General features: G+C 37.3%; 1 protein-coding gene across 2 annotated transcripts; it reads left to right on the top strand.

The window, feature by feature from the left end:
- The first annotated feature begins 26,314 nt into the window (after positions 1 to 26,314).
- On the top strand, positions 26,315 to 58,783 carry LOC111142564 (desmocollin 1). Of its 2 annotated transcripts, XM_022495836.1 has the most exons (17): positions 26,315 to 26,881; positions 30,153 to 30,237; positions 31,444 to 31,646; positions 33,035 to 33,154; positions 33,976 to 34,131; positions 40,820 to 40,964; positions 42,127 to 42,293; positions 42,730 to 42,864; positions 44,253 to 44,438; positions 46,039 to 46,298; positions 46,382 to 46,524; positions 50,458 to 50,670; positions 52,046 to 52,285; positions 53,824 to 53,942; positions 55,267 to 55,521; positions 56,500 to 56,545; positions 56,627 to 56,824. In XM_022495836.1, the coding sequence occupies exons 1-16, from the start codon at positions 26,819 to 26,821 to the stop codon at positions 56,533 to 56,535; spliced, it is 2,526 nt and encodes an 841-aa protein (XP_022351544.1). In that variant the 5' UTR covers positions 26,315 to 26,818; the 3' UTR covers positions 56,536 to 56,545; positions 56,627 to 56,824. The 2 variants fall into 2 exon arrangements, with proteins under 2 accessions (XP_022351544.1, XP_022351543.1); XM_022495835.1 differs by lacking the exon at positions 56,500 to 56,545 and having other exon boundaries at positions 56,627 to 58,783.
- The last annotated feature ends 13,306 nt before the right edge of the window (positions 58,784 to 72,089 follow it).

Raw genomic sequence — 72,089 nt, 5'->3', positions numbered from 1 at the left:
AGCAACAGTATGCAAACTTTAGAATGCACAGATATTACCTGTGGTTCTCGCTAAACATGTGTTTTCCTTGGTCCCTTCCCTCCCCCAGCCCAGGAAAGATTCATCTAGACTGGAATGAGATCAGGTATTTCAGGTTTGCCAAGCACTTGGGTGTTTGTCTCCCAATGCTTGCAATCCAGACGCCACTCTGAGAACACTTATCCAGATCCTCGGGGATGAGCGCCAAGGACTGGAAAGTGAAGCCCGGTGTGGTAAAGGTAGTTGTTAGAATGCTTCCCATAGCTGGGTCCGGGGACGTAGCAAGGCGTGGATAGAAGCAAAATTATAGAATTGTATTTTCTCCCATTTCACTTTCTTTCTTATCAATTCCTCCCACCAATCCACTCTCCATCCCATACACCCTTCAGACTAGACCTTATTTCTCTCAATCTTTCTAGGAGGATAACTGAGATGAACTTACAGCGAGTCGCTTTCAAAGGGGATGGTTTCACTCTAATAGTATACTTTTGAAATATATTTCTCATCAACAGCTCCTCTATTTCTTTGAGAAGAAATTTAGTGTAGTGGTTAAGATCAGGCTATCCAGATTCAAACTGCATCCCTATCATGTCTTCCCCATGTGCTTTTAGAGAGTGACTTAATGCCTTAGGTGGCCTTATCCTTTAAAAGGGGGATAATAATCGCATCTAGGTCGAAGGATTATTGTGAGGAATAAATAAACGACTGGATATAAAACACTTAGAACAGCCTGAGGAAAATGTTAAAGCTATATAAATATTGTAAAACTTGAGGAAGGTTTTGAGTCTTGGGTTTAAAGGAAAAAAGGGTTTTCTTTTCACTAGTCTTCAGGAACCATTGGCTTCTCCATATAAACAGAAATGAATACATCAGGAGGCGGAGTAACCAACCTAAAGAAGCGTGAGAGAACTGTGACAACAAGAAAGGGGGTTTTTGTGAATGAAGCTGAATCCCGCATATCGACATGTGCATCAATAATAAAGAATTGTTTTCGAAGATACTCAAAGGTCCTTTGACAGTTTGGCAGCTGTCCCTAATAACATTATCGTCATTATTATTATTTTTTAATCCAGGGAGAGAAGCACATTGTCTTAACATCAGTAAAGTTCTCCCAGCAGAACTGACAAGCTCCTACCTGTCTGAGTGCCTGAGCAGGGTCCCTACGGGTGTTTGACAGTGTGATGATGAGGTTACCTGAGTATCTGGTACCAGAGCTTTGCTTGAAGAGAAAAATGCCCTTGTTTAGGGAAATACCGTGATATTGCGGGTGATAAAACCTAAGGACTTGAAGCAAAGACAGGAAGGAGAAGAGGAAATAAAGAAATGGGTAAGGTACACTACATTAGAAGTACACTACATTTAGAAGCAGAGAGAAGGCAGAGCAGAGACTGGGAGAGGAAACACTGAGAATCTTTTCTCAAAGATTCAAATGACACAGGGTATTCAAATAACACAGCATGGGCCAGAACCCTGGCATGGCATCGGAGGCTACTAAGAAACTCCTATCATGTGATTGGGTAGGTTACAGCGGGAGTTTTAGGAGGAGGTGTTTTTAGTATTATGATGTTTTGTTTTGTTTTATTGTTTTCCCTTCCTAGTTTCTACCACCCACTCGCTCATCTCTGCAAGGCTCCGTGTGATGCCCAGTGTGCGTATGCATTTCCGTGGGGCTGTGTTGTGGTCCGTAAAGGCTGGGGTGATAAAGGAAACTGTGGCTGGCTGATGTCCAAAGGCACAGGAAGAGCTATCAGGGATCTCCACGTGGTGAATTGCAGGCAAGACAGTGAAACGGCCAAACTGAGAGTGGTATAGAAACACAGTTGCAAGGTGGTGCCCCTGACTCGAGAGAGGGCAGGGCCACCTTCTCCCTGCCCAATTTAGTAAATATCATTATATATTGAGCGGATACTACACGCCATGCGATAATTTTGTGCTCGACCCATAATCCCTATTGCCCCTCACAGGAACCTTTCAGGAAGGGACCACTGTGCCTTCTATGCAGACAAGAAACTTGAGGCAAAGTCAGGCTGATTCACCTGTCCAAGGTCACCCAGCTCGTCACCAGCAGAGCCAGGATGTAAAAAACGCCACCAGGTCTAGAGCAGAGCCCTCTTAACCTGGGGAGGTGGTAGCACTTTGATTGACTTCAGAGATGGAAAGATGAGAGCTGGGTTCTGCCTCTGAGCAGCAAAGTCAAAAGTTCAACCTGCGAGTTGATGACCTGCGAGTGGAGACCTAAGCACTAGGTGTAAACAGGAGGGCCTGGCTGGGCGCTGAGAGCCGGTGGCAATAGCAGAGAGCGAAGGCAGCACCTCTGGGAGTGCCAGAGACAGAGCCTTGGGTTCACAGCTTGGATTCTGTGGCTCTCTGTGGCAGGAGGTGGTCGAGAGCCAGCACCTTATAAAGCATGTCTTTGTAGAGTAGAAAATACCTCACAGTGATGCATGGCTTTGCCAATGAATTCAGAAATGAAAGAGAAATGCTTTATCTCACTATTACTCAAGCTGATGCTGACAAGTGTGATACCATAGAAAAAGACAGAAAATTGGAAGGGGTTAGAAGAGAATCGAGAAAAATGGTTGCTGTTTGCACATAACATTTTTTTTTTTAGACTCAACAACCTTTATTCTTTTGACATTGCATAGTTGATAACAGTAACTTTTAAAAACTAAAGTGAAACACACACACACAAAGGGAACATATGTTCTTTATAGAAAATTTAGGTGACATATAAATTAAAAAAATTTGTTTTAAATCACCTAACCACTGCTAAAATTTGAACAGGTTGCACATAACATTTTTTTAAAAAGATTTTTTTTTTAATTTATTTGTCAGAGAGAGGGAGAGAGAGAGAAAGAGCACAAGCAGGGGGAACAGCAGGCAGAGGAAGACAGGCTCCCCACAGGGCAAAGAGCAGGGCACATCAAGGCCTGGACTTGATTCCAGGACCCTGGGATCATGACCTGAGCCAAAGACAGACGTTTTTACCAGACTGGGCCACCCAGACATCCCTGCATATAACATTTTAATCAACACATTACTGCGCTTGAAATTAGTAAACAACTAATAGAGGGTTGTTTATTGGTGCTTCCAGGAATCTTTGTGAAACACATCCTTATAATTTATTTTACAGAAACATGTATGGTAAGCTGACTATAGTTCCGATTACAGAATATAGGTTGAGTTAGTCAACTCTCACCTGAGTCATTCTTATAAATTCTTTTGCCTTCTTTATATGTTTTTTTAGTTTAACCCTTAAGGTATTATTAACTATACACACAAGGTCTTGACAAGTCCAAGTGCAGATGCCCAGAAACTAAGCAGCACCAACTACTATTTCTATCCCAGTCAGTCTTCGTTCAAAGCAAGTGTGCTAGGTTTCAGTGGAAAAAAATACTTTAAAATAATGTAAAACATGGTATATTGAAGTGGATGAAAAGTAAAGAAATCTGCAAAAATCACCATATTTTAAATATAAAAATGACCATATTCAACCCCCCCGTCTCTCTGTCTCTGTCTCTGTCTCTCTGTCTCTTACACACACACACACACACACACACACACACACACAGAGGACATGGAGACTAGGAGGTAACTTTCCCTGAAATGGAAAAAGAGCCTCTTTCTTTTTGCACTCATAGCCTCATGCCAGAGCACACAGCTGAGGGAAGTGGGCTATGGCCGGATTTCATCTGTTGCTCACCAATCCCTAGGGGTCCTTACTCAGGACACAACCCAAATAAACATATGCAAGTAGATTTTTGGGGAAAAAACCTTACTAGCAGCAACAATATCATATCGTGCCATATCATATATAGTTAGGAATGACCTGAATAAGATATATGCATAATCTATATGAAGAAAATTGCAAACATTTACTGCTAAATATAAGACAATAAGTTAAGAGTCATAGCTTGTGAATATCAAATATTTTAAAGACATCAACTACCTGCACTAATATTTACAGGCTTTGGAAACTTTTGTGTTTGGAAAATACTGTGTTCTGTAGCAAAGGTCAGGGAGGATCCTAGGGGTGTTTCTTAGATCAGGAAACTCATTCCAGAACACAGCACAACCCCATAGAAATGTATATCCTCTACAACTCTCCACGTTTGCATAAGCAACACTGGCTCCCCAAAGGAGAAATCTTTTTTTTTTTTTAAGATTTTATCTATTTATTTGAGAGAGAGAGAGAGAGAGAGCACACATGTGTGCACATGCAGGGGAGGGGCAGAGGCAGAGGGAGACTCCTCTCTGAACAGGGACCCCGTGGCAGCAGATCCCAGGACCCTGAGATCATGACCTGAGCTGCTTAACTGATGAAACCACCCAGGCACTTTCCCTGCCCCACCCACGGAGAAATCTTAAAGGCAATAAGGAAAGGGAGGAAAGCTGGAAGGCTGGGCATTTATCACAAATAGATTGCGACTGTTCAGAAGATAAGAAGATAAGATGTTTACTAACATAAACAGGTGAGTCCAAGAATCACTATTTTTACCACAACTGTCACCATCCCTTCTACCCTTCATCCTGAATTTCCCCAATCTTTTACTCTTATTTCTTTGAGGACTTTGACCAGTCAGCCTGTCCATTTATCACTGCCCATGAGTTATGAATCGCTATAATTCAGGCTATTTTTTCCTTCATACAACATGAGAAAACAAATATACTGCTTCTGGCTTTACTTAAGGGGAGAATTTCCTTTCACCGTCAGGACCACCCCTGAGTGGGGGTATAAGATGGCAGCGTTCCACTTACAGTTAACTTTAACATACTGTGTTGACCCATTTGAAAGCCAGGAAAGGTTTAGTTTCTGTTTTGTTTTTCCCTGCTTCACCGTTCAATCATAGTTGCCCCTGTGATGTTACATGTGTTAGTTGGGGAAGAGACATGAATACAAAAGAAGTAAGTGCCGAAGGAATCTGGGCTGTCTGGTAATATAATTTATTTATGCCTTCTGGGCCTTCTTGGACCCAATGCCAAATATATAATATCTATCATCTAATGAATTTTTTCACGCACTCATAAGTGAGACCAAGATCTTATGTCTTGGCATATTTTTATAATATCCAGAACATGAGGGGAAAACAGTTGCATTACAGGGCCCTTCCTCAGGGAGAGCCAATTTACCTTCAGTCAATGGATTCTGCATCAGTAAGCTCACTTACACCAGGAAACTGGACAGAGAACCATAAATCTTCTGTTATGATGGCTATCAGCCTTTTTCTCTTCACCTTTTGATAAAGCAGCACCCTGATGGGTGGTCATATATCTCTACTCTTAGAACACCATAGACTGTTATCCATCACCACAGATATTACTGGGTCCAGGACCTTAATTGCCACTCCAGCCTTGCTGCTCATTATAATAACTATGTCAAACTTACATCTGGCCTCTGCCATTCTGGAATCTCATTATCCCCATCACCGGTAGGAAGTGGTGGCATCATTGTTTACTATGAATTCCAGCCCTATAGAGGATGATCACTACTAATTTCCTCAAAGTGCCAGTATCCCTGCACCAGGGTAATCCTCAATTCCTTAATTTAAGTAATACCTTCTAGGCCCTCTTAAGAAGCATAACCAGATGATGAGCTCTACCATCTCATGTAATAAATTCATTAAAACATTCCCACTTCACAAACCTTATGGCCACCAAATTTCAGCATCTCCACTTCATTTACTATAGACCATTTCCATGTCCAAGGAACATTCTCAGCAACATATTAGGATCGGCTTCGAGGGTGCTCGCTGGGCATTAACTCCTTGGTCAAAGAAGAATGCTCTCATATCAAAAACTTCTTCCTTATCCAGTTTTATATCCTGCTTTCTGTAGTTCAACACTAACCTTCATGTGTGATCTCATAGTTCATGTGGGTCCAAATGGACCAGCACTTTCAATTCCTTTGGTGTGTAAGCTGTTTTTCTCCAGAGCAGAGATTTTGTATCCCCATAAGGCTATGTTGATGTTTGTGATGCTTAATCTTATGTGTCAACTTGGTAGACTGTGGTGTCAGTTGTTTGGTCAAATGCCAGTCTAGATGTTGCTATGAAGGCATTTTTTTTTTTTTTTTTAGATGTGATTAGTTGGGGCACCTGGGTGGCTCAGTGGGTTAAAGCCTCTGCCTTCGGCTCGGGTCATGATCCCAGGGTCTGGGATTGAGCCCCACATCGGGCTCTCTGTTCAGCAGGGAGCCTGCTTCCTCCTCTCTCTCTCTCTGCCTACTTGTTATCTCTATCTGTTAAATAAATAAAATCTTTTTTAAAAAAATAAATTAATTAATTAAAAAAAGATGTGATTAGTTAATAGACTTTAAGTAAAACATATTATCCTCCATAATATGGGTGGGCCTCATCTAATCAAGTGAAGGCCTTAGGAGCAAACACAGAGTTTTCCTGATATAGAAGAATTCTCCTCAAGACTGCAACATAAAATCTGTCTGAGTTTCTAGACCACTGATCTGCAGAATTTGGATTCAAGATATCAACTCTTACTTGAGTTTCCAGCCTGTGGACTGTTGTATGGATTTCAAACTTGTTACCCCCAACCCCCCAACTGCATAAGCCAGTTCCTTAAAATAAATCACTCTGTCTTGCTCTCTCTTCACACACACACACACACACACACACACACACACACACACACATAATCATTGGATATATATTGGTTCTATTGATTCTCATTCTTGGAGAACTTCGACTAACACAAAACCTAAACTTCATTATGGTCCTGAAAGCAATAAGAAGAGCAGGGGTAGGTCTTCAAAGAGGCTGCTCACTTCTAGCAAGGAACATTCATCCTGAAGGTTTGTCTTCTAAGGCCACTTTCTATTGTTTTGGCCTGGGTTTTTTCCCAGAGCAGAGCCTAAGGCAAGGTAGAGACTTAAGTGCAGCCTGTTTACTTAGGAAACAATTTCAAGAAGGAGCGGAGGGCAGGAGAGAGAAACGTGAGAGAAGGAAAAGCCAATACACAAGTACATTACTGAGTCTGTCACCAGCAGAGGTGACTGATGCACAAGGACCCTTAGGAAATGTCTCCCAGAACTTTCTGGCTAAAGGATGAAAGGGAGAATTATTTACCCCTCAGCTTGCATTTTCATTGTTCAAGATTATGCTCCATATTATGCGCATATGGGCACCATGGGGATTCATTACTTCCATAATGAAACTTGAAGCTTATCATCCAGAACTACTTGAGGGGTAAAATACTAAACTCAAACATTCTATTCTCCGGTCATAACCAATCTCCTATAATTCGATCCTCTCATTTTGTTACTATTATTTTATGTGTTTTCCAACTCTTAATCTTTGATTTCTACATTTTATCCCACTCACAGTGCCCTGCGAGTTTCAAGTAGGTTCAAATTCTTCCCCACCAAGTGCTAGTTCTTTGACCTTGGGGAAGTTACTTAAACTCTCTAGACCTTAGTTTTCTTGTCTGTAAAACATCATAATAACAGTACTAGCTTTCTGGAGTTGCTATGAGCATGATTTGAGATAATGCACGTAAACTATTTAACAGTGTCTGATACATAGAAACCAGTCAATAAACAGTAGCTGTTATGACTCTAATGGTGATTATAATAATGATGATATTTCCAGCTCAGATACTGTAGTTCATCACTATATTTACTCTCTTAACCTTTAACCCTTGGCTTTCTGTTGGCCCTGACTAATAAGCTTCAAACCTGATTTATAGTCCTCATCTCAGTTGGACTATTGGAATGTCTTGCAGTTGTGCAAACTAAAGAAGAGAGATCTTAAATAAAACAGTGACAGCAAGGTCAGAGAATAGGAGGAAAGAGAAGAGTGAAGGATAAATTTGGTTTATGCATTACTTACTAAGACAGTACAGGGATGTGAACTACTTCGGTGGGGAAGATGATATAGTCCATTTATCCGGGCCATATAGTGGCAATTTCTACTGTAGTATTATAGAAATAATTTTCTATCTCCTTTCCCTCTACCTCTGTTAATTAGAGTTCATATGTAAGAGTTGTGTATTTACCCCCATTTATTTATTTAGCTAGTTATTTACATCAGCATGAGCTTGTAATGTTTATTTTATCGTTTGGGTTGTAGTCCAGTAATACGTAATTATTTGGTTGCTCAAGTTGTTCTAACTTTAGCCATTGGGAAGTCTTTTAGGTTTGCTTCTGTGTCCTTCTGGCATGCCACCACCCCTTTCTTTTTTGAGCGTTTCCTTTCTTTCTGACATTACTAGATGTGTAGGTTCATCTGGTATTTTTCATGCCTCAAACCTGCAATCAGTCTGTTTTAAAGGATTTCTGGATTTTTTAATCAGAGATTTATTTATTTAAGATTTACTTACTTATTTTAGAAAGAGATAGAGAGAGGGGGAGCAAGCGGGGGAGGGAAGGGACAGAGGGAGAAAGAGAATCCTCTAGCAGACTCCCAGCTGAGTACAGAGCCCAACATGGGGCTCTATCCCAGGAGCTCAAGATTATGACCAGAAATCAAGAGTCAGATGTTTAACTGACTGAAACCACCAGGTACCTCTTAACTGGAGATTTAGAAACCAAGGTCTGAGGACTGGATATGCTCATTGCTACTGGGGCATCAAAAATTACAGGAGAAAAAAAAATACGAAAGAGACAAAACTGACAAAGGAAATTTCTGTTACGATATTGATGAGCTGCCTCAGGAAATCAGCTGTTGAAGGTCTAGAACTCCATGACGCCATATTGGAGCAAGAAGACAGAAATTTTCCAGAAGAATTCCTGCAAAATATAAATAGAACTGAGCAAATGTTAGGTATGTCTAACCTAATCAACAGTCATAATAAGGTTGAAACTTGACATTGATTTAATCTAAATTTATGAAGGAAGTTGGGTGAGAGGTTGAGAATTGTGGATGGGGGATATAAGAGAGATAAACACATATTTTCCATTGTAGAAAGTCAATGGTCTAAATTTGGAAAACAACAGTTTCTGTACAAACACGGTATTTAGCAAAGTGATGGCAAATAACAGAAGAAATAGCTTAAAAAATTGAATTTACTTGCTTTTAAATTGGGATTTGGAAGGAATAAAGCAACAAACTCTGATATTTTTTGAACATGTATTTGAGACTTACATAATCTATTGTTATAAATAAAATATTAAATTTAAAAAGGAAAAAAGAGCACAGCCACAAGTTACGATGGATAAAGATGGATGGAGTTGCATTTTTTCCAAGTAAAATAAATTCAAAAAGACCCATAACTAGAGATATATTTGCAAAATATTTCCATTTCAGGACCAGGAAAAAAAATCCTGAAAGAGTGTGTAAAATGTAAAAATTAACAGAGAATAAAATAAGTTTAAGGAAAAATAAATAAAAGCTGTGACCCAAGGATATCATATCCTAACAAATTGCCTATCTTGTGTGAGGTCAATGGAAATTCAATTTAAAAAATTTTTAAGTTCACAAAACATGTACCTACTTTTAAAAAAAGCATTTTCATATTTAAAAATTTGAAACTAAATATGAAATTTCATGGATTAAGTAACTGATTTGCAAAGAAGTTGTGGCTTTTTTGTTGTTTTGTTGGTTTTTTGTTTTTTTACTTACTCAAAATATGCAAATGTAAGAGGTCGAACCAACATTTAAACCCAGGTCTGTTTGGGTGGGAGCATTATTCCAAGAGATTGGCAATGTTTCCTCTTCTTCCTCTTCTTCCTTTTTTTTTTTTTTTTTTTTTCTCTTTATCTATCCCTCTCTTCTTCTGCTTGGAAAACAAAGCAAACTAACACAAAAAACCTCTGTAACAGATTCTTGGAAAATAATTTTAAGCTCAGAATACAAAAATCTCTCAATTTTTCCTAAAGAAAAAAATAATGTGTTTTTTTTTTTTCCCAGTGAATCTACAGCAGCAGCAAAAGGGGACAAAAATTTGTGTGCTGGGCACTGTGCTGGGTTCTGGGGAGACAATGATGAACATGACTGATGACGCCCTGTCCTAAGGAAGGACACACTCTAATGAGGAAGATAGACAAAGAGACAAAAAACAAAAAAGTAAGCAAAATGCAATGTTATGTTGTAGTAACTGCTAACAAGAAAACGAAGAAGGAGTTGGCAGAGAAAATAATGGGGACCAGGGTACCTACTTTACACTGGGTACCCAGGACAAACTCTCTGAGATGATTTAAGTGGATTCATAGTAGATGAGAATAAGGAGCCACATGTTAGGTGGCGGGGAGGCACTCCAGACAGAGGGACAGGAAGCAGCCAAGTCAAGACAAGAACGACTTCTGAAATGTGTGGTCCTCTGTAGACAAAGTTATTTCTCAATACTTAATCTTCTTTTTCATTCAACAAATAGGAATTGCTTCGCTCTATGTGGGAGGCATAATTCCAGCCACTGGGAATACACCGTCCCCGAACATAAAGAATTCATCATCCAGGAAGGAAAACGTACAAGTCCACTGGAGGACCTACTAACGTGTAGAGGCCTCATATCAGAAGAATAGCTAACACCAATTTGGATGGGGATAACAGAACCAGGAAAGGTTTGCCTACAAAGTGATGTCCAATTAGATACATGGACTTAAATAGGAGTTATATGTAACTAACAATACGTGAAAATACATGGATCAAAACTGGTTTGGTTTGGTTTCATTATTTTCCATCAGATCAAGAATGTTGGACAAATAACTTCAACATTATTATGGATGGAGTTGTGTGACCCCAAAATTCATATGTTAGCGTCCTAACCCCCCAGTACCTCAGAATGTGACCTTATTTGGAAACAGATGTTATTAGTTAAGATGAGGTCATGAAAGTGAACACTAATTCAATATGACTGGTATTTCTAAAAAAAGGTAAAATTTGGACACAGAGACACATGTAGAGGGAAGACAATGTGTGAAGACATGTAAGAAAAAGTAAGGGAAAGGCAGCAATCTACAAGTAAAGGAGAAAGGACTGGAACAGATCCTTCTCTCAGAAGGAACCAACACTGCTAACATCTTGTGAACTCTGAGATAATAAATATCTGTTGCTTAAGTCACCCATTTGTGGTATTTTGTTATGGTAGCTCTAACAAACGAATACAAGTATAAACTTGGAATTACAATATCATATTAAATGAAACAAATATGCAGAAATGCATACCCTCACCTACTGACAATGTATCACAGGCACACACATAACTTGACAATGTATCACAGGCACACACATAAACACACATGTGCACATACACATGTACAAACATTACGCTCCGGGGAGAAAATATTTGCAAAAGATATATCTGACAAAGGACTGTAATCCAAAATATGCTTAATCCAAAATATACTTAATCCAAAATATACTTAAAATTCAACAGTAAGAAAACAAAGAAACCAATTTAAAAATGAGCCAAAGAACTTAATAAACCTCACCAAAGAAGATCCAGAGATGGGAAATAAGCACATGAAAAGTTGCTTCACATCAGATGCCACTGGGGAAATGCAAACTAAAATAACAATGAGATACCACTACACACTTACTAGAATGATCAAAATCCAGAACACTGACACCACCAAATGCTCGTGAGAATGTGGAACAATAGGAACTCCCATTCATTACTTGTGGAAATGCAAAATGGTTCAGTCATGTTGAAGACAGATTGGCAGTTTCTTATAAAACTAACCCTACGCCTATCATATAATCAATCCATCAAGGGAACTGAAAACTTAGGTCCACACAAACACGTGTACACAGCTGTTTCCATCAGCTTTGTTAATTATATTTAATTTTATGTATAGTTATAATTAATAATTGCCAAAACTTGGAAGTGACCAAGCTGTCCTTCTGTAGGTTAATAGATAAACCATAGTACATCCAAACAATGGAATATTATTTAGCACTGAAAATAAATGAGCAATCAAGCCATGAAAAGACATGGAAGAAACGTGAATTTAGACTAAGTAAAAGAAGCCAATTTGAAGAGCCTGTGTACGGTATAATTCCAGTTATAATGACACTCTGCAATAGGCAAAACTGTGGAGGCAAGAAAGAGATCTGTGGTTGTCAGGAGTTAGGAGGGAAAAGGGTTGATTAGACAGAGCACAGAGGATTTTTAGGGAGGTGAACCTACTCTGTATGATACCATAATGATAGATGTATGTCCTTGTACCTTTGCCCACATCCATACAATGTACACCACTAGTAGTCAACTCTAATGTAAACTAAGGACTTCCAGTGATCATAATGTGTCTCTGTGTCCTCACTTGCAATGAACTTAACACTCTTATGTGGGATATTGATAATGCAGGAGGCAGGGGGTGTATGAAAAATCTCTGTACTTTCTTCTCAGGATTGCTGTGAACCTAAAACTTCCCTAAAAAATAAAGCCTCTTAAAAAAACCCAACAGTTTGTTTCACGGGCCTGTATATATGTAGAATATACCACAAAGTACGTGAAAGCAAAATAAATCCTTCTAATTTGGTAAATGTGAAGTGTTAAAAAAAATCTATTTATAGGTAAATATGCCAGCTTTGTAAGTGGTACTTGATACTTAATTCTATATTAATTATATATGTGAAATTAATTATTTTTATAATTATATAATTATATATGTGAAATTAAATATATTTCACATATATAATTATATATATTTTCACATATATAATTTCACATATATAATTACATATGTGAAATTAAATATATTTCACATATATTAATTATATATGTGAAAACAATGGTTTTCACAGTCACACTGAACTGAAAATAAAACAATCTTTTTTTTTTAAAGATAAGGTTTTCTCCAATAACATTAATCATAGCCATGTCCTAACTGCCCAGTTTGCTGTCATTTGCTGGATTTGCAAATTGTGAAGATGGGAGCCACTTCCTTGGGGACTTGATTGTATGCTTTTATTTATTTAGACATTTATTGGAATTTATTAAAGTTAAAAGAGTATACTTTCGCTATAAGATTGGATAATGAAAATGAAAAGATGTTGTTAAACAGCAAATAGACATCTGTATAAATAGGATAGGTTCAAGTTTAAATTGCTGAGTGGACTAGATGAGATGTCCTTAGAGATTTTCTTGTAGTATTTTTTTATTATCAGATTATGCTGGGAATTCTTCCACTTTATTTCCTCACTTCCTGCCAATCCTCTGTCTGTCCAAAAATGTGTACATAAAATGACAAGAGGAAGAGGTTCACCTCTGTAGTCATCAGAACCTCTAGAAATGCCCTGAATTTGCTACTTTTCCTCCAAATATCTGTAGTATCCACAGATTGGACAACAGGTGTTTTCTCATTAGGATTTCATTGATTCCTGTTTTAGAGTAGTGTTCTGTCAGCTTCCTCTTAAGGTAAGGCCAGTGATTCTCACTCTTGGTAGCACATTAAAATCACCAGGAAATTTTGTGCCATTTTATTTGTGTGTTTTGTTTCTTTTTAATGAATGTGCCTGAGCTCCTATCCCAGAGGTTCTGATTTCATTGGTCTGAGGTGGTGCCCAGACATCAGTGTATATATATTTTTTAACTCTCCAACTGATCTCAGTGTGTAGCCAAAGTTGGAAATCCCTGATCTGGGCTATGTTTCTAATCCTGGCTACTCATCCAAATCACCTGGGGCACTTGTTAAAAATACAGATTCCTAGGCCACTCCCTCAAGAGCCAGATGCCATAAGTCTGAGGTGGACCAAGGAAATCTGCACCTTAATAAGCACACTAACTGCTTCTGATAACTAGCCAAGTTTGAGAAACACTGGAGACGTCCAATAAAAAAATGCAAAACAAGCTAGACTGGTCTGTTTTTTGCTTTATGACAGAATTTTCTCAAACTCATCTTAACTGCAGCCTCTCATTGAAAAAAATTTCCTTTCGAAATGGTCTACTTTTTTCTGTGTGTATGTGTTTGTGTAAGTGTATCTGGTTTAGCTATCCATCAATGTCTTTCAGAGCATTCAAGAACCAATTTGCAACATTTATTTTATACATACACATTCACACATGCACACAACATAGAAAAGCAACAAACTAAATAGTGGTAAAATATTTGTGTATATATAATCACTCTAAACACCAAAAACACTTTTCCAAGTGATATTTTTCTTTGGGGAGCATTTCTTGCTCTACAATCAGAGCCTTCTTTCCTTCCCAGTTCTGAATCATCATGTTCTATCCAAACAAATTGGAGATTCTTAATTGACGTTCTTAGATTCTGACAACACAGGGTCTAGGATGCATATAATCAAGCACATTTTCTTTCAATTTTCAGATCTTCCTCACCAGAACACCTTATGCTCATCCTCATTTTAGAGATAATACCACTAATTGGGTGTGGGAAGGGAGTTCCCTTCTGCTGACCAGTCTTTTCAAGTGGCTCTGCCCAATAAGACTGTCTACAAAGCTGCTTTGTTAGACGGGTGTCTTTCAACCAGGGATCAGATTGCAGCTACCAAGTCCAAGTGGGTGGAGTAGGGGTGGAAGGACTCCTCTATTTTCATAGTTTAAATATTACATACAGCATTTTAATTTACATTATCTGCTGTGTACATGTGTACTTCTCAAATCAGCATGGGGTTCTAGAAATACATATTTCACCTAGAAAGATCACTTTGCAACTTGTGCTCAGTTGCAACTTTGCAACTGGTGTTCAGTAAATATCAAGTTGTTGCTCCAGACGCAGGAGGATTTCCACATTTAGCAAACGAAGAAAACAAACATAAATGAATAAAACAAAACCATTGTCAACAATAATAAGAAAATAACATATTTTGAGACAATAACAAGTAAGGTTTCCTGCCTTTCTCCCTTCCTCCCTTCCTCCCTCCCTTCCTTCTTTCCTCTTCTTCATTATCTTCTTCTCTTTTGACCTATGGATGTTTTCCACTTAGATCTTTAAACCCTCTGCTGTTAGATTTTTTTATTCAGGCTCAATATTTTTACTTTGTTTTAATTCCTTTGAGAAAATGAAATGTTTTGATGTATTTTCTTCCTCTTTCTTTTTCTTTCTTTCTTTTTAAAAATTTTTTTTAAAGATTTTATTTATTTATTTGACAGAGATCACAAGTAGCAGAAAGGCAGGCAGAAAGAGAGAGGGGGAAGCAGGCTTCCTGCTGAGCAGACAGCCCAATGTGGGGCTCCATCCCAGGACCCTGAGATCAGGACCTGAACCAAAGGCAGAGGCTTAACCCACTGAAAAAATTTTTTAAATTTAAAAAATTCAAATTTTTTATATTTACAATTGGAAATAAAATGAGATTGTCCAGGTCCAAAAACAAATATACATAACAGACAATCAATGCTTTTCTTGTTGGCTGCTTAACAGTGAATATTCCAGAAAAAAAATTAATTAAAAAGAAAACCCCTCTGATTAGAATGAGTGACGATTGCTGTGGTGTAAAGATTGCCACCATAGCTGATTTCGAGCTACCAACATGATGTCTCTTAGAGCAGACGCTAGAAGACATATGCACCGTTGGCTCTAGAGAACCTGGACATGCAGCTTCAGCACACCCCTGGCAGGAACTTTACTGGCATTTGTTCATTCAATATACATTATAACCCAATGAAGGAGAAGAAGAAACACGTAATTTAAAATCAGAACAACTGGGTCTGAGTCTTGGTCTGGCTACTTACTGGCCACATGAACTCAAGTAAATAATTTTATTCTCTCTGAACCTGAGTCGTTGGAAATCATGTATTTAAAACTTGCTTTTTAATTACCTCCTTTAGAATGCTTTCTACTTCTTAGCATATGTCAAATTTATTATCAGGTAAGTCATGTTGATAGTATGTGCCCTTGATAGGATGTAATGAAAACCCCAGTCTAACCATAAGAAAAATATCAGACAAATCTGAACAGGACACACAATATACCAGCTCTCCTTGAAACAGTCAAAGTCATCAAAAACAAAGACAGCTTGAGAGACTATTATAGTCAAGAGGAACTTAGATATAATGTGTTACCCTTTATGAGATACTGGAACAGAATAGGTACATTAGGTAAAAACTAAGGAAATCTGAATGAAGTATAAACTTTAGTTTATAATAATGTACCAGTCATGGGGTGCCTGGATGGTTCAGTCCATTGAGCGTTCGACTCTTGGTTTCAGCTCAGGTTGTGAGATAGAGCCCAGTGTTGGTCACCACACTCACTGGGAGTCTGCTTGAAGATTCTCTCCCTCTGTTGCTCTCCCAACTTTCACTCTCTCTCCCCTCTCTAAAAGAAATAGATCTTAAAAAATAACAATGTATCGATCTTGGTTCATGAATAATAACAAATGTACCATACTAATGATATTAATAGCTAATGATATTGATAATTATTAATAAGCTATTAATAACATGGGAAAGTACATGCAAAGTATATGGCAACTCTCTGTAGTGTCTTTTCAATTTTGTTGTAAATCTGAAACTGTCTTAAGCATAAAAATAGGAACAGAAAAACCAAGTGTAAAATTTCCTCTGTGATTGTTGAAAACAAATATTATATACTATCACCACTGTCCTCTTCTGTAGGATGAAAATTCCTCTTTTCTTTAACCATTCGTTGCATGATACAACTTGAAATTTTGTCTCTGTCTAGGAGTTTCTGATCATTTCCTGCAAAAGCATTGCTCTTTCATGCTTCTTCGGTTTTGATTACACAGTTCTTGGGAGACTGTCTTTCCCCCGGATTCTTCTTTCTGGTTAACTCCCATTCTTTTAAGAGCCACTTAAAACTACTTCCTTCCTTGCAACACACAAGATCTAGTAACCTTGCCTTCTTATCTGCCATGCTGAATGACTTTCTTCTCTGGACTCATGGCATTTGTTCATAGCTGTGTGTCATCATGCCCTGTTGTAATATTTTTCTGTTTCTCTTATTACACTGTGAGTAGAGGCCATACCTATCTGCTGAAAACCTAGGAAAGCACCAGGGGGGATAGAAAAGTCATGTTGACTATTGGTTGATAAAGTTGGGATGTTGGTCATACTTGGACCAGCTCTTCCTACTTCTTCTTTTTTAAGATTTTATTTATTGATTGATTGATTTAACAGAGAGAGAGAGAGAGAGAGAGAGAGAGAGAGAGCTAAGCAGGAAGAATGGCAGGCAGAGGGAGAGGGAGAAGCAGGCTCTCCACAGAGCAGAAAGTCCAACATGGGACTCGATCCCAGGACCCTGGGATCATGACCTGAGCCAAAGGCAGATGTTTAACCAACTGAGCCATCCAGGCTTTTCCTTCTAATCCATTTTGGTCAGTTCTCCTGTACCTCTCTTCTTTCAGGTGTTCTCCGTCTTCCTTCTACTTATGGAATTCCTATCTACCTTTCATGTCTCCGCTTATGGGATAGACTCATCTCCCCTCTGAAACTCAGTTTCATTTATAGTTAGCAAGACATCATTAATTGGCCTCTCCTTGTTTTAGTGTACTTTTTCAGTTTGTCCGAACTCAGGACCCTTGTCTTACGCTGTGCTTGTGTTCCTCACTGGTCACCGTACTAGGCTAACAAACTTGGCTAACTAGTATGTGCTGATGGTTTGTTTTTCTGACTATCCTATTCTTCACGGAAAGTCCTTCCTCTGAATGCTGGGAACACTTCAATCCTATACCAATACTTAGCATGTGATTATATGTTTGTTGTTCCATTTTCTCTTTGATACAAACACATTTTGTCTGCTTAGCAAAATTGTAAGCATTTTTAGGGCATAATTGTTCTTCCCTATGAGCCACAGAAAAGATAATAAATAATGAACTTATTCTACACTCATACTATCTGAGAACCTGCTAAAATATTGGGTCTGAATCCAAACTCTGTGAATGGAATTTGGGAGTTCTTAAACTCTGCATTTTCTAGACTAATTATTCAATGGCAGGGGACTCATCTGTTACCAGTTGATTGCAGAAGCATTTATAATGCAATAATAATTTGAGCCCAGGGGCTAATTGAGGCTAATTCTTAGAGGGAGTGTGCTTTAAAGGGTGTAGTTTCTTTTGTTTAATGTTACTCACTCTTAATCCATTTATACTAAGAAAACCACAGTTAGCATAAATCTAAAGTATAGAGGTGTATTTTTAATGCAGTTTAGTCTAAAAATAGTCATGGGCTACTACTATCTCTTTCTCCATCTGTAACTATTTATATATTCTACACTAAATCTGTAAGACAAAAATGTACTTTATTAATGAAAATAGAAATGTAGATGTTCAAGCAAAGATTTCTTTCCATTCTATATTTTGTCTCTTTGTTTTATGACACAACTAATAATATTAAAGATTTTCCCAATATTTGCCATTTCTTTTAACTGAAATTCACTAAGAGGTTTATGGAATTTAACACTGCTCCTTCTGCTCTAGCTTGGTTAATTATGATTCCTTTGTGCCCCATCAGACAGTTTATTGTAGCCGTGTCACTTAGCACTTTTCTTTGAGCAAATCCTGATCTAGCGTGTGGTACGTAATAGGCATCAATACAGCTAGTTGAGTCAATCATTCTCTCCTCTTCTATGTTTTCTTATGTCTTGTCTCTTTTTCTTTGCTGGTCTTTCCAACTCTAATTCATTTTTTAAAATCTAATTCATTTTTAATAGTTTTGTCAAGCATATAATTTTAAAATTATAAACTTGGGTATTTTCCATATATATATATATTTTCTACTACTACAGTCTTTAAATTTGTGCCAAAGAATTTTAAAATCCTAAGTATTGTGGTTTTGTTTCAAAATATTGATATGTATACAATTATTGCATTTAAAGAAGACTAGACTTGTAGAATGTTTTACATACCCTTTTTAAAATATTACAACTCAACTATTCCATCAAGATATCTTCATTTTCTAGTATCTATTTTCTAGTACAATAGGTGAACTGGGCATTTGCCAGGCTACCCATGAGCCAATGTAAGTTGCAGCCTGCTTCTCCTCTGTGACCTTGTTCTTCCTATGATTCTCTTCCTAGACTTAGGTTCTTTCTCTCTTTTTCTCTCTCCATATGTAATATATAAAGTATAATATAATATATCATAAAGTAAACTATATATATAGTTTAAATATTTAAATTCATATATATATGTATATGTGTGTATATTTATATATATATACATATATATAAAATATTACAACATCAGAAAAAATTAAAACAATTCAAAGCATGACTATTCCTCTTACTCCCGGGCAGAAGAAGAAAAAAAAAAAAGAAAGAAAGAAAGAAAAGAAAATCACCAGAAGTTATTCACAGATTCCACTTTCCACTTCCTGGGCTGCCCCAGTATCCTGTCTTCATTGTTCATGGTATGAATCTTTTTACCCCCCTGTCCACTAAGATGAATATCCACCCTCCCCACCAGACCAGAATAGTTCATAGGACATAGTGATGCAGCAACACATTCTCCAGAAGTCAAATTATTTGGTGTAAAATAATACCACCAAGGCATCAGCAAAACATGCCATAATTGTGCTTTCCTTTCAGAATAGTGGTAAAATAGCAAGACGCTCAGCCTAACAGGCTCGGCTACATTAAGGTTAACACCGAGCTTTCTCTCTGTATCTGAGCCCTCCATCCTGTTTTCGAGAAACACAGCGCACACATGCACACACATCTTCAAAGTAAGGGCAGAATCTCTCCAAAACATTCTAGTTCAAATTCACATAGGGAAACTTTTCCCAAAGGGCAGCATGATTTACAAAATGTTTCGCTATCCACATAATAAAGGTGTTTTGTCTGATCACGCAGAGTACTCTCTGTTTCCCATTGTTATCTTTCTAATTATCTTTGGAATGCAGGAAATAGCAGCATTTCATAGCAACCCAGGGAAAGACCAGCAATCCAATTCCTCACCTTCTCCTTTAGACTCATGAAGCAGGAGAGAACCACTGAGATGACAGTCTGTTCAATTAACCTTAGGTAAGAACAAATTCTTAGGGGCGTTTCATGAAACAGGATACAGGATCTGATCAATAGGCATTCATTTTTGTTGTATGGAAATCAAGCTGCAGGAATCTTGGGGAATAGGTTTTCTTTTCAGTTTAATAACAAGTAAATTAGGAATGGTTCCTTGGAGTAGGTGTTAATTTCCTGTAGAAATGACTACGTTTACATTGCAATCTAGCCAACAAATCAACTGATAAAGCTCTCTGTGGGTTTTGTGGTTGTTACATCAGAAAATAGCAATAGTTTTCCAGGGAATATTAGCATTTCAAAGGACTTAAAAGGCAAAAAAAATTTAATAAGTGTTATTATTTTAAAGATTTTATTTATTTATTTATTTATTTGAAAGGGAGAGAATGAGAGAGAGAGAGAGAGAGAGAGACTAAGATGGGGAAGGGGCAGAGGGAGAAGCAGACTCCCTGCTGAGCAGGGAGCCTGATGCAGGACTGGATCCCATGGGACTCCAGGATCATGATCTGAGCCAAAGGCAGTCACCTAACCAACTGAGCCACTCAGGTGCCCCAAGGAAAATATATTTTTGTGCTGCCATGAAATTCAATCACAAATATATAAAAGGCTAAAAACTAAAAAATGTAACAATCTTCTTATTTCAAAGAAGCAATACCACTGAAGACAGTTTTAATTATTAACTTGTTTGGTTTACTTCAACTGTGCCAATTTCCTTATAATTGCCGATATATGCCAACATATTCAAAGATTATGAAAAAAATGCAGTGACTTAGCAGTTGTGAAAAGGGCTCAACATCATGATCAGACAAATAATTCAGATTCAAATGATAATGTCTTACTTATGAATATGGGATTTTTAATGAAATGTTAATATTCGATCCTGGCTAGGATCCTTGCTGTTTCTGTTCATTTTCAGTGAGAATGTACATCAGTACCCTGTTTTTGGGATATAAGTTGGTTTTATATACCAAGAGCTATTAAATTGCATATCTTTTCACCTAGAATGTCTATATGAAGGACTTTATCTCAAGAAATGATCCTAAACCCAGAAAAAGCTTTTGCTTTCAGGATGGTGTTTGTTTGTTTTTAAGGACAAAACAGGAACTACTTTACTGCTTGATGATACTTGATGAGTTTAGACTGAGTGACATTAATGATAGGAGAGGAATCTCAGGATCTAGGAATCACTTCCAGAAACTGGTCACTTTTCTGTTCCTAGAATTGCTGCTTTTCTTCTCTTAAATCTCCTGTTGAGTCTGTAGGTATTCAGAATGGTTTAATAACTATCAAGCTGAGTTCCTGAGACCAGACAAAATTTAGGACTCCTACTCCTCCACCATCTTGCTCATCCCCCAGTACGGTTTTCATAATAATAAAAAATTTGGAAAAACTTAAGTACTCAATCTTAAGGACTGATTAAATCAACTGTAATGCATTTATTTGAAGGAATTCAATACTGTTTAATACATATCTATATAGGACTTGCCACGGTATGGAAAAAATGTTTGTTCTATAAAAATTATTAAGGGAAAATGTATGTTACAGAATTAAATTGGTAGCACAGTATAACAATGTTTAAAATTCTATACACAGAAACTAGACTAGAAGATACATACTGGAAGATTACATTTAGATCATGGTTGAAGTTTCCCCCCTAGTTTTCTATCTTAACAAAGTTTAGGTCATGAGCATCTATTCTTATCCATAAAAATAAACATTTAATAACATTATTTTATTTACTTATTTATTTTAAAGATTTTATTTATTTATTTGACAGTGAGAAACATAGCAAGAGAGGGAGCAAAAACAGAGAGAGTGGGAGAGGATGAGGCAGGCTCCCCACTGAGCAGGGAGCCAGACCTGGGATCATGATCTGAGCCAAAGGCAGACACCTAACGATTGAGCCACCTGGGCACTCCACATTATTTTTAATATGTAAGATAAATAATTGACAGTAAGATTCCATGTATCATAGAAAAAAAACAACACATTTTTACAAACATTTAACTTTGAAGGCCAGCAAAGAAAATAAAAATTGGAGGAAATTTCAAGAAGTGAATAAAAGTCTAAAATATTCATTATGTGCATTTGACCAGGATTTTAATACTAACTATATCATATGAAGTACTTTAACTTGTTTTCAAAATACGTAATAGATTTTTAGGTCCATGAGGGCAGAGATCATGTTTTCTTCAGCTTTCTGTCATCAGCACCATGGGTAGTGCTTAGAGTATAGACACTGTTAATAAATGATTTGGTGCATAACTGGTATGACTAAAATGACAAATAAAGAAACGGTCAGTTTGGAGGATATTTGCCTGCCAAACTATTAATCTTCCTTTTTCTGTTAGCCTGTAGTTGTTTTGGGCAATGAACTCTCTGCCACTTTTTGCCTATGTGATCTGGTCTGGCCCTTGACTTTAAATTTATGGGCAAAATTTGGCTAGTGGAATTTTTTTTTGCCCAAACTACTGGAAGCAAGATATGCTCTTTCAACTATGGATTACCAAGACGGTAGAATACAATCTTAGAGCTTCTGGTGGCCATCTTTGCCTCCACACTGAGGAAACTGAATGACAATGAAACCAACAGGAAGAAAGAGCCAAGAGATGGAGAGAATCAACAGCTTGGTGAGATCTTTTTGACAACTTGTCTCAAGCTATGCCTGATTTCAAGATATCCCTGGACTTTCCCATCACATGACTTAACAAATCCTTTTATCCCCAACTACTTTGTTTTCTTTTGTTTCTCTTAAGCCAGTTTGAATTAGGCGTGAGTGCTGAATAGAGTTCTAAATCATACAGAGATGTTATGCTGATCTTTCTTTTCATAGGTTCGCCAACAGTTTTGATAATGGGAAGTGGCCATTTTTTAAGGTAAAATTAATCCATCCTATATGCAAGCAACCTCAAGAAATCATTCCTAATAATTATCAGTACTTATGAATTACTTCTAATTTTCAATAACCTTTTGCCCAGATAAAGGATTATGAGTCCAATGGAATTGAAGGGGCTTTCCACTGTGGTACATTGAATTTATGGGATCCAATGTGTCTTTTATAGCTAAAAAAGCACTTCTTTTTCTTTGTTCATACACTTCTACCCTCCCACATTAAGATTACACACCCTCATTTATCCCTGTAGTTTGTTATCTTTGGTCACGCATATTTAACAAAAAGTGTCTTGTTATGGGTTCATCAATGTACATAGATTCCTACCAGTCCAGAGTCTTTTAAAATAAATTGGGTCATGTGACAGAGAGAATAATTCTATCAGTACATGGCCATTTTGAGGCCTTGAATTTATTCAAAGATAACACTTTCTACAAGTTGGCTGTGCATAAATATTTCTGAAGAAATTTGTCACTAAACAATGAATCTTGGAACACTGAAAAAAATAAAATTAAATTAAGATTAAACAACAAAACAAAACATGGGGCACCTGAGTGGTTCAGTCATTGAGTGTCTGCCTTTGGCTCAGGTCATGTTCACAGGGTCTTGGAATCAAGTCCTGCATCAGGTTCCCTGCTCTGTGAGCCTGCTTCTCCCACTCCCGCTGCCTGCTGCTCCCCCTGCTGTACTCTCTTTCTCTCTCTGTCAAATAAATAAATAAAATCTTAAAAAAAAAAAAAAAGTAAGAAAAGAAAGAAATTTGTCACTGTATTTCCTGAAGACACTTTCTTGAAAATTCACAAGAAGGCATATATTCTCAACATGTCTTAAGCTAAAAACTAAAGAACTATAAAGGCCACATGGGTTTTTAGATTTAAATCTTTCTCTGTATGATCATAAATCAGTGGTGGAAAACAGGTTATGTGATACTGACATATTTAAATTTTTTTTTCTTCTACAAGATTCTACATTTAGAATGTAATCATTGTCTAGTCTTAATTTCTCTCTAAATTGCTAAGTTATTTAATATTTGCTATAGTCTTCTTTTACCCTATATTTTAAACTAGAAAGAAAACTATATTTGTACTTTCCTTCAGAAAGTTGTACTTTTTAAAAATTTTAGTAAGATGTCTGTCTTCCTTTTTTCTGTATATGGTGTTTATCTTCTAGCAGAGGTGAGAGTCCTATATATGAACCCTTAAATATTTGTTCAATGAACGCATCTGTTTGTGCATCTTTAGGTAGCTTTTCCATAAGAGACCTTGGATTTACAATAATTTTGTGTTTGTTTTCCTTGAAGCATAGTTGCTTCAACGTTTTATTGCACGCTTAGACAATTATATGGTATAAAACATTAGCACTTGCTATGAGCCAGACACTGTTCAAAGTTCTTTCTATGCATTATTACATTTATCCTCATACTAATCTATAAATTAGCAGCTATTGTTATCCCATTTTATAGATGAAGAGTCTGAGGTGCAGAGGGGTTAGTAACTTGCCTAATGGCATATTGGTAGTGAGGAGTAAAGCCAGGAGTTGAAGTCCAGGTAATCTAGGTTCAGAGTGTAAGCCCTTAATCTGAAGAATCCAAGCTGCTAACCACTGTACTCCACCATCAGTCACTCAGTTATGCTGGTAATTTAGACATAGATTAGAACAAAATACAACTAACATACACGCAAAAAAAAAAAAAAAAAAACAGAACTTTTTCCGAATAACCTATAATATTATAACTATATTTAGATATACCTTTATATAAATATACACCTGACCAGACAGAAGCATACACAGAATTACACTTGGATCTGTACATATATGGTCAGATAATTATTCCTATTTCTATATTTCCATTCTTTTCTTTTCTCCCAAAGCATCAAATATGAAGATATCCAATTAAAGTGACTTTATTTTCTGAACAAATTCCAGTGCAGACACAGGATGTATTTATTGGTAGCTATACCTTTGGCAATAAAACACTACCAGATATCTTGAGTTCTAGTTCCCTGGTCTTTTATTTTGCAAATCTTCCCAGCCTCTACATGCAAAGAAGCAGTTATATTCCTATTTCCGCATTTATATGCAGGAAAGGCATTGCTCCCACTGTTGAATAACCAGAAGAAAATCTTTCCCCCTTCCTTTCTCAGCAGCACAGATATTGGGTTGGGCCTTTACTTTTTAGTTAAACACGAGGTCAAAATGTCAGTAGCAAGAGCTGGAAGAGGAATTTCATGTAGAACGATGTGTAACGTAAATGGTTTAACAACCATTTTACTTGACCATAGAATGACTCTCACAAAAGAGGCCAGATGCTCACAGTATTCCAAACGATGGACTGCTATAAAGAGGCATTAGGTTATGACGGCTTCTGAATACATTTGAAGTATTAATAAGTAGTAATAAATATAATAAGTATTAATAAGCCCAATCTGGCTTATTCAGCAAGGCTGAATGCTTACACACCTGATCACTTTCTTTCCTTTTTAGAGATTTTATTTATTTATTTGTCAGAGAGAGAGTGTGCCCACAAGCAGGAGGAGCGGCAGGCAGAGAGAGAGGGAGAGGGACACAAGACTCAAATCATAGGACCCTGAGATCACGACCTGAGCAGCAGGCAGATGCTTACCTGACTGAGCCACTCAGACGTCCCATGCCTTATCACCTTCTGCTCCTTTTCAACATATGGGTCTGTATTTATCATTGAAATAGGAGGACAGTGAAAAAGTAGCATTTTAGTGACAGTCAGGCCTGGTTCTAATGTGGACTTCTCCATCGTCTGTGGGTCAGCTGGCAAAGGATGATCACGCCCTTTCTCTTGGTTTCATCATCTCCAAGGAGCCCTCGCTGGGCTATTTGGGAGGAATCACTGAAATGCCTGCCATGGTTCCTGATTTTTAGCAGTGGCTCAGGAAATAGGAATTTTAGTTCCTTCTCTGTAGGCCAAATGAAACAATTACCATTTGAAAATATGTACCCTCTTTTTCTAACGTCCATCATTGCTGATGGGTGCCATCGATACTGGACTCACTGAGTTGTGGCAGGAAAAATGATGCTTTAGACCTCCTTGCAAGCATCATTAGTGTTTAAGAAACTGAACAGGATGGAATATGGTACTTTTAGGCTAGGAAAGCCTGCATGCGAGGTACCGGTAATTAGGATGAATGGTGTGATCTGAAAGACAGCTGGTCTCAGATCGTAGTTCTCAAATAAGGACACTCAAGGAAAAAAATCCATTGTGTCACAAGTAGCAAAAAGAATGCCATAAAAAACTATATCCCAGCTGTTTCTTTATTCTCTTATGAGGTCTCTACACACTGTGCTAAGTTCTTTGTGACACCTAGAAGACCAAACCCTAGTGGACAGCCGATGACGGGGCGTAGACACAGGGAGGTCGCCGCTGTGACCGCAGCACCAGCTCTCCCTCCCATGGAGCTGCTGTGGAACACCTGTGGCAGACAACACCTAAACGCTTCGATGGGGAGATAACGTCTGATGGCTGTGATTGCACATGCCTATCGCCCCGGATTTGCCAAAACTGCAGCTGAGGCGGTATTGCTTCCTTGTACGGAGTTTGTGCACCATTTCTCTTTGCACCCAGGGGCAAGACAGGTTAATAAGGCCAAGAAGGAGTGGAGGACGTGGGAGTGGGTAATAACCAGGGAGCATCAACCTGGGGGGGAAAAGGAGGAGGGCTGAGGATGGAGGGTGTTCCCTCTTGCTTCTGCCTATGTGTCAAGGGGCAGGAGAAATTTTGAAAGCTGTGAGGAGGAGCTAGTGAGTGGGTTTTGGGGTGTTTCGTACCCCACCCTCCCCACTTGTAGGAAAACCTCTTCACATTCAGAGGTAATTGAATTGGAAGGAGGAGGACTGGCCTGGAAATAGGAGGAAAGCAATTCTCCTGCTGCTCCTTCTCCTGTCTTTTATCTCTTTGCCTCCTGACTCTCCTCCAAACCCAGCTCAGCTGCGCCAAGGTGGCCGCAGCGTGCCCTGCACACGTGCCAGCCATTGGGAATCTGCTTAAGCCACCCTGGGCATCCCAAGCTGCCCTGTTATCCAGCCACCAGTCCTGACCATTGGCACCACTTCTGATGGCTGTAGCCTCTGCTGCCCCAGGGAGCATCTTCTGTAAGCAGCTCCTTTTCTGTCTCCTGGTGAGTAACAACCAAAGGATTAGGGAACTCAAGCATGTCACTACGTGCTTCCTCCCTCCAGTTTGGGCTTGAAAGAGAGTAGGGGTGGCAGTGGAAGGCCAAGAAGATAGACTGGGAAAACAAAAACAAAGCTGAGGAAAATTCAAGGGAGAGTTGAGAGACCCGTGACCTGGGATGGCAGGTGTTTTGTTTACTCTTAACGTGCCCACTGCCTGGATGTTAGAGTTTTTCAAGGGATTCCCCGGTTCAGTCTTGCTGTGGTGTTTTCCCAAGGAGTCGTGGAATGAATTCATTCCTCGGGCATATGGCCCAGAGGTTCTGAGGTTTGCTTTTGCTAGGAGTCATTAAATAAGCTGTCGATATTTTACATGCTTAGTTCCACTCAGCTGAAAAAAAGAGGAAAGGGAGTCTGGGTGAAGGTGCAGTTATCCAGAACGTTCATTGTACCCACCAGCATCTAAGAGACGAGCAGAACTCCTAGTCTGAGCAAGGGGTTTAACCTGAGAAAAATAATAAAGAAGAATGTGACCATCATTGAAAAAATTCTATTAAGTTGGCTTCCACTTGGGTTTTTTAGAGCTTCGTACGTGTGTACTCAGGTGCTGTTTTTCTTTGGTGGGGATGAGGGAGAAGGGTGCTGGTCCCATATCTGCATCTGGCATTTCTGAGCCATGAATTTCCTCTTTTTTTCTGCTCCACTTTGGCAAAATCCTTTAGCTTCAAAGTATATTTTAAGAATTTAAAGATTTCGCTGTATGGGGGTAAACATTTTTTCCATATAAATATGTGATGCAGGGTTGATGGTTAAATTCTCATTCTGCAACTCCCTGGGGAATGGGAGGCAGACAACAACCTCAGAGATCACCTTAAATTAAGTATTAGGTAAAACTCGGTGAAGGCTTTCTGTGGGATTCATCCAGATTTCTTTTGCTTCTGGTCTCTGCTGTGTCCAGTCTCCTTTGGTTCATCCCTTGCCCATCCATCCTTAACCCCCATAATAGCTAAAAGGGTGTCTGACTCCAGCTCCCTCTAAATCATTACGCTGTTAATTTAACTTGAAGACGGGAACAGTACTTCTGGAAACTTCCATTGGCTCTGCCTACAGAGCCAGAAGCAAAGAAGTGGGGTCTTAGGGCAGAAAGGAAAGATCTGTATAGGAGTTGGGAATGTGACTATATACTATGAGAATAATGTGTGTGTGTGTGTGTGTATATAGGTTAAATATATGTATCCATACACACACATATATATACACAGAGACTTGTGCATATGTATACATATTTTATCAATTACAAAGTACTCTTTCCACATCATATATTTAGATCATTACTAATAGAATTCTTTATGTTCAGAAAGTTCTTGGGATATAATTTAGTTTTTTCTTTGGCATTAGGAATAACTATATTAAAAAGTCAAATAAATAAGCATGTCTTATGTTTTAAAAAAGTGGTTATTTAAATTAAACTGACTATAATTCCATCAAATTCATTCTGCAATTATTTGTTAAATACCTACCATGTGTTGAATACTGGGTTTCTAACAGAACAAGACAGGTGTGGTTTTCCCCTTTCATAGCTTATAAGCGGATAGAACAGAGGCTTGGAAACAGAAAGAGCACTGCACGACTGTATGATTAGACTTATGCGACATTCCAGGAAGGGAAATATGGGGATGTTGTGAAAACATATAACAGGGAGGCTTAAAATAAATAAGTAAATATAATTAATTAATTAATTAATTAAAGTGATTACAAATTGATTTTTCAAATTCCAGTTTTTGGTATTTTCTGCATAACAGAGCTTTTGTAAAATTACAAACTATTTAAATAGACTGACAAAATATAGCCAATGCAATTGAATTGAGTTGGAAATGAACTACACACTCTGAGTATGGACGATAATGCACTCCTCTTTCTTTCTCCCAAATAATACGTCCCATAAAACTACAAATATGTTCTCAGAAAAATTAATCATAAAATTGACCTGTTTCTGGGAAATCTAGATCTGTGCTATCTTATATTTAAGTAATCAAAAATCAGTCATTTTGATAAACAGAAAGGAAGCAAATAGATACAAAATGCCAAAAAAAAGAAGCAAATTATGTTTTAAACGTGTCAACACTTTTAAACCAATACATTTTTTTTCCTCAGATAGTCTATCTTCTTTCCTTTAACTACCTAGCTTTCTAAAACAATAGCTATGCCTTGAATTTAGTTACTGATCTTTACTCTGTTGACAGCTACTTTCTATATTTTGAATTATATTTCTTTTTAGACGAGTTCTTTGATTCAAGACCATTTAGACTTTCAAGGTTATGCCAACCATTTCCAGGAGCAATCTGAGATGAGGGAAGTTTTGTGGGTGTTGTTCTTTACGAGGTTAAAAAAAAAATCATCATGGTTTCTAGCCTTAATCAACTATAACCTCAAATTGTGTGGGAGTATGGAAATGATGATTTGTGTACAAATATGTGATCATTAAATTCCAGAGTTAAGTACTTTCTTCATGCTAAGAAATCAGTGTGGCATTTATGAATGGACTTAGAGATGACAATCTCTATGTAAAATCAATTGTTTGTAACCCATTTTTAAAAAATAATACGATACGATTTGGGTTCTAAGAACTTCTGTTCATTTTAATTTCTCATTAATACTAAATGACTGTGGTGCCCCCAAAGCCACTTCCTTTGCTTTTCCCTTTTAAAATGAACATGGGAGGAGCACCTGGGTGGCTCAGTGAGTTAAGCCCCCACCTTTGGCTCAGGTCATGGTCTCAGGGTCCTGGGATCGAGCCCCACATCAGGCCCTCTGCTCGGCAGGGAGCCTGCTTCCCCTTCTCTCTCTGCATTTCTCTCTGTCTACTTGTGATCGCTTTCTCTCTCTCTCTCTCTCTCTCTCTGTTAAATAAATAAATAAAATATTTTTTAAAATAAAATAAAATGAACATGGGAGCGCCTGAGTGGGGCAATCTGTTGAGCATTGCTCTTTTGGTTTGGGCGGGGGTCCTGATCTCAGGCTCATGGCATCAGGATCAGACTTGGAGTCTGCTTGAGACTCTCTCTCCCTCTCCTCTGTCCCTCCCCATCCCCACCTTCTCTCTCCCTAGAATAAAATAAATAAATCTTTAAAATAAAATGAATATGAAAAATATGAACGGACTAGAAGATAAATTTGTTTCTGAAATTGACTTTTTTTATCAATAAGACAACTGTAATGTGGAAGTCTGTGATCAAATATAATTCCTGATTTTTTTTCTTTTTTTCTTTTTTTGAGGTTTTAATATTATCTTGTGATGCTTGTCAGAAAATTTCTCTTCAAGTTCCTTCTCATCTTCAGGCTGAAACACTTGTAGGCAAAGGTGAGAAACAGCATTAAGAATTTCATAGTTTTAACTGCTACATTTAGCTTCAGGCTGCTCTTGTAAAGTTTGGGATAAAGCCCTGTAATAGCTACTTGGCATTAAAATCCAACATAAAATGAAAGATGGACTACTTGTGTTTTGGTAGTGATTAGGAACAATTAAAGTACCACGTTAGTTGTATACTTTTCTTGCCAGAAAAATTAGCAAACATCAAAGGGCTAAATGAGTTTAGTTCAGACTAATGAGGGCATGAAAACCAGAGGCATATTTTAATTCATATCAACTAATCTGTTGCCAAAATTCCAAAGCCAATGCTCTTTAATTGATTAGATATAAAACAGTTGTGTTAAAATTTAAATGCCCCCCCCAATAATATTTGTGCTTGAGGTTGACTATAATGAACAAGTCCCCCCACAAGAATTTATATGATTTGTTACATGGAATAGCTTGTGAAAGTCAAATAAAATTTCACTATCACAGCCATCCTTCAAGCATAGGTTGGTTGCTCTGAGTCCAAGGGTCAGATTCCTTTCATGAGGATTTTCTTTGGCCTTAAGTTTACACCTTGAATACAAAAGTGGAATCCCTTCCAAGGCAGACATCATTTTGGCCTGTGCTTTGAAATTCTAAATTTAATCCATTGCCTTAAATCTTCTAAAAGTATGTAAAAGAGAATACAACCTATACTCTATAGACATATAGCAAATATGCTAAATATGTTAAATATGAATCTATAAAGGAAACATTTTGATAACAACCCCATTATATACCAAGTATTACTGAAGTGTAGGCTGGTTTTCTTTCTTTTTTGCAAGACAGCTTTAGTTATCAAAGATGGTTGCAGACCTGTTTCAAATCTGAGACCATACCAGTAACACTACATATAAAATGATAAATTTGTATGTCTATGTACAAACCCATAAGCAGGAGTTAAAGTGAAAACAATAAATCCAGGGACAGTAACAAAATATTTTATATCTCTTCACAAATTAATTTATGATGAAAATAAATAATGGAAACTACGACTCCATTTATTTAATTATTTAATTTCCATGGCCCCTCAATTTTATAGTAATAGATACTCAACAGCCTCCAGCGTCACCTCACTCTTTCTGCTTCTCACGGACTGTCAGTTGTCATTCCTGTAAAACTTGTTCTATTCCTGTTTTATTTTACAAATGGCTGCCACTGTCTTCCCTGCAGTGAATCTGAAGGAATGTTTCCCATCCACCAGTCTAATCCTGTCCAGCGACCCTGACTTCAGGATTCTAGAAGATGGCTCCATTTACACAACACATGCCCTCATTTTGTCTTCTGAAAGGAAGAGCTTTTCCATTTTTCCTTCAGATGGCCAGAGCCAGGAACAGAAAAAAATAGAAATTGTACTGGATGTGAGAGGAAAGAAGGTATACGCTCTGCTTACAAAAGGCCTTCATTTCATAGACTTCGTTCCCCACCAAAATCACAGTTCCTGAATGCTTGCTTGTGTGTTTATTCCCCTTCTAACTAACCTGTGCAAAGACTAGACTGTTTCAGGGAGTGGTAGAGCTATCTACAAAGTGGTGTAAAAATGAACAGCTCTGGGGGCGCCTGGGTGGCTCAGTGGGTTAAAGCCTCTGCTTTCAGCTCGGGACATGATCCCAGGGTCCTGGGATCGAGCCCCGCATCGGGCTCTCTGCTCAGCGGGGAGCCTGCTTCCTCCTCTCTCTCTGCCTGCCTCTCTGCCTACTTGTGATCTCTGTCAAATAAATAAATAAAATCTTTAAAAAAAAAAAAAAAATGAACAGCTCTGCAGCCAGGGAGCAAGGTCAAAATATCAAAGGTTTCAGATAGTGCTTTGAGTTGTTGCGATTAGCACAACCAACCTAAGGAACAAGCAGGGGTGTGTCTAAAACTCAGTGAAAACTGAGTCAGGTTGTCACTCCACCCTGAGTGGCTTTCTCCCAAGTGACTGTGGGTTTCAGTCGCTTTAAAGAGGTTGTCTACAGCTTACTCCTGCCATAATAAAAAATGCCATGGGGTCCCTCTCTTCAGAGAATGACGTGTAGCCAGTCCACAGGACTGGCTGGAATGTCCTGGCTCTAGACTCATTCATGTTCTTGCCGTGAGTGGTAGTGATCAAGAGGTGGGAAGGGAGAGATTGCTGAAATTCACAGAAATCTCACTTTAAGCAAAGTCTGCACCCTGAAGTAAGTCTTCTGGAATAACTTATGAGTAAGTAATTTAATTTGTGAGAGACTTGCCAGCTATATTCCTTTTGATTATAAGAATTCTTTACCAAATTTAGAATGTGCTTGCATTTTAACATGCATAACACATATTACAAATTTAGGAGGAGTGTTATAAAACATTATTTCATATTTTCATATTATAGTTTCCACATCACATAAAATAAAATATACTTGAACAAACACTGACCTCCGTCTTTGCATAGTTCTACAAACGCTGTAGCCAGTATATTAGCAAATATTGGTTGTACCACACCAAGTGGAATAAAATCAGTTTTAAGATATTTGTTAATGGATAATCTCTGTTTAGGGGGTTAATACTTCTCGAGATGGCATCTTTCAGCAACACCCTACAAATCTCTGGTTGATTAACTGGTTAAACAGAATGAAACTGGTTCTTGCGTGTGTGTGTGTGTATCTTAATATAAAACAGAAACAGATTGGGTATTACCTGTGATATTATTACGTGCAACCCCTATTTATTTTCTTCACATTGGTGTACATGTGAAAATCATGGTTCCTGCTGAGAGGCTGGGCTCTATTTCTTCATCTCTCATCACATGCAGGTTCCCAAGAAGAGGCACACCAGAGACACGATTCTCAAACGCAGCAAGAGACGATGGGCCCCTATTCCCTGTTCGCTGATGGAGAACTCATTAGGTCCATTTCCACAACATGTTCAGCAGGTACATTTTGCCTCATTTGACTTTATATAGTATAGCTTGTTTACTTTTAAAACTTTCAGGGATTTTACCTGTTTGTACTAATAAGGATCACCCATTCACCAGAACTTAAAAAAAAAAAAAAAAATCAGTGTATTTTGTCACTTCCCTCCAGAAATCCTATTCTGCATTTACAAACAAGTTTCATATTTTGAGTTTTTGATGCTTTTAAATCTATATCCAGATTCTCCTGAATATTCCACCAGACTTCACTCTTCTTTGCTCAGAGGACATGCCTATAGATTTTGCATAATTCAATTGTCCCCTTAATTCACACTTACCCTCACAAAAAAAAAGACCGGTATTTTTGTTTACCAAAAAGGAGATGTCACTGCCAGCTAGCTGGAGTGTAATAATAGGCCAGCTTTGAAATTAGGTCTTAATGGTGGGTGGGAGGTTGCGTTATTTTTAATTTTTTAAATCAGAAAAGTTTCCACTTAGAATAACTCAAAACCACTGAAATTGTTACTATATTTTATATAGGAGTAAGGATTAAGTGACTAGAAATTGTGAAGGTATGTTCAACTCCAAGATTTTCCATAAGTATGCAGAGAATTCAAAAAAATTTAGGATCATATAGATGATCCAGTTTGTGGCTTTGCACGTTGCTGAGTATGAATAAGAGCTTGAAAAATATGGGATGATGCATAAAGAAGCAGGGGAAGGAAAGAATAGGTGAATAGAAAAGAAAGCAAGTGATAAAAGTTAAAGCATCACAGCAGATCAGGTTGAAGGTATTACCATAGCATATTTGTTATTTTACTAGATCGTCACTTATGTTACAGGTCCAGTCTGATGCCGCACAGAACTACACCATCTTTTACTCCATAAGTGGACCAGGAGTGGACAAAGAGCCCTTCAATTTGTTCTACATAGATAAGGACACGGGGGACATCTTTTGTACCCGAAGCATAGATCGTGAGCAGTATGAACAGTTTCCAGTAAGATTATTGGATTATTCAGAATTATTTTTTCAGTTACAGTTTCTGTAATTTTAATACAGCCTATTTACATATTAGAAAAATTAATCATTTGATTTAGTATTTTAAATATCATTATAGTATGATGTAAACTTAACATTTCTATTAACACAATTGATGAAGAAAGATAATGGATATCATAAGGGGAGAAAAGCTCTATAGAATAAAATGACAGATTTTAAAGGACAGGCTTTGATCTGTAGAACCCTGGGACAACAGTGGTGAATTTTGTTGAGTTTGTAGTTCCTTATAATAACAGGTTCAATTATTCTCCACCTGACTGTACATTATAAATCACATGAGAACTTTTTAAAAAATACTAATGCTTAGGTCATTTCCCAGAAATTCTGATTTAATTGTTCTGGGATGGGACCCCAGCAACTGAAAATTTGAAGTCACCCAACATAATTCTAAACATATCATAAAACTGAGGTTCACTGCTTTCACCTCTTGAATAATATTGTGCTTCTTTTCTTTTTTTCTCTCTGACTATCCTTCAGCCATGAGAGCCTTGGATATCATTTTATTTCTTTAGTAATCTGGAATAAGTTACCAATTTCTCTTATTTTATCTAATTTGACCCAAAGTAAAATTCAGCACTTCAGAAAATTAAATCCTTTCTTTTTTCTGTTTCAAACTTCACATATCTCCTCAGTGTTCTGAGGTCTAACCTGACATACAGAAGAAAATCACAGTGAGTTTCAGGGAGATGGTGAGTTAAATTGTTTAAGTGCTTAGATTCTTGAATTAGAAGTGAGTATAATTGAAGGACTCTTTGTTAAATGAGTCCATAGAAAGGAAAGTTATCTCATACTTGGGTAGTCCAGAAATTAACATCTTAGCAGATATCCAAAAGATAAGCAGGGGGGCGCCTGGGTGGCTCAGTCGTTAAGCGTCTGCCTTCAGCTCGGGTCATGATCTCAGTGTTCTGGGATCGAGCCCCAAATCGGGGCTCAGCCGGAAGTCTGCTTCTCCCTCTCCCATTCCCTCTGCTTCTGTTCCCTCTCTCTCTCTCTCTGTCAAATAAATAAATAAAAATCTTAAAAAAAAAAAAGATAAGCAGGAACTGGTAGCCACACAAAGGCAGCCATGAAAGAAGTGAATGACTAGGGTTGGGGGGGGTGGTGGAGACCCTGTCCTAAGGATGTTAAAGCACTAGATAAGGTGGTGAAATTTTTAGAACATAAATGTCCCACTTTAGGGATTTCATAATTAAATTAAATGTTTGGATTAGAATGACCTATTGTCCTTATATTTTAGCTCCCACCCAAATTCTCTGAATAAACATACTTTATTCATAATAATATCAAATTATTACTTTAAGAAATAGCTCACAGGGGCACCTGGGTGGCTCAGTTAGGTTGCGCTTCTGCCTTCAGCTTGGGTCATGATCCCAAGCTCTTGGGATCAAGCCCCACATCGGGCTCCCTGCTCAATGGGGAGCCTGCTTCTCCCTCTCCCACTTCCCCTGCTTGTGCACCCTCTCTCTCTTTGTCAAATAAATCTTAAAAAGAAAAAAAATAGCTTCCATAGATTCTAATAGGAGAGGTATGCTAAGCATCATTGCAAACATTTTGATCTATCAAGAAACCATATCAAGTTGAAAAATATATAGATATTGGTATGTGTGCATGTGAATATGTAAATTCTCTGACCTCCCCCTTTTTAATGATTTTGTTTATTTATTTGTCAGAAAGAAAGGTGGGGAGAGCACAAGCAGGGGGAGCGGCAGGTAGAAGGAGCAGCAGACTCCCTTCTGAGCAAGGAGTCTGATGCAGGACTCAATCCCAGGCCCCTGGGAGCATGACCTGAGCTGAAGGTGTATGCTTAATCAACTGAGCCACCCAGGAGTCCCTCTGCCCCTTTTATAGATCCATTATAAGAAGAAAAGATCTAATACTAGTAGGCACTCCTAAGGAGAAATAATAAGCTGCCTGCTCTGTGTGCTGTAATGTACATCTCATTTCTTATTCTGCTGATAACACCCTGTCTTTGAATTTTTTTTTAAAGCTTTTATTTATTTGACAGAGAGAGATCACAAGTGGACAGAGAGGCAGGCAGAGAGAGAGAGAGAGAGAGAGAGAGAGAGAGAGAGAGGAGGAAGCAGGCTCCCTGCAGAGCAGAGAGCCCGATGTGGGACTCGATCCCAGGACCCTGAGATCATGACCTGAGCTGAAGGCAGAGGCTTGAGCACTGAGCCACCCAGGTGCCCCCTGTCTTTGAATTTTTGAAGTCTTCAGCTGCTTCTCACTGGATTGTTGCCAGAGAACAGAAGGAGAGAATAGTTTTATTTATAAAAAGGGGGTGGTTCCCGTGTGGCACAGTAGGTTAAGCGACTGACTCAGGGTGGTGATCTCAGGATCACGAGACCGTGCCCACCTGGGGCTCTGTGCTCAGCACAGAATAGGCTTAAGATTCTCTCTCCCTCTCCTTCTGCCCTTCACCTCTGTGCTCTCTATCTCTAAAATATATAATAAAGTAAGTCTTTAAAAAAAATAAAAATAAGTTACATTGGTGTGCCAGGCTGGCTCAAGTTGGTAGAGCATGTGACTCTTGATTTTAGGATTGTGAGTTCAAGCCCAATGTTGGATGTAGAGATTACTTTTTTTTAAAAGTTACTTTGCTATTTTTTAACATCTTTTAAAGGACAAAAGAAATAAAATGGTTTGGAATTTATTCTTAATGTTGGGCTTCTGGATAATTTTTATTTCAGAATTACCCATGTTTCTCTAGTTTCCATTAAATCATAGTTAAGATTGAATTGATATCAAGAAATGCCACTTGCAAATTAGTAAGATTCGTAAAGGGAAGTATAACAGCCAGATATAAACAGGATGAAACATGAAATCACTTGAGGTAATGTAGGATGGTAGCCTTCTCTGTCAACATAGAGGTGCAAATTAAAATAATACGTCTTTGTTTTTCCATCAAATTGATTTCACTTACTAGCTTTACATTGGAAAGCTTATTACTCTGGAAATTAGTAGATCTTCATTATCTGCCACTTTTTCTTTTAGGCTTGGACGAGTCACAACCTTCAAGAATCTGTTTCCTTCTCTGTCTTATAGGCTACTAATAGTTGTCTTATCTACCTCAGAGCTGTTGCAAACATTAAATACACAAACTAAATATTGGTAAAATCAGTATGAAAACCATACAGCTCTTTAAAAATATTCTAGTGGTAGGTCACAAAGTACACATTCTCTAGGATTTTGTCCTCAAAACAGGATTTTGATGGGATTTCCCAATTTTTTGCATTTATCTAACCTATATAAATGTTACGTATTACTCAATTATTGTTACTTGAAATAATTTGACTTCATTAATTATTGGCACAGGTTGCCATGGGTCTAATTCAATACACATTCTCATTGTGCTCCTACTCTCCCTCTTGTCCCATGTTAGATTGTTTGATCTTGGCTTGTAAGTATTTTTCTGGATGAATCACATCATTATTGCAGTTTCAAGAGTTTGTCTTAAACCATTAAATTCATCTAATCTTTCAGGAATGTGTATAAGTCCATTTTATTGAAGCTTTTCAAAGAATTCTTGTATAACTAGAGGATTTTCTTCAATAATTCCAGGCTATTCTATGAAAGAAAGCAGTTACAAACATGTTTCTCTTTGAGTGTTGAGGAGAATCTGTATCTTTGTAAATACACAGGGAAAAATTGGTTTCAGGTTAGTCCCTTTCCCAGAGCCTTGTTATCTTGCAACATGCATTTCTTTTTCAGCCACACAGGTGCACCCATTGTCTTTAAATGTATGTTGCTAATCACATTCTATACCCACTCAGCTTTGGTGCCACTGCTCTCCTCTTACCTTTGCCCTGTCTACACTAGACATCTTTCTTTACAAGGTCAAACTCAAGTTCCCACTCCGTTGGCAACTGTTTCCATCTTCCCAAAGAAAGAAAGAAAGAGAAAAAGAAAAAGAAAAGAAAAGAAAGGAAAAAAAGGAAAAGAAAAGAAAAGAAAATTCAGCAAATTGTAGTGGGAAAGGGCTAAAAGAAATGAGATTCTTCAAGCTACAGAAGAATTCAAGGGAGAAACAATATATTAAAAATGCACAAGAAATTTAAATAATACTCTTCTAACTCAGCTAAAAATATGACTAATTTTAAAGTATAATGTTCTATATACTTCTTATCACAATATTCAAGTGTATGATTATTGCTTTCAGTATAAAAGAATGTGAACTCTACTGTAAAACCAGTACTATTATTGAGTTTACCTCAATGACTAAATAAGAAAGTTTTTAATTAGTTTCTCTATTACAGGGACATAAATGGATTCTCCTAGGGAACTAGGCTATGCTTTAAAGTTTAGGTATATTCCTAGTTTAGATCACCCTCTGTAGAACAATGATTTGAATTTTGATTTATTTTGGAGATACTTAGTTCATTATTAGTAAAAACAAACAAACAAACAAACAAACAAAAACAAACAAAACCAGGTATCTGAAATAGTACATGAAACAAAACCACCACATCTGAATCTGTGGAAGGTGAGATAATGATATTAACTTGTTGTTAAACATCAGGAAACATTATTTTGTTAAACTACAAGTGATTGTATGGTGGGAACTAGATGATCTTCATTTCTGATAAAGAGAAGCACTAGTAAGAAGTTTTGTAAATTACAGCAGGATGGACTTACGTTAGATAGGTAGATATTTTAATGCCAATGTGATAAAGTAGAATAATTCATTACAAGTGATTCTGTGGAGAATGTTTATGATATGTTTTTACAAAGGGCCAATTTTTTTTAAAGATTTTATTTATTTATTTGACAGACAGAGATCACAAGTAGGCAGAGAGGCAGGCAGGGAGAGAGGAGGAAGCAGGCTCCCTGCTGAGCAGAGAGCCCAATGCGGGGCTAGATCCCAGGACCCTGGAATCACGACCTGAGCTGAAGGCAGAGGCTTTAACCCACTGAGCCACCCAGGCGCCCCACAAAGGGCCAATCTAAAGGGAAGTTTGTCTTTCTGAAAAGGAAAGATGGATGGAAGTGAGTGGAAAAATCTATTTATTGAAGAATTACCTACTCAGGCACTGTGTTGGGTGCTTTGATATGTCTCAGGCTTCATCCCTAAGGACAGTTGTCATCTTATAGAGACATAAGATGATTTTGTAGTTTTCTGTAGCTAAAAATCTCAAATGGCAGCAGCTTAAAGAAAGAAAAACTCATACAAAATCTGAGAGGAAAGGAAGAGATGGATAGGAAGGCCGAATAGTGTGACATCCGGACAGGATGGTGGTGATGAAAACCACGGTGCTGCTGGTGGGGATGGTGAGCTGGAACACTGCTGTATTTCCACTCTGCATTCAGAATTTATTGGGAATAAGATCTAGTGATCAGACTGGTGGAAATCAAAGTATGAGTTTTCTTACTGACAAAGTCTACCTGGGGGTTGTTTGGGGAAACGCAAATAAGGGAACAGAAAGAACATGGTCATTTCAATACCATCCATCCCAGAGACTGGAGTGGAAGCTTCTTCCCTTCCAGATAAACCATGAAGATGTAATGTTGCCTTTTAACAGGAGCGGGGATTTTGTGATTACTTTGGTAGATGATACAGAGATCACTGAAGAATCTAGTTAGGTAATATCAGGATTACAATTGTGCTTTGTGGAAATGACTCTGACTCTTGAGTGCTGCAGATATTGGAGAAGGTCAGTTAGGACAATTGCAAGAAAGTTGGTAGGATAACATGTAGAATACATTTGGAGTCTCATGAGAATGATGGCATTAGGAATAAAAGAGAGATAACGAGTGGCAGAGACACAGAAATGCCAGCATCTCTAGAACTTGGCAACTGACAGATAAGGCTAATGAAAGACAAGGAGGAGGGAGATACCTGGAATTCTAACCCTGGTTCATTTTGGAAGATGGTTACGGTAGGAAAATCAGGAAGAATTGACCGGTGAATAACTGAGTTAATACAGAATCCACCTTGGGCATGTTTAGTTGGTGCTGTCAGTAAAGAAAATCTGTTTAACTCAAACACTATTTATTGAACACTTATAATGCATAAACCACATAAGAAGAGTACAGAAATAAATTGATGGTCTTTGAAAGAAAAGGACATTAAATCCTGGCCTTTGGAACCAGCATATATCATTTTGAGAAGGCATTTGGAACCTGTATATGATTTTATTGGCACTTTTTTTACACAAGAAATATGTTTATGATAGAAAAATGAGAACATGCAGGTAACCAGAGAAAAGAATTGATAATTGAATCTCTGAAGATCATTGATATCTATTTATACATGTAGGCAAATCCGTAAATAAATGGAATCCTATTTTCTAAATCTCTAATAAAATACTTTTTATTAGCATAACTGGGGGAAATTTACATACAGTCTAACAAGCGGGAAGGCTATGCGGTTAATTCCAAGAACAGAGCAATTCCATTTAGCTGGAATGCACGGTCCTTGGCGGGAGAATCACATGAACGCTGCACAAGGATTGAAGCCATATGGCAGCATTGTCTGTGCTAGTGTATCTTCCATCGCCCAAGTTCTTAGTTACATATTCTTTCATGGATGGCTTTTTAAACATTATGTCTTTTCCCAACTGCTAGACTTAATTTTGTGCATAATGTGTCATTTGCAAACAAGCGGACGGTGCTTGTCTCCCCTTCAGCTCTACGCCTATGCCACAACAGTAGACGGTTATGCCCCGGAGTACCCACTCCCCTTGCTGTTCAAAGTTGAAGATGATAATGATAACGCTCCATATTTTGAAAACAAAGTGACTATCTTCAGTGTGCCTGAAAATTGTCGAACTGGTAAGTTCACCTCTCAGGAAAAAACTAGATTTTTGCTTTGATTAAAATCCTCAGTAATGTTGTAACACAATTATGCAAAAACATTTAACAATGCTGGGGTGTCAAAGATATTCTATATAAAACCTTGTAATCTTTGAAGATCATAAATTCTTCAAAGGCAAACCTTTTTGTGCTCATTTTTGCTATGTGTAGGTACAATGCAGCTAATATGGGAAGTTACCAACTTTATTAGATTAATCCACGATGCATATATGTGTATTACAGACAAATGCTATTCATATATTCTATTTTAACCATGTACATAGGCATCACAGACACATTCATAAAGCAATAAATAATTGGAATCTTTACAAAGTTTCAAGACGTTTTCAAAGACCCAGAAATAAATCATCTCATGGAAATGTTTATCTGACTTATAACAATATATACATACATTTACTTGGCATATTTTCCAAACAAATTTAAAAAATGACAAACCAGTTTAATGTTATAGACAGCCAAGATTGTGACCTAGGCACAAAAGTATCCATTTTATTTTGAAAATAAAAAAGTTACAAGAAATGCCTCCTGTATTCTCTTGTCATTGGGTCTGCATGCATGTTTAACATTGTTCTTTCATAATTCTTGATTTGCTAAAGTAACATTTCTCGTACTCTTCTGGGCTGTAAAGCTTGTCCAAATGATACTCAGATTGCTATACAATGTTTGTCTTACATATATTAATAATTATTTGCATATATTAACAATTCAGCAGATTTATTGAAATATCAAGGTATAAATTCTTTGTTATCATATTCAAAGCTGTGCTATTCCTCTCATAACATTATCAAGTTGTGCCATAAAAGAAGTGAGACATGCAAAGAAGATCCCATCCAAAAATGACCTGTGAACTGGGGTGGTGGGTTGGAGGGAAGAATTGGAAGACCACGCTAACCAAGGGTGGGGTGGATGTTCTCAGACATGTGGAATATTAACCCTGTTATTCAGAATATCCACATAATTAAGGGGAGCCTGGGGTTTGGAAGAGCATTTAAGACACTCCACTTGTTTGTAAAATCAATATACTTGTCATTTTGGGGAGAATACGCTACAATCATACCTTGTTTGTAATTCAGTTTTATGGCTCTTTAAGTTGTTGACAATATGGGATTTTTCTGAACAGGAACTTCAGTGGGACAAGTGACTGCCATAGACCTTGATGAACCAGACACTCTCCATACTCGTCTGAGATATAAAATCTTACAGCAAATCCCAGATCATCCAAAGCATTTCTCCATACATCCGGATACAGGTGTCATCACCACAACTACACCTTTACTGGATAGAGAAGTAATGAACTGATTAATTAACTTTAGAATCACTAAACTATACTTATACTCCTAATGAACTCCCAGAGGAGTCTGGCCACCTCCCCAGATTGTTTCCATACAGCCTGTGTTTGGGCTTCTCTGGATACCTCCTTTGTGTCTAAGGAGATTTGGGGAAAGCACAAGGTATTGGGCAAGTTCTCATGAAGATCATTGACCTGATGTGATGTGTGGATGCAAAATAGCTTTAAATTTTGAAATTTTATGGTAGACATATCTGGTTTCTATTGTACTGACTAGCCAATCTCTTATTCTTATTTATATTTATATATTTTTAAAAAATCAAAAAAGAACGTAAAATAATGAGAGCCTATTCAATGGCAATGAGAATCACTAGCTATAGGAAATAGATGTGTTCATCAATGTACCTTTTTCTTTCATTTTTTTCTTTTTTCCAGCATTGTGATACATACAAGTTAGTAATGGAAGTGCGAGACATGGGGGGCCAACCTTTTGGTTTATTTAATACAGGAACAATTACTATTTCACTTGAGGATGAAAATGACAATCCACCATATTTTACTGAAACTTCTGTGAGTATCTCTTTGTATTCATTTACCTAGGTTCTTTCACTTTTTCAAAAAAACACACAAAGAATTTGGTAGTTCTGTGAGATTCTATATTTTGGTTTTAAGAGTGACCACTTACAGATAACATGCAAAATAATATGATTTCTGAAAAAATAATTGAAGAACCAGTTATTTCTAAATGCTAGGAAAAAAAACTACTCTCTTGGCTATCAAAGGGCTGCTTAGCCCTTAATGTTGTTCATATATTCACCAGTCTCTTGGATGCCAACTTCTATTATTGGATGCCTTGGGTTTAAATTTATTTTATAGAGTACAGGAAAAGAGGTCCTCTCTCTCTGGTATCCTTTGTACTTCAACTTCCTAAGATGAAAAAGAGACTAGCTTTATATCCTCTGCTTTGCTGGGACAGCAGTACATACAGTGTGGACCTCCCATTATCTATATGCAGATTCTCCCAGCATCATGTATGAGGGAACTTTCCCTTAGGAAGTACACAGTACAAGATATATATATAGGAAGATACTTCCAGGAAATGGCTCTTCTTTCCTGAACTTTTAGTAAATAATAATTTTTTCATTAATCTGTACCAGAGTACAAGTTAAAGAAAAGAAAATCTCCAGTGATAGGCACGTTCATACAATATTTTATATGAATCCCTACACCTTGTAAAGATATGTTTATCCCATAGTTTAGAGAAAATGAAAAGTCAGTTAAGTGACTTGCTTACAATCTCATACATATAGACCATGTAAGAGGAAAAACTGGGATTAGAATCAAGATCTGTTGTACTCTAATGAGTTATCATCCTTCTATGAATTCATTTTACATTTCTAGAAGATTCTGGTTTACTACTTTTTTTAATCTTTTAATATAATATGCTTCCGTAACTGTATTTCTTTTTTGGAGGGAAGAGGAAAAAATGTGATTTAATTCCTCAAAAAAGGAAAAACTTTTTCCTTAAAATGTTTGCTAGGGAAATTAAATTAAATTAAAAACAAAAATTGGCATAGTAACAAGTCATCCAGTAATAATAAGAAATCAGTGTAGGTTATAATTATCTATAAATATTGAAGGCTTACTATGTTGATATAAACAGGGCCATAGACTGTAAAAATTGAGGCAATTCAGAATAGAGAAAATCTGAGGGCTTGAGTGATTTCAGAGAAATTTGGAGTTAAGAGATGAATTAGTATTTGAAGAATGGATAAGATTTGAAAAAGAAGTTTAGTAAGGAAAGAAGTAATCTATGCATGAATTTTCTAAGTTCTTTCCAATTTATGATCACATGTTCCTATATCAATTTATTTTCTTTTTCTTTAAATGTAAATTTTAAAGTAGAAAATCATGTTGTTAAAGCTATGAATTTATCATAACAAGGGCAATTGTTTTAGTATTTTACAGAAGTAGAAGAAAACAGAATTGACGTTGAGATTTTACGAATGGCTGTACATGACCAGGACTTGCCAAACACTCCTCACTCAAAGGCTGTCTACAAGATCCTACAGGGAAATGAAAATGGAAACTTCAAAATTAGCACAGACCCAAATACAAATGAAGCAGTCTTGTGTGTTGTCAAGGTAAACAACAACAAAACAATCAAGCAATACTTTAAAAAATACTAATGTACACTTGGGCATTGATTTCTACATATCTATGTCCTATATACTATATATCTCCATAGTAATTTCTGTAAACATATGACTAGAGAATTGCAATGTAATGCTGAAATGATTTACATTTGTTTACTTAAATTTTTTTTATTATTATTATTTTACCCTCATTTTTTCTTAGAAGATGGGCATTTCAAGAACAAAACACATTGTTCTATAGATGGAGAAAACCCAGGCAAAGAAATATTGTATTAGTAATCAAATATTGTTCTTAGAAGGAGTCTTAGGCAGCCACTTGATCTTTAATTTTATGGAACACAAGAAAGAGAGAAATGGAAGAATCACTACTGGACATCAAACCTCTTGCCTTTTCAATTGCTTTCATGCTCTTATTATACTTTTACTTCTCTATGCTATATAACACAGACTATTTATTAACTATATAGCAACTATTGCCATTAATCCTCCTATATTTGAAGTAGCCAGCACTTTGGGATTTTAAAAATACAGTTGCAATTAGTACCACCCAGAATGATAAACTAAATCTGGCTCCTTTTTCCCTTCCAAGTACTAACCAGGGCTGACCTGCTTAGCTTCTGAGATCAGATGAAATCAGGCATATTCAGGGTGGGATGACTAAAGACATAATTGGTTCCTTTCTGAGTCTTTCTATGCATTGCCTTTCCTAACCTCTAACATATTTTCCCTGATTAATATCTTAGGGAGAGTGGATTTTCTTAAAAGCTACAGACACAAGTTGTACTTTCCTCCTATGATTTTTAGAAAATGCCCCTTAAATATTACGTTGCTTATTCTTTTTCTCACTCTCTTTTTCTTTTTTTTTTTTCCTGGAGTTTTTGTTGTTGTTGTTGTTGTTGTTGTTTTGTTGTTTTTTTTTTATCATGGGGGGGTCTAGGTTTCTTTCTCTTGCTTTCCTTTTTTCGTTATCTTGATGGATTTTAGTCTCTAATTGTTCAACCATTGTTTCAACATTCTTTCTTCTTATTCAGCTCACTGAGCACTTTTATTAGGATTTATATAAACTCAAATATGATAATTTTTTTAAAAAGCCCTAAAAATAATGTGCTTCCAAAAGATGCTACTAGATAGTATCACTATAATTTTTACACATACACTCAGAGTAACTGCTCCATTATAGCCAAATCTCATGTCCCAGTGGTCTAATTATTTTATATACTTCTTATAGTCTTTATATACTTCTGTTGTCTCAGTTATCACTATTCTCCCATTTGATAAATTTGGATTTAGTCACTTATTTTGTATTTCTATTAATATTTAAACTTGTAATGAAAAAAAACTAAAGGCAGAATCTTCCCGAAGAAAGGTGAGAAGAGAAATTGGTTAAATCGTCAATAATTTTGCATTTGATAGCATTTCTCATTATAGGAAGTCAACCATTAGTTTTTAAGTACATTAGCACCTGCTTTTGGTAACATTTTATACACAAAAATGATATTCCTTTTTGTGCTAAAATTTGGAATCCTAATTATAAGTCTTCTGTATAAAGTATTATAGATTGACTGATTAAAGTATGTTTATTAAACAGCCATTGAACTATGAAGTCAATCGCCAGGTTGTTTTGCAAGTTGGTGTCCTTAATGAAGCACAATTTACTAAAGCAGCAAATTCAAAAACTCCTACTATGTGCACTACAACTGTCACTGTTAAAATTAAAGACAGCGATGAGGGTCCTGAATGCCAACCGCCAGTGAAAGTTATTCAGAGTAAAGATGGCCTCCAAGTTGGACAAGAATTGCAGGGATACAAAGCGTTGGATCCTGATACACGCAGTGGTGAAGGCTTAAGGTAAGGTATTCTTCAAAATGATATGTTTTGAAATTATGTCCGCCCTTTGGTTTGAGCATTTACATTTGATTTTTAAAAATTAGGTATAAGAAGATAGGAGATGAAGATAACTGGTTTGAAATTAATGAACACACTGGTGACTTGAGAACTATAAAAGTACTAGATAGAGAATCAAAATTTGTAAAAAACGACCAATACAACGTTTCTGTGGTTGCAATGGATACAGGTAAGTGCAATTTTGTAGAAATAGAGGATATATTTTTAAGGAAGTCTTGGGGTGAACTTTGTTTACTTTCATATCAAAATTTAATGCAAAACAGATTTGTACAGATTGCTCAATTTGTTGGAGACCACCCAATGTCAGCTCCAGTGCACCAGTAATGGAAACTAGGAGAGGACCAATGGCCAAAGACACGGTGGCATCCTCTAGGATCTCCATTGTTTTCAGGAGTACATACTTAGATGTTTATGGCTTGAACTTCCTGAAAGGGTTTAGTCCTTCTAAAACAACTGGGTTCAAGGTAGGTCTGTTTGAGCCTTTCTTAATGGACGTATCCTATTTCCTAAGAAATGGTCAAACAATGACTAAGTCTTTTGCTGTGGTTTGCAATCCTTCTCCAAGGTTAGTTAATTCTAGAACTTATCTAGTGAAGAAATGTCCTTCAAAAGTCATAAAGTAGTCATTTCCAAATCCTTCTGAACGTACACTCCTCACAGTAGACGACTTTTGAATGTGGACCATTGTAATGTCCAACAGTTTTGTTTGTTTTGTTTGTTTTGCAATGCAAGTACCTGCCTGACTTAAGCTTGGATTGCTAAGGCATCTGCTTCAAAGATCCCTATCTGGAATAAACTTTACCAAGCAGCCAAGACATTGATTCAGACCACATTCCAGTAGCCCTACCAGCCCAGGCTCCTTTGTTTTAGAGATCTTGATTTCAGTAACTGACCCCTGGGGCAGCTTGTTTTTTCACTTCCAAACTCTTTAAATTTCTACTCTTGGGCTTTAAATTCACCACTAAAGACTGGACTCCAGAAACTCTCAACCCCCACTCTTGACCCCAATAAAAGGAGTATCCCAGGCTTGCTTTTTTTCTCCCTGACCCCCACATCCTCTCTGTGTGGCCCCAGAAGTGCCACGTAATTTCCAGGACTTATAAGTACAGTAAAGCTTTTTTCCCCCCAGAGTTTCCTGATAGTTGGGACACCTTGCAGTCATATAAGAACCACAAAGGCCAGTCTAGCCACAAGATTGGTTATCTACAGGCTGAGACCCACAAACAGCAACCTCCCTATATTTACTAGTATGTTTCTGTACATGTGCTAGTAGGTTAACATATGCCTCACAAAAATGCACCAACAAACACTTGAATAGTACTATTTCCATGTGCCCAAAATACTTATGTTTCAACATCTAAAAGAAAAACTAAATGTAAATGTCCTTGTAAATATCATCACTTAACTTGCATACGAACCTCCCTTCCTCTTGATACCTCTCACAGAGACTACATTAAAACTACAGAACTATGTTAAAAGTTCTTTCAATACAGGTAGAAAAAAAAAGCCACTAAAGAATGCAGAAAACATTAGCTGAGAAATAATGTTGCCGCCACTCTAAAACCCTGGATGATTTGCTGCTCCTATAGAAGCAGAAGTGAAAGCAGAGTGGTTCAACAGCACGATTATGATGTCAAAGAAGGACTTATGTTTACTCATTTATTTCACAAATGTTAATAGTCTAGTAAGTTCCAAGTACTAGGCAAGTTACTATAGAAATTAGAATTCAGAAGACAAGTCAAATTCTCACATGATATAAATGAAAGGATTACTGTATTCTCATAAGAGGTTCTTGGTATGACAACTTTCCCCATAAAAGATTGTATGGATATCATAAGTAGAAATCAGTTAAGAGCTGCCCCTCATTTCACAGAAATGAGAAGCTTAGTGATAGGAAAATGAAATATTATTTGAAGAGAAGGAAAATACAGACAATAGAAATAGAAGAAATTAACGTGGTCTTTTTGTCGCTAAAAATATAAGGAAATGAAATGCCAAATCTGAACTGTAAGAGTCTATGTCCCAGGCTCATGGATAATCTGCGTGTGCTCACAAAGAAGTAAAGACATGGATGTTATACATTTTAATGTAAGACCACATGGTGACATCAACATTTTTGTTTATTTTCGTAACCAAAATGAATATATACTTCCAAAGGGCCAAATACATTAATAATTACTTATATTTCCAGATGAAAGTTTAGTTTTGGTGCTCATAAATATTTCAGGATGATAACCTAGACATTCTTCTAGCTTTCTTTGAATCCAATTTATTTACTTCTGCTTCTTGTGTCAGTCTTCTTTGCCAAGCAGATTGGTTTCTGTGCTATCACTCTAGAAAGCACTGTTTCATGTACCCTCTGCCTAGTATAGCACTGCCCGTCCTGTTTGAAATTCAGGTCACTTAACTGTTTCAGATGAATGACAGTGACATCTTCTGTGATTGTTTCCACTCGTCTGTGTTCAGTTCTTCTCTTAATACCTCTTAAGTCTCCTTTCCCTGGGAATGATATGTTAATTATCACAAGTAATGTATCTTTTCTATAAAAGGGTGTTTCCCTGCTTCTCATTTATCTTATGTTCCTCTAACTAGATTAATTGTGCTAATTAACACATCTTTTTTAGTTTGCTGATTTTGAAGTTGACACTTGTATGTCTACAAATTTCACAAATTTCTGGCAGTATCAAAATGTTTATGTTCTATTGCAGATTTCTTATTAGAAGAGCTGTAAAGAAAAAGAAAAAAAGAGCTGTTGCTCTCTTTTATTTCTAGATATTGTAAAATTTGTTTAGATAGAATAATTTTGGAAAAGATATATGCAACAGTGGCCTTTTATGAAGTAGTTAATTTAAAAATAACTTTTAATAAATTAAATAATCAAATAATCACTGAAATATACTACAAGATATGGCTTAAGTGTTATTTCAAAGTAAAAATGGATTGTATTTGCATATGATTTATAGTGGTCTTTATGATAAATGCTGAATTTATCTAATGCTTCAAATTTAGAAGCAAAAAAACGAGAAACTGGATCAATTATTTTTCTGTTTATTTTAGTTTTGAGAGCTTACAATTTATTGTAGTTTATTATCTTATCACAAATGGTAAAATCTAGACATGTTTTTTGAACTTCTTTATCTCTTAAACACAAATCATCGGCAATATTTTCATTTAAAATATTGAGACAAGGTGAAATGCTTTAAGCCAAAAACAGTGGTCATCTGGAGATGAGTAATAGCTCCTATGGTCAAAAACATATTTATTGAATTAGGGGAAAGGTGCAAACTTATTTTATGGTTTACTCAACAAAGTTTTTTGCAAAGTATAAAACAGTAATTGCATTATGTTCAAGGTGTTACTACGAAGTTATAAGTTAGCCAAGAAATGCTAGGCAGAGCATTAGGGTCTCAAGACGAATACGACTTAGCTCTGAGGATGATCATGTTCTCAGTTCAGCGAGTGAGTCAATGATGAGCAAAGTGTTCTGAGAAATCAAAGGAGAATATCACTGCCACTGTCTAGAAAAGTCACAGCAAGTTTGAAGAGGAGGAGATATCTGAGCAGATTCTTGGAGGATAACAAAGTATGATCAGGCAAAGAGCAAGAGAAAAGTATTCCCAGAATTGGCGACAGAATGTACCAAAGCAGACAGGGAAGGGTGCACCCAGTGGGTTTGATGAGAAGGTTTACAAAGTTTGGGAAAAGAGTATGTGAGGAAATGAGTCAGAAGAGGAAGTCAAGGAAGTAACTGATGACCTAAAGTGAAGTCTTTGTATATGCAGATGAACAAATGCTCTTCACAAAGTAAGCTGTAAGGAAGCAATTTTATTTTCAAGTGGCTCTTCTGTAGTGACATTGCTCATCATGTCATACCTTTTCGTTTTAAAAAAGCACCTTAAGATAACATCTGATAGAGCTATCAATCTTCAAGGAAGAGTGACATGTCACTCTTTTGTATTTGTAGCAGTGGTATTTGGGATCCCAAAGTGTGTGAAATTCAAGTTCAGACAACCACTAGAAAGCAGATGTCAGCTGTGTGCCACAGAGATGCCAAAAATAAGTTTTTAAGCAAAGAAATATCCTATTTTTTTATTTTTCGTAGATGGCAGATCTTGCACGGGAACATTAGTAGTTCTTTTGGAAGACTTTAATGATCACCCACCACAAATTGATAAGGAAGTGACAATTTGTCAGCATGATAAGGATTATGCTGTTCTGGAACCTGCAGATGCTGATGGACCTGAGAATGGTCCACCTTTTCAATTCTTTCTGGCTAATTCTGCCAACAAACTTTGGAATTTAGAAACAAAGGATGGTATGTAATTATGCTAAATCTTCTAATCAGTGGGAACTTAAGATGGCTGATGGCTTTGACATTCACCTGAGTTCATTAAATAAACATTCATTTTAGGAAATTATTTTATTGATTCCCAAAAAAAGGTAATACCTTGCTTTTTAATTTTTTTTTTTTAAACTTCTCGTTAGTGTTTACTGAACCTCCTTCCACATGGCTTCAAGCTACCAGGACACAGTCCTCCTCCCCACTATACACACACACACAAACTTAATATCCTCTGCTCTTCCCCTGAAGAATCTGGCCTTCACAATGACAGGCTGTTTTGGGAGCTATCCCTTCCCCCAAAACTTTGCAGTAGGTGGGGCACAGCACATCAGTGATAGGAACAACTCCAGTCTTGTTTTTGGCAGCATTACCGGTGTTCCACAGTTTGTCAAGGTCGACAGTTGGGCAGAGGCTCCAGTTCCTGTTTAAGGAGTAATGCCTCACACTAACTTTTCCAAAGCGACCTGAGTCATATTTGTCAAAGTTGATCGGGTGGTGATGCATGCTGCCCGCATCCCCCTGGCTTCCTGGGTGAATCCGGTGCTAGCCCATGTGGCTGTGACTCCCGTGGCCCCCAAATTTCTGGGTCTTCCTCAGTCTGAATGGGGTGTTGGCAGCCCAGAAAAAAGAGCAAAAGTTTTTAAAGCAATAGATAATATATTTAGTCTCTAGTTCCAAATATCTTTTAAAACACATCAATCCATTTTAATATAGTATTTGAGTAATGTTAAGTATAGATAAGTCTAATATAAATATAGAGCGATATTAATTCATTTTTCTGTTTTTTCAAGAAATCAGAATCATTTTTAAGAAATAAAAAGCGGGGGTTGGGGGGGTAGCGGCTGGGTGGCTCAGTGGGTTAATCAACTGTCTTCAGCTCAGGTCATGGTCCCAGGGTCCTGGGATCCAGCCCTGCATCCAGCTCCCTGCTCAGTGGGAAGCCTGCTTCTCCCTCTCCCACGCCCTCTGCTGTGTTCCCTCTCTCGCTGTGTCTCATTCTGTCAAATAAATAAATAAAATCTTAAAAAAAAAAAAAAAGGAAGAAATAAAAAGCAGGGCACCTGGGTGACTCAGTAGGTTAAGTGTAGGTGGGACTTTTGATTTCAGTTCAGGTCATGTGTGCTGGACATGGAGTCAACTTAGGATTTTCTCTGTCCCTCTCTCTCTGCCCCTCCTCTGTCTCTCCCTCTCAAAAAAAAACAAAAACAAAAACAAAAACAAAAAAACCACTAGAGTTTTTCCTTAAGCTAAATTCTGCACCTTTTCTCCCCCAGCCTACCCCAAGCATATCAAGTAAGATTAATATTGCAACTGAAAAGTTTCAACATATATTCCTTTTTTGCTCTAGGTAAAACTGCCATTCTCCGTCAGCGGCAAATTCTTGATTATAACTATTACACTGTGCCTATCATAATAAAAGATAGACATGGCTTAAATGCAAAACACATGTTAACAGTGAGAGTATGTGACTGTACAACTCCATCAGACTGTAAAATGAATATAAAAAATGTGAGAGATGTTAAGCCAAATGTAATACTTGGAAGATGGGCTATTCTTGCCATGGTGTTGGGTTCTGCATTGCTGTTATGTAAGTATAATTATCTAGAATGTGTTAGTTGAAGGCTTATCTAATATTTAAAAATATATATGGTGGTTCTTTATTTAATGACCTTTTATAGCCTTTGGTAAATGTGTCCTTTTAAAATCTTGTGCGTACTATATGACTGGGGGTTTTGATACGAAAGAAACATATCAGTAAGAGCAGATTAAACTTAAACTAATTTTCAGAGCTGTACCCTTAGTTCTTCTAAGAAGAAGGTATGAGACACAGGATAGATCATTTCCTTTCTTTCGAGCTCATTTTTCCACAAGTAAAATAAAGAGGTTGGTTGAGATTCCCTCCCATACAAAACATAGTCTTTTAACCAGCCAAGTTTATGCACAGGAAGAATTAGTGAAGAGTACTTCCAAAATTTGTTTAGCTGTTTATGCTCGCTATTATTAATAAACGTATTTAACATACATCTGAAGACGACTCTAGTGAGGGGTACCTGCCAGCTCAGTCAAAGGTACACATAACACTTGATCTCAGGATTGTGAGTTTGAGCCCCACGTTGGGTGTAGAATTACTTAAAAATAAACAAATAAACTTGAAAAAGAAAGAAAATTGGAATTATAAAAAAAAAAAAAAAAGACTCTCATTAGTGGAAAATGGTCATGGTGAGCCACTGAGGAAAAGTAATGCATGAAAAGAATGTTAAGATTTTGCATTCTGCAAACTTTTTTTCAAGATGCAAAAGTGATGGAAATCATTGCCCACCCTTATCTCTCCTTCCCACTCGCCCTCCCTCTAGCCTTCCTTTCTTTTTTAGTCATTTATTTGACTACAGAACCTATTTGTATTTATAGGCTTTCCACATAGTCTTTACTGTGTCCTAATTCATTGACTTGAGTTGCAGGTTAGATTGGACATGCCCCTTATCACAGTGATTACAATTTCATAAGTGGCCACAGGTTTTAAGTAACTGCCTTTCATGTTTGTATTTATGCCTAATGCCCTTTGAGTGTGTTCTGTATGGATTTGAATTATTAGTAATACTAGCTTAAATTTCAATCAAAGGGAGTTACTATTTCAGTGTGGAGGAAAAAAGAGAAACATTTAAGTTAATTCTGGAGTTGGGAAGAGACCTGTTAACAAACTATGCTCAGTTCATCCTTCTTACTTTTAACTGATTTCTTTCTCATTTAGCCTAATAACATAATCTTAGTAAGACAGAGATGGTCTATATACTCTGTTTTAAATTTCGTAACCCAAAGGGATCTTAATTTATAGAACAAATTCCTTAAAGTTCTGTGAAGAAACTTTTAAAAAATCATGATTTAAATGACCATGAGAGACTATGGACTCTGAAAAACAACCTGAGGGTTTTGAAGGGACGGGGGTGGGGTGGGGTTGGAGGTTGTGGTAGCCAGGTGGTGGGTATTAAGGAGGGCATGTATTGCATGGAGCCCTGGGTGTGGTGCAAAAACAATGAATTCTGTTACACTGAAAAGAAATTTTAAAAAATGATATACACCAGCAAGAAAATAAATACTATTTTACTTAAATACTTTTTTATTTTTTAGGTGTTCTGTTTGCTTGTTTCTGTGTTACTGCTAAGAGAACAGTAAAGAAGTGTTTTCCAGATGTAGCCCAACAAAATTTAATTGTGTCAAACACTGAAGGACCTGGAGAAGAAGTGATGGTAAATTAGATTTCACTTTCATATGAATTGTATGGTGATCCAATGATAACAGCTGAGTATTACATAATGATAGTAATAATAATGACAACTAATGTTTATTGAGCACTTACTATGTCAAGCAGAACTCCATGTGCTTTGCATGCATTAACTCATTTTTTTAAAAGATTTTATTTATTTGAGAGACAGAGTGAGAGAGAGCATGAGCAGTGAGGAGGGGCAGGAGAGGGAGAAACAGACGCTCTGCTGAACCAGGAGCACATGAGCCTCAATCTCAGAGCCCTGAGATCACGACCTGAGCCAAAGGCAGGTGCTTAACCAGCTGAGCCACCAGGCATCCCTGGATTAACTCGTTTAACTTTATAATTCTTTGTATTACTTTCATAGTGTAAGGGCCTATTTGGCCAGAGCGATTCCATCCGGTTAAACAGTGATTTTGTTGTTTATGCAGTAAAACTTAAACTGACCCTGCCCCCCCCCCACCCGGTGAACTTACTTAAAGCAAGTCCCGGAAACCAGTAGAATATGGTCGACCAGTCCCTCATAACAGAGCCCAAATACAAGGGCGGGTCAGGCCAGGTGGAGATAACAGAGCCCGAATGCAGGAATGAGTCGGGCCAGGTGGAAACATCCAATCCCTGGAGCACGCATACTGTCTCCCTAGCTGCCAAGGAGTGTGGGCCCCGCGTTTTGGACGCCAATTCTGACCAAGGTGATAGGCTAGTTCAAATAGCTACTATGGGGTGAGTTGTAATTCAACTGGCCACCCGTGAGTGACCTACCATGACTGTGCAGCTTTCTCTGTGTGTTGCAATCTCATTGGCCACCTGTGTGTGGCCAGGCTCAACCACATGGCCTTTGCTCTGTAAGAGTTAGTCTGTAAGGCAGGGAGGGGTCACCCTCTCTGTAAGAGGCGGCCCCGACGGTCGGTTTGATTCTCGATGCTTGGTGCAAAATAAAGCTTTGCTTGACCTTTGCTTTGTATCAGTCTCGCTCCTTTGATCATGGACCTATCATTGGGGGACCTATTGATAGGACTCCAAAGAATCATAAACTGGTGGTTCCTTGATTTAAAATCAAATCTTCAATGGTATTCTTCTCCCTTTGTGCATGTCTGTGTTCAAATTTCACCTTACCCAACCTGAGTGTGGCCTCATCTAAATTTAACTAAATACATATGTGATGACCTCTTTTTAAACAAGATTACATTCTAAGGCACTGAGGGTTCAGACTTCAACATAATCAATTTTGATGGGAAAGAAAAATGAAAAGAAATTGTTAGTTTCAATTTGACTCACTCATTTTATAACTCTAACTTTACTTTTAGGAAGCAAATATTAGACTCCCCACACAGACATCCAATATTTGTGACACAAGCATGTCTGTTGGCACTCTTGGTGGCCAAGGAGTCAAAACACAGCAAAGCTTTGAGATGGTCAAAGGTGGCTACACTTTGGATTCCAGCAAAGGCGGTGGACATCAGACCTTGGAATCTGTCAAGGGAGCAGGACAGGGAGTAATGGAGGCTGGAAGATACACATATACCGACTGGCACAGCTTCACCCAACCTCGGCTTGGCGAGGTGAGTGCCAATGTCTTCGAGTTCATATTCCATGAAAGTTAAAAATTATTTTACTTTTTATTTTTTTTAAAGATTTTATTTATTTATTTGAGAGAGAAGGAGAAAGACAGACAGAGATAGTAAGAGAGAGCACAAGTGGGGAGGAGAGGGTGAAGCAGGCTCCCAGCTGAGCAAGGAGCCCAGCGTGGGGCTCGATCCCAGGACCCTGGGATCATGACCTGGGTGGAAGGCAACAGTTTAACCCACTGAGACACCCAGAGGCCCCTAAAAATGATTTTAAATCAAGATTTCCCAAAAGTTTTCCTCCTCGGACACCTGGATCTCATCACCTTTTAAGTCCTTTAATTATCATAGATATGGATTTCAGGCCCAAGACCAAACAGAAAAACGATCTTTTCAAGTTTAATTTTTAAAATAAGGTTTACAAAACTGCGTAACTATCTAGGAGGGGCATATGTATATGTATTTACGAAGTACAAGAGGACCGGTAGCTTTTTCCCTAAAAATTACCAGGAAAATCACTTGGAGTGAAAGATTTATATAGAATGATACATGGATCATAAATTATAAACATTTTTTAGTATACTGAATCCTCTGTGTAGTCATAAAGGCCTGGCTATCAACATCAACCAGATAGACTGTCAAGCTTTTATTTTGGGTTTTAGTTCCCTGTTTTAGGTTCAGATTAACCAATACTGGTTAATATTATCCAGTTGAATATATTCCATAATTGTCCCTATATAATTGTATATAAATGGAAGAATCATAGCCTATATGGGTTCCCCAAATATGTGAAGACCTACAAAGAGACGATGGAACTATACAGATCTTATGTTCAAATGGGAAATCGTAAGTTAGTTTTGTGATATGCGTGTATCTTTAATTTTCATAAATGTGTTCGCTAGGAGCATTTATATATCTGCTATATTTTCAGAATGAATATAATACAGACCAATCATGTGCATTTTTTATATGTAGGAATCCATTAGAGGACACACTCTGATTAAAAATTAAACAGTAAAAGGTAAATCAAAGACATTATTTTTATGCTAATGTGTTTAGGTGTCTTTAAAAAAATAATAAAATGTGCTCTTTTTTGATACAGAAGGTGTACCTGTGTGGACAAGACGAGGAGCATAAACATTCTGACGACTATGTGCGTTCGTATAACTACGAAGGGAAAGGGTCTATGGCGGGCTCTGTAGGCTGCTGCAGCGATCGGCCGGAAGAAGAAGGACTTGAGTTTCTAGATCACCTGGAACCCAAATTTAGGACGCTAGCAAAGACATGTGTCAAGAAATAAATGTGTGTCTTAACAGAGAAACATCTACAAATGCATATGTAGGAGTTCGTTGAATGTAAATTGATAGCAGCATCTGCTAATATTTTGTTTATTGGAAGTAAACTTTGAGTCATGTATAGATAAGGACGCTATAAATACAAGGTTCCCTGAAATTCTCCTCGTCTCACGTAACTTCCATATTCTCTAGAAAGAAAAGCTTCATGTGTTAATTTTCCTTTCTATGCATGTATATATTGCCCTTTTCAGGACGCTACCAATGTGCGTTCTTGCATCGTCTATTTGAAAACTTATGTTACTCTCTATGCTACGGAAGCGTGCGGTGGGAGAGCTGGGTATTGTCGAGGCTAATAAAAAATGCATTTTAATTTGAGATGAAAATTAAATATTTTCCTTCAAAATTCTGGGGAGATTGTTCTTAGAAATACTCTTAGAAACACTGTCTTTGGTGCCAGAGAATTGATTTCTCTACCTGAGTGGCTGTGTATTGAAGGACTTTTGTATTCTTTGGTTCAGTCTTCAGTTTGGGAAATAAGTACTCATTTCTCACTACACTTTCACACTGCGGAGATGCTCTCAGCACTGTCGCTTTCAGGAGTCTTCAGCGCTTGGTCCTTGGATCTCTGCCCATATGAATCCATATTCAGGTTCCTACAGCTTCTAGGTTTGTTGGAAAGGCATGGACCAGAACAAGCCCACAATAATGTGAGCCAGAGATTTTATAAGGATCAGATGGGAGAATTTCCAAGAAAGAATTGCAACCTTGATGCCCATGGTGTGACTTAGACTCACAAATAGGTTTTGTCTGCCCACCGGGATGTACTATTACCTTTTTAAAATACAAATACCTTGACAAGAGCATGCACTGTCTAGTTTGGCAGAGGCTCACCATCTTCAAGCATTTGTGAAACCAGCCTGGCAGGCATTAGACTTGCAAGCCTGACACACGGTGCTTACCTTTTAAATATGGTAAAAATGGAATGAGGATCCATATTGGAATTTAACACTCTGCCTACCTTGGTAATTACTTTAAGAAAATGGAAAATCAGAAATACTGAATTTCTAGCATGTAAATGTTAAAACATGGAAATCTATGAAAGCAACACTCAACCAAACATTTGTTGAATGATGGATAAATGAATGAACACATGAGTTAATAAATTATTTTGAATGTGTAACATTTTAATAGGATATTATATTGTATTAATTTAGAAAGCAGTTATATATTTAAATAATATTTTAATAGTCTTTTGTGCCAAACTCTCTAAATTTGCAGACAATAGCAGCATATATTCCATGGAAATTTCTCATTCAGACCAAAAATCTGTTTCATTTTCTTTAATCTATTAACTAGTTAACTATTGAAAAGAGTATTTGATTTTTTAAAAATTCTGTAATTATTCTTCTTATTCTCAATTACAGCTTCTGATTAAAGCTGTTTCTTGATGTGAAATTGGGTATTAGAGCAGATTATAAAAGTAGTTCTAATAAATAAATATTTTATTTTATAGGATGTCCATAATGTACGATTTTTATAGCAACTGTGGGTAAAATAATTTTAGAGGGTAATGCAATTTATGTTGTCTGAGGTATACATTACTCTGAAAATGATACCAGTTCAGAAATTTTTAAGTATAACATTAAAAATTTGGAAATAAATCACACCATGTTATATTGTTTAATGTAGGTGCAGAACATTTTCTGAGCAATTAAAAACTATTAGCTAAACATTAATTTGTATGTGTTTGTTTATGTTTTCATTTCTTATATTTACTTAAAAAGGAAAGAGAAACTTTATATACTTTATAACATAAAGTATAATTAAAGGCCAAAAGTTAGCAAAATAAGACACCCTAAAGTATTACCAGAATTGTTAGAAAGTATGGAAAATGAATTTGTATTAAGCAGTTTGGGCTAGCTTAAATATTTTCAAATATTATTAAAGTTTATCTCACAAAGGAAGTATGATTTGTCTTTTTTTAGGAAACCCATGTTCTCTGTTTACACTCAAAACTAAATGTTATTTGTATGACTGATAAAATTTAAAAAACTCCACTGGCCTGTTTACCAATTGAGTTGGTAAATAAAACATTTTATTATCTTTATGGATTATTTCATATAAGTTACTCATCAGTTATCAATAGGAAATCACTATGAATTGTTCTTCTGTAATTAAATCTATAGTTAGGGAAAATATACAATTAAATTTTTATCTTGATTCAGATCTCAAAACTATTCCAAGTTAAAAAATTCTACAGGAATACCAAGATAGATGAAATTTGATATAATTATTATAAATTAGCTTTGTTAAATACCTCTCTAAGTTTACTGAGCTTTCAATTCTCCTGAGTTATTAAAAATATTTTATAAAATTCATAATCCATACTTATGTTTACTTCTAGAAAATGGGGGGAACCTCGGTGGCTCAGTCAGTTGAGCAGCTGCTTTCAGCTCAGGTCATGATCCTAGGGTCCTGGGATTGAACCCTGCTCCAGACTCCCTGCTCGGCGGGAAGCCTGCTTCTCCCTTTCCTTCTGTCTGCTACTCTGCCTGCTTGTACTCGCTCTCTCTGTCAAATAAATAAATAAAATCTTAAAAAAAGAAAGAAAGAAAGAAAGAAAATGGAATATGCTGTTACTTGGAAATTATTCACAATAGATGTTTTAGAGTTGAAAATTTTTATTATCATAGAAAAGAAAAGCTAACTCCATTTTGTGGTGTCTTAGCTTTAAAAACCCTGTACCAGTTGAAAATTCTCAATTTGATTAGGGTAATGAAACAAAACAAACTATGTATATTTCTGCATGTCTCTGGTGTCTTATCTGCTTTCCTAATAAATCTGAAGGAGCACTGCATCTGTCTTTCTGTTTACACAGGTGAAAGAGAGAGCTGCAAAGGCATTCCTAAGAATGGATAGGCCCCTGTATATTTTGTAGGGTTCAGGAAAATTAAGTGAGCAAATTTTTTAAAAAACTCTTTGAAAGGATAATGTTGCATAAAAGAAAATAATAAAAATCACACTTCATCTCAAATCCTTATCACTTATCCTTATCACTAACAATAAAATAACCACTTTCAAATATAGGAATAGACTATGTAAGAAGCATCAGAAACAAATATGTTAAGTACATTCATAACACACATTTTGTAAAGATTGATTGAATTATTTTAAAGTCTTCAGTGTCGAAGAACAAAAATTTAACTGAGTAGATTTGAACATGTAACTGACTTTACTCAGGGACTCAGAAACCAGCAACCCCTCTAGTAAATTTACAGGCTCTCTGAGGAGTTGTGCAAAATGGAAGGTTTTTATAGGCAGAAGGAAGAGGGTGAGGGGAGAAAGTCATCAGCAAAAGAAAAGAAAGGATTGTTTTGGGTCAGGTGGTATCATACAGATTATCTCACTAATGCTAACTAGGAAATTTCAGATTGACTGTTGAAAGATCACACTTCTGGGAGAGTCTGAAACTGCAATTAAGTCGAGGACTGCTGTCCTGGGGGCAAATGACAACATTTTGGGCCTGTTGTTTTTTTTCCCCAACACTATTTAAAGTAAGTTTTTTGATTGATAAGAATAAAATGCCATTTGATAAAGCCAATCTATAGATAGAAGTTGTATATTTCCAAACGGTGGAGAAAAGAAAAAAAATTAGAAATGAGTGTGGACTTCCTCTGTATTTGGCCCGTTTTTGTTATTTTTCTTTTAAGATTAAGTTATTTATTTGAGAGAGAGTGCGAGAGAGCAAGAACACACATGAGCAGGGGAGGAGCCGAGGGAAAGAGAGAGATTATCCTCAAGCAGACTTCGCTAGGAGTGCGGAGCCCCACACAGGGCTTGATTCCAGGACCCTGAGACAACATTTTTAAAATTTACTTGTCAGTGTACGATAATTAAAACCTGGAATTTTGGAGTGTTCTTATCTGTCCATGTTTAGGGACCTTTAAATGCTGCAATATGGAATTATTAATGTCAAATAGAGACTTCCAGGCTTCCTTTGAGATAGCTGAGGTTTTACCTAGAATTCATGCTAAAAATTCATGTAGCATTGTTTTCTGCCAGGTATATAGTTCAAGAAAAGCTAAAAGGAACTTTATAATCCAAAGTGGAAATGAATTCCCTTGCCTCTCCTAATGTACACAAAAAATCGAGGAATTAAAGATGGACAACATTCATACAGTTTATCTATTTAAAATTTGAAATCCAAATTCACAAAAGACATTTCATCCATCATAGGTATTCTACAAGATAGATATGTTACTATCTATGCCCTCCATATTTTTCACCTGTTTGAGATCTATGCTAAAAGTCTATTATCAGTGGTTCTTGAAATGTGATTCCTGGACCAGCAGTATCAACATCACAAAGGAGCTAATTAGAAATGCTAATTTTGGGGTTCCTGCCCCAGATCCATTAGATAGGAAACTGGGAGGGTGAGGCCCAGGCATTGCTGATTTATTACTAAATATCAGTACTAGCTCTTTGCCCCTCTGTGTCATTCATACTACCTGAAAGCTTGTGAGGAAATTGGATTCATGTCCCACCTGAACCGAACGTATTGGATCAGAATCTGCATTTCAACAAGATCCCCAGGAGATCTTCACGCACAGGAAACTTCAAGATTGGCGTGTGTAGTTTATCCCTTGAGGAACCTGCAAAAACTAATACATGAACAACACAATGAGCCCATTAGAGTAGGTGACACAAGTAGCCTCAGCAGCAAGTCTGTGGCAGAGATCTGGTAAGTAAATTGTCTCAGTTCACCTTGTAGCCTAAACTCAAGCCAGCTTGCCTCTCGCCCCCCACAAAGCAGACCCTCCCACTCTGTGTTCTTCTGCACCTGGATCACCAGCTCTGTGAACTTTATACCTAAGAGTGCCTTGCCCTGGAGAGCATACAATGACACATAAGGTGACCAAATTTAGATAGATGACATGTTCTTTGTTGCTTTGCTTAGTAAATTTATTCTGCTAACCCATAATTTAAAAAAATCACGTTTTGAGAGTAATTATTTTTGATCAAGGCTATCCAATATATTTACCAAATCATGTTTAAAAATCAACCTGAATAATCCTGATAGTTTAAGCAAAACACACTCATAGTTTCCTGATTTTGTTTTGGCATATAGGTCTCTTGCTGTATTCTTTTCTGACTGAACCAATTTATCCCCACATACATTTCTAACGTTTTATTTTTCTGGGTGTAGCTGACTTTGACTATTATAGGTGTGGCTGAGAACCTGTCAGAACCAGTGGTGTTATATAAGTCAGCAAAGTCTGTCATGATTATTTCTTCCTGTTTCAGACTGGGTAGAAGAAAATTAAGACAAATTTTCAGAGTTGTTTTGATTATGGCATAGTGCATTATTAATATTCAATACATATTCAATACCATAGAAAAATAGAATATATTTGTTAAATATGTCAAATATTAACTATTAATATTAAATACTGATTTGATATTGATGTTTTTATATTAAATATATTTGAAGGTAAACATTAAGAACACTGTTGATGCTTACAAGCACATGTCCTTTGGTATTTTGTGAGGGTGATGGCAGAGATGGCTGGCTGTCTACCTACTATCTCTTAAGTTAGTTCATTAGAGATGGAGCTCTGATTTCAGTCAGGCTGGCTATGTGCCTCACTGAGAGACCACTATTTCCCACCCCACCCCTGATCCAAGTGTGACATGCCCTAAATTCTGGCCAGTGAGAAGTAAGTGAAATGCTGTGTATAAGATTTCTGAGTGGTGTCTTAAAGGATCTGATTTGGCTAGAAAAAAAAAATTTTTTTTTTTTGTGAGTAAGCTGTACACCAAATGTTGGGCTTGAACTCACAACCCCAAGATCAAGAGTCACATGGACTACTGACCGAGCTTTCCAGGTACCCCTGCTTCCCCCCAGTTGTATTTTGCTATGCCTAGAACACAGGATGTGATACCTTGTGCTCAAGCAATCCTGTTGTGAGTTCCAGATTGGAAGCCATCAGCCATTTGTTGAGAATGGAGGAGCATAAAGATGGAGGCTGGATCCCTGGTAACTTTGTGGAGCTGCCTCCAAACCTGCTCTGGATTTCCTACCTCTAGACTTGTTCATGCGAGTGATTAATCTGTGTGTGTTTAAGCAATGAAATTTTAGGTTTTCCATTAAATGTAGCTGGATCTTATCTGATATAGGGAGAGAACAGAGACTGAATGGAAAGAATTGATATACCTAAGTCATGATTCAATAAACTTGGGAACTTGTTTTCTTCTGGCTAAGATTTTAAAAATGGATAGACTTGAAGACATTCCCATGTTTTCTTTCCTTCTTCTTTTCTTTTCTTTTTAGTTTTTTGAGAGAGAGAATGCTCCAAGTGGTGGGGGAGGAGCAAAGGAAGAGGGGGAGAGAGAATCTCAAGCAGACTCCGAGCTGAATAAAGAGCCTGAGCAGGACTCAGTCTCTCTACCAGGGGATCATGACCTGAGCTGAAACAGAAGTCGGACACTTAACAGACTATGCCGCCCAGGTACCCCAAGACACACATTTTTATTTTGGGTTTTTAAAAAGATTTTATTTATTTATTGGAGAGAGAGAGAAGAGCGAGTAAGCAAGAGTGAGGGGGAGAGAGAGAGCATGAGCAGGGGGGAATGGGTAGAGGAAGAAGCAGACTCCCCATTGAACAAGGAGCCTGACATGGGGCTCAATCCCAGGACCCTTAGGTCATGACCTGAGCTAAGGCAGATGCTTAACCCACTGAGCCACCGAGGTGCCCCACACACATTTTTAAATGTTGCATACCACTTCCACCACTTCATCCTCTGCTCTTCTGAACTGTGTGATCAAGTTGATATGTTCCCTTAAGTCTGAAAAGATTCAATATTTTGTTCCATTCTAACAGCCTGAGGCATAGTCTCATCTTTCAATTAATTAATATATAGGTAAATAAAATTTATTTTTCTATTTATCCAATGAATTTCTATCATAATCTGAAACTGTTCTTATGCTAACTCAAAGAGACTTGAAAATGAGTAACGGTGTGTTTGACAAACACAGGAAATTACAGAGGTTTCATCATGTGACAAGACAATGTTATGGTTTTGGTATATGACAAATGGTGAGTCCATAAGCTAATAGACACAGTTGGAATTCCGCTTTTTTACATTAGTGGCTATAGAAAAATGCATTTTAAAAATTATCTCAGTGAATTGGCTAGGATTTGCCTTAGACCATTCGGTAACAGAAATAAAGTGGCTTAGACAATGTAAAAGTTTATTTTTCACTAATGTAAAACAAACTCAAAATCTTAGACTTGTATGGATGCTTTAAAAAAATAAACTAAATTAATTTATAATAAAATAATAAATAATAAAATAAAATAATAAATAATAAATAAATTAATTTATTAAATTAAATTAATTTTTTTTTACTGTTTTTTAAAACATTTTTTAAAGAATTACCATGAAGGGGAAGCGTTACAGATTGGAATCCATTGAATCTAAAGATTTCTCCAGAGAAATAGATATCTAAAACTAAGTCAAAAAACAAATAAGAAAATCAGGAACAAAATAAGCATGTGTGAGAGGAAATATATTTACTTTTAGTAATATACTAATGAATCTCGTAAATTGATATGAAAATAATAAATTACTAAGTAAAATGGGCAAAGAATATAAGCAGGTCATTCACATAAGAAAAGACAGTTTAATTTTATTTGAACAAATGAAAATATTCTTATGACTAGATTTAAAGCAATGAAAAATTAAACATCTGTTTACTACTATATTTCTTTCATTAAAATTAAATAATTTTTAAGTACATATGGTCAGGAAAAATTATGGAGAAATAGAATCTCTCATAAATTACATCTATAGGCCAAAGTGTAGTCAACAAATGTTTTGGGAAAAAAAATTATGAATATATTGCTATATTCAGATTAAGACATTTTACCCAAAATGTAAACTTGTGATTTCTTTTGAAAACTTGGCAGTTCTGGTTACACTGAGTCTATATTCCCAAAGGCTACCAAAGGCCAGCACACTCTGAACTTGCCCTGTTCATGTCTCAGATGGGAAGGCTTCAGTTATCATTTATTAGGACACTTGTACTATTCTTTCTTTCTCTCTCTTCTTCTCTTCCTTTCTTTTCTTCCTTCCTTCCTTCCTTCTTTTCTTCCTCTTTTTCCTTTCCTTTCCCTTCTCTTCCCTTCCCTTCCCTTCTTCCTTTCCTTTTTCCTTTCCTTTCCTTTCCTTTCCTTTCCTTTCCTTTCCTTTCCTGTCCTGTCCTGTCCTTTCCTTTCCTTTCCTTTCCTTTTTTTCCCTTTCCTCCATCTTTTCCTCCCTCCCTCTCTCATTCTTTCTTTTTCAATATGGAATGCTTCATGAATTTGTGTGTCATCATTGCTCAGGGCCATGCTAATCTCTGTATCGTTCCAATTTTAGCATGTGTGCTGTCGAAGCCACTGTACTACTATTTTCTGAAGGTAAACTTAGGAAGAGAAAAGAAACAAGTTTTCTGTACTTTTACTTTTTCAAAACAATTTCAGAATAATTTAAAAGGGCTGCTTTTTTTCAACAACGTGCCTTATTTTGATTTTTTTTCCTGACCCCTGTAGGCATTAAGGTTTGGATCTACTTGCCCTACATGAGTTTCAACAAGAAAGAATTATGTTACCTTTTGGCATACAATATAACTGACTTCTTCCCTGTGTTCATTGTTTATTGTTTTTTCTCTTCTCCCTGCTTTTGAGTGTAAGCTCCACCAGAACAGAGCACAGCACATAAAGGGAACTCAATAAATGTTTTTTAAAGAAATTTATTGAGTGCCTACTATGTGCAAGCATTCCAGAACTCTCTTTTCCTGAATATTATCTCATTAAAAATATTAACAACGTAATTCCAATTTAGGCATTTTTATTCCTATTTACTAATAAGAAAACTTAGGTGGAAAATGGTTAGCTAACTCAAACAAGCTCAGACTGCTAGGTTTCCAGAGAGCCAGGATTTAAATCCAAGTCTGACCAAATGAACATTCCTTTTCTAACGGCCCTCCGTATCCATAATACAATGGAAAAAAAAATATTTAGGACTTCTTAGTCTTAAAAGAAAATTATGGGTCCTGTGACTCTAGGTTACTTATTCATGACCTTCTACAATGTAAATTTCAATCCTCAGCTGGTAGATTTCCATGTGAGGAGGGTGACAAAACACAGACTTTCTTACATCAGAGTAATCCTCTCCACACTGGAATTTATGGGTTAAGTAGGTGAATTGTTTCCATTTGGAGTTGCCCTAGTTATATGCATATTAATAACAATCAAGTTTGCATTTCCAGATTGGATGTCTCTTGAATTCCATATCCATATTCTTTATTACTTATTTCTAGCTTCAAGGTTCACAGAAATAAGAAACTCGGTGTCTTCAAAAGCGAATTATTTAATGCCTTCTCAAATGAGCACTTTGCTGTAGTCCTAATCTTTGTTACCAACAATATCATCTCTCTTTGTCCAAACATATATCAAACCCAGGATTCTGCAATCATCTGGGCATTTAAAGAATAGAAAATTAATGCACTCCCGGAGGAGACAGATTTATAAATGACGTAATTACAGCACTTGGGTCAGGTAATAAATAACAGAGGCACATGTAAAAGCCTGTATGCACACAAAAGACTTGGAAGTGCTTTTCCTCACATGGGGAAGTTAGGGAAAGCTCTATGAGCAAGACAAAGGAGGCATTCTAGTTGAAGTGGAAGTAAGCTTTCCCAAACCAAAAGGGCCAAAAACAAACAAAACAAAAGCAAAACAAAACAAGCAAAGGACAAGAATAACCGAAGTTCCAAAAAACACAATTTGAAAACCACTGTGACAGAGGATGGATCAGAAAGCTGTTGAGTTGAAAGACCCATGAAGATGATCCAGATGAGAGATAAGGAATCAGATAAAGCAATTAACCTGGAGAGGGATGGATGTGAGTGTGAGAAAGAGATGATGTCTAAGATGACTCCCTGGTTTCTTTCTTGAGTAAGTGAGAGGATCACAATACCCTTAACTACAAGGAAGAGGAAAAACAAAGTAGTTTTGTTATGGAAAGACAATGGCTTTGATTTGAGACATTTTAAACTTTAAGTATAAGTGGGAATTCCAGGAAGTTATGTCCTTTCTCAAAGTTGGAAAGAACATGACTGATGCTCTCCACTCCACTTCCCACTCTGTTACTTAACATCTAAGTTATCCATCCTTAAACACCAGAAGTTCACTTAGGGCAGGGACCACATTTTAAATTGCTTTCTATCTAAGTAACTGGTGGTATAAATCTTTTTTTTTTCCTGTATGAATATTCAAAGCATCTTCTCTTACCTCTGCTTAGCAAGGACCACCTAGGCATTTCCCCTTATACCTCTTTTCTCCCCTGTACTCTAGACTCTAGGATTTGTTGTGAAAATCAAGCAAACCAGCAATATGCTAGTGAGGATTACTATTGAGAGAAGTAAGATGAAAGTGAGAAGGAAGGATGTGAGTTGTATCTCAATAAATTTGTTACAAAAAAGAAAGAAAAAAAGAAGAGATGAGAAAAAAGAGCTCAGAGAATGAGGAGGTAGCCTAATTTATGTGGTGATAGTTGTTGTTGGGAAATAGAAGGAAAAAGTTAAATTCAAATTTTCAGAAAGCAGCAACAAACTGAACATGCAACATCTGGAAAGAAGAAAAGATTATAAAAATGGTTGTAGCGTATTAAGAACACCTGCTGAGAAGGCTAGAAGAGACTAGAATTACTTGAACAGGTTGGTGTTTGACCCTGTTTCCTGGAAGGCTCCTTGGGCCGAGACTGGGCCTGGCAGGGGGCAGCTAGGAGCACCGGCACAGTTGCTGGCAGGCAAATGTGAGACGAATGGCAACATTTGTGTTTGGTTTTGCTGTTCAGTTTTATTGAGGTGTAACTGACAAATAAAACTATATATACAAAGCATACAATGTGATGATTTATTATACATATATTTTATGACACGATTATCAGAATCAGGTTAATTAGCAAATCCATCATTTCTTATGGTTACCTTGTTCGGTTTGTGTGTATGGTAAGAACACTTTGGGGTCTACCTGCTTAGCAAATTGCAAGTACAAAGTACAGTGCTGTTACCTATAGTCACCAGGCTGTACATGAGATCTTCAAAGCTTATTCGTTTCATAAATAATGGCTTATACCTTTTTTTTTTAAGATTTTTAAATTTATTTATTTGACTGACAGAGATCACAAGTAGGCAGAGAGGCAGGCAGAGAGAGAGGGAAGCAGGCTCCCTGCTGAGCAGAGAACCTGATGCGGGGCTTGATCCCAGGACCCTGGAATCATGACCTGAGCCGAAGGTAGAGGCTTAACCCACTGAGCCACCCAGGCACCCCTGGCTTGTACCTTTTGACTGACGTCTTCATCTCTCCCCTACCTCTCAGCCTCTGATAATCACACTTTGATCTTCATCAGGATATCTATCTATAGCTATAGCCCTATCTATTTATCTATCTACCCATCTCTCTATCTATCCAGTATTGACTAGCTGGCTTCCCAAAAACTGATTAGATGAAAAACCCAACCATAGTTAAATACATGAATCCCTGCTATTACTTTCTCTGGAACAAGCTTCATAGAATTGTCTGTATGGAATACATCTTTGTTGCAAATCAATTTTTATAATTAAGAATCCTGGGACTTTTTTTTTTTTTTTTTTTTTTGGTTTGAGCCTCATGTTTATGACCACTGTTTATTAACGTTTTTCATATGCTTTCTGCAACTAGAAACTACATAAATCTCTCATGCCTCCTTTTCAATTGTTTTGAAGGATCACAGCCTCTATATGGGGTGACTTCTCAGATGCCCTAGTGTAAATTTCAGGCTTGCTTATAGCCAATGGATTAGCTACACTTATCTCAAAGCAACATCATAATTTTTTAATAATTAGCCTATGGATTACAGGTAGTTTGATTTTGTATAATCATATATATATAATCATATATAACATATATATATATAAATGTGTGTGTGTGTGTGTGTGTGTGTGTGTGTGTATTTGTTCAACAAATATTTAACAAGGGCCCACACTGTGACAGGCACAGTTGTAGCCACTGAAAGTGGAGAAGAATATAAGACCTCATGAAAATGACATTCTAATAAGCAGAGATAGACCAAGAAAGCAAAATAAGTAAAATACGAGAGACAGATGGTAGGATGGAGTGTTTATGGGAGACTAAAGCTCTCACCAAGACCAACAAGAGACCTGGATTAAATACAAAAATTTATCTATTTTGAGATATCAGAGAGTTGCAGAATCAACAAGAGCTAGAGAAGCTGATATTCCAGGGGCAAGAGCACACAGAGAAAGGGGAGTATATTCCCTGTAAGATAACTTCACTTTTTCCCCAGGGAGCATTTGAAGCTACTGACACTGGCTAACTGCTAAGAACTCAGGCCTGGCCATAGCAGAAGGCCACTGCACAGGGAGAGAGAAATGGGGAGCTTCTGGCAATTGCTCAGGCATAGCGTGACAAAGACACTGGAGGAACTGCACTTACCTCCAGCTTTCCCTTTGAGACATTTGCTGGGTTCTAAACCTTCATGGGGTGGGACGCTAGCAAAAGCAAAACCCTCGGATAGAACAAAAGCCACTTCCACGGTCTCTTAGTGCAGGAGACAAAGACCTGCGGGGGGAAAGAGCCACAGTGAACCCACCAGGTTCTTAGTTAAAATCCACAGGAAGTCATCAGGGGTTTGATGTTTCAATTAGGGTGGACAGGGGAGGCCCCAAAGAGAAGGGGCACAAAGGTCCAAAGCTGAAGGGGGTGAGAGAGTTGCAGTGTAACCATCAGAGGGAGGAGTGTTCTGTGCAGAAGTGAAAGCCTAAGGAGGAGTATGCCCAGCGTGTTCAAGGAAGAGCTGAGCCCCCCACCCCCCAAACTCCCTGGGGCTGGCAGCACAGCACGTGATTGGGGAGTAAGAGCTGGAGTCCAAGAGACACACGGTGGGATGTGTCAGCCCCCCTGGACCACTGGACCAACTCTGGATTGGATCTAAATGAGATAAGAAGCCTCAGAGGGATTTTTGTTTTTAGTCTTTAAACTTTGGAATCCTTCTAGAGGAGTTTGGATAGAGAAATATCATGACCTGACCTATTTATTACCAAGGACAGTCTGGCTGCTGGATTGAAAAGAGACCAAAGTGAGGCATATTGGAACCAGAAAGACCACTTAGGAGGTTTTTCAAATAACCCAGGTGGGAGACAACAGTGGCCTGGACAAGAATTGACATGGTGGGGGGTTCCTGGGTGACTCAGTCTTTAAGTGTCCGCCTTTGGCTCAGTCATGATCCCAGGGTTCTGTAATGGAGCCCGGCATCGGGCTCCCTGCTCGGTGGAAGCCTGCTCCTCCCTCTCCCACTCCCTCAGCTTGTGTTCCCTCTTTCCCTGTGTTTCTCTCTGTCAAATAAATAAAATTGTAAAAAAAAAAAAAAAATGGACATGGTGGGAAAGGGGAGACGCCATGTATATTTTAAAGGTAGAGTTCATAAGATTTATTGACTGAATGGATTCCGAGTATAAGAGAAAAAGAGGAAGTCCACAAGATGTTTTGATGGAAACAATTGGGAAAGATGGAATTGTCATTCATTCAAAAGGAAGAGACTGTGGGCATTGTCAATGGGGAAGATCAGGAACTCAGAACTGGAAAGATGAACTTTGCAGGGCCTTCTGGATATCTAGGCTAAAATGTCACATGGATGGCTAAAGCCTGGAGTTTAAGGGAAAGATGGGGGATAGAGCTTTCTGTTTGCCAACCATCAGCATGGAGATGGTGTTTAAAGTCAGAAGCCTGGGTAAGATCAACAAGGGATTGAGCAGGGATAGAACCAGAAGAAAGGTCCAATCACCGAGTTGTGGGCACTCCACTAATTAGAGGTCATGGAGGGGAAGGGGAATCATCAGTGAGTGCAGAAGTAAAAAGAGAAACCAAGTGAAGACGGTGTTTCAAGTACGGTATGCAAACTCTCTGCAATTAAGACAATAATGAGAAATGGGAAAATTACTATTACGGAATTATGAAAGTGCCCCCAACCTTTGTAAAGACACTTTTGGTGAAGCAGTAGGTGAGAAAATCTGATTAGAAAGAGCTCAAGAGATATTGAGGAAAGAAATAGAAGACAATAAATATAAAACTTTTTTTCCTAGAATTTTTTTTTTTTCTGTAAATGAGAACAGAGAAATGGGGTATGATAGCTGGACAGAGAGCTAGGACTTGGGCAGAATTTCCTGGTATTTTTGTTGTTGTTGCTCTTTTTGTTTTTATTTTTTTTAGGTTTAGTTGATAATGGTACTGACAAGGATAGTGATGGATTAAATTGATGCTGTAGGAGACAAGGAGCAGAACTAGTAGCACAGTGCTCTTGAGTAGGTGGGAGGAGATGGGAATGAACGCACAAAGGGAGAAATTGACCTTAGCTGCGTACCAAGGTGGTTCATCCATAGCACTGAAGAAAAGGCCACTTGCATGGTACAGATGCAGGCAGGTGGTAAGTGTGGGGAAGCTTGTGAAAGTTCTTGATGGTTTCTTTTTTCTCTGTGAAATAGAAAGCTAAGTCAGAATGGAAAGTGAGAATTAAGGGTGATATACAAGAGATTTGAGCTGAGAAAAGGAGATTTTTTATTATCTTCAGATTGTATTTTTTAAATTTTTTAAAAAAGATTTCATTTATTTATTTGAGAGAGAAGGAGAGAGCACAAGTAGGGGATGGGGCAGAGGGAGAGGGAGGGAGAAGGGGAAGCCGATTCCCTGCTGTGCAGGGATCCTGACAGGAGGACATGGGGCTGGATCCCAGGATGGCTTATGCAGGAAGGCAGAAGCTTAACCGACAGAACCACCCAGGTGGCCCAGAAAAGGAGGTCTTGAAAAAAAATTGCAAAGGAGAATGAGGGGTGTCTGGGTGGACTAGGCAGACAGGGTAAGGCGGTGGGCAGTGTTAACTACAATTTACGACAGTGATTGTGACCTTAAAGTGAAACTCCTGAACTTGGGTATGAGTTCATCTTCAGTCACATTCAGCTGTGAGTGTGCAGTAGCTGGGAAGCTGAGAGTTCAATTTAACTAGGGAGTAACTTTAACCAAGGGGAATCAGCTTCTGATTTTGTGAGTTCAACTGGTGTAAAAGGATGTTTTATGGTTTTAACATGCAGTTCTCTAATTTTTAAAAATATACTTTGTAGGCTTTGAGATTCCTCTACTGTAAAATGCCTGCTCAGGCTCTGCCCATTTT

This window comes from Enhydra lutris, unplaced genomic scaffold (genome assembly GCF_002288905.1).
Source record: "Enhydra lutris kenyoni isolate GAN:26980312 unplaced genomic scaffold, ASM228890v2 scaffoldscaffold8, whole genome shotgun sequence".
In the NCBI taxonomy this organism is placed as follows: Eukaryota; Metazoa; Chordata; class Mammalia; order Carnivora; family Mustelidae; genus Enhydra; species Enhydra lutris.
This window is presented reverse-complemented; position numbering and strand designations above follow the sequence as displayed.

Coding starts and splice junctions, on each gene's coding strand:
- LOC111142564 (XM_022495835.1), top strand. CDS start 26,819: ATGGCTGTAGCCTCTGCTGCCCCAGGGAGCATCTTCTGTAAGCAGCTC. Junction 31,647..33,034: donor TGGATGTGAGAGGAAAGAAG/GTATACGCTCTG, acceptor CATCACATGCAG/GTTCCCAAGAAGAGGCACAC. Junction 44,439..46,038: donor CAGTCTTGTGTGTTGTCAAG/GTAAACAACAAC, acceptor TTTATTAAACAG/CCATTGAACTATGAAGTCAA.